The sequence below is a fragment of the Phyllobates terribilis genome, unplaced genomic scaffold, assembly GCF_046119375.1.
Source record: "Phyllobates terribilis strain yellow unplaced genomic scaffold, ASM4611937v1 Scaffold_11__3_contigs__length_659146591, whole genome shotgun sequence".
Lineage (NCBI taxonomy): Eukaryota > Metazoa > Chordata > Amphibia > Anura > Dendrobatidae > Phyllobates > Phyllobates terribilis.
In genome coordinates this window covers 609347100-609419188 of record NW_027362771.1, presented here as the reverse complement: position 1 = coordinate 609419188, position 72089 = coordinate 609347100, and the positions used below count along the sequence as shown (strand labels likewise).

Below are 72089 nucleotides of genomic sequence, written 5' to 3'. Positions count from 1 at the left end.
TAGAGGAGGTCGACAGGATGGCATATGCACAGCTGCAAACCTCTGAAGGACCCTGCATCTTGTTGTTCGGGGGACGTTGGAGGCATCAGCAGCTTCAAAAACTTGTCTGCTGCTATGACAAGGCTTTTTTGCCGCTGCTCTTTTAACCTGACGTAATTGCCTGTAGGAAAGAGTCCTCAATTTGCCCTTATCAGCACGCACACGTGTGTACTGTGAATCAGCTACATACTTCTTGATTGCCAAGACACTTCATCCTGATCATCGCACAATGTTGATTGTAGTCATGCCTTGACCTAAACACTCCACAATTTGTTGCTTCTCAGCAGCCGACACATCCTTTTTCTTTCCCATTTTGGCAGAAAATGTAGGCTGCTTAATAATGTGAGACAGCCTTCTAAAGTAGTCTTGCCTTTCATTGGACACACCTGCCAAACTAATTAGCACGGGTGTCTGCAATTGCTTACAGTGATATAAAGAGCCCTGACACACATCACCATCAATGAGTTTAACTGACAAACAAACAAATTCTTCCCTTATCACTCCTAAACACTTTTTAAATAATAATTTGGAACACAGTGTACATGTGCTTTTCCACAAAACACCAGTGGTTCACGTAGTGAATCTTACAGTTCTAACTTGCCAACAGTGGTCTGTATGGAGTTGTTCAATAAAGGGCCCAAAATTAAGATAACATAGATGGGAGAGGTCTCTATGAATAGGAATTCCTAAGTATTTGATACCCTGTGAGGGCCAGGCAAAGGGAAAGTTGGACTGGATGGAATCCTAAATGGATTTGGGGAGGGAGACATCGAGGGCCTCAGACTTCGCTGCATTGATTTTAAAATTTGACCATGTAACAAAGTGATCTATTTCAGCCATAACAGCATGGATGGATATATGTGATTGAGTGATATATACTAGTACATCATCAGCAAATAGAGAGCACTTGTACTCGGTGCCTCCCACCTCAATCCACTTAATATTGGGGTTATGGCGAATTGATGAGAGCAGGTGCTCCGTCACTAGGATGTATAAGAGAGGGGACAGAGGACATCCCTGCCTTGTCCCATTGGTGATTGTGAAAGGTGTTGAAAATGTTCTGATGCACCCCCTGGGCCTTGGGACACCCGGAGCCGGACCCTTTTTGGTGGATGCTGGTGGTTGTAGTCTTCGTGGCGGCGACCCGGTTCTGTGGCTCAGGGTGGTCAAACCAGTGGCGGAACTATTTATGTGGTTTTGATGTTTAAATGTCCGACTACGCCACCCGTGGATTGCGGTCAGAGTGAACCGCCGCTGCAGGGCAGACCGCTGAGGCTGGTGTTGTGGGTGCAGCAGAGAGTAGCATAACTCCCCACGGGAGGAGCATAGCCTCAGGGCAGTGTATGCGGAGGATGGGGGTGATGGTGCAGGGCAGCAGCAGTAACGATACGGAGTCGGTGATGCAGTCCAGGGCCTTTACTCACAGTTCTTATTATCCAGACCACGTCTGCAGGTAACGGCTGCCCACGCCGTTCTGTGCTCACCAGGTGAGGGGCTCAGACAACTCCCAGATAACTTTGGAGCACTTCACAGGACCCCCTTTGTGTGTCCTTTGTCTGGCCTTTCTTACCAATTCTTCTGTTCGGCTGCCTCGGGCCTCCTCTTGGTAAACTTGGCGCCAGTTTCCCTGACCCTATGTGCTGCCCTCCTAGCGGGTGTAGCGAGGGGCTGCGCCACATAAAATGTCACAGCCTCCGGTTTCTAGCTGAGGGTCGTTTCCTGCCTCCACTAGTTTTGGGGACCAGTCTCCCCCTTTGGCCTGACCCCTCCATGCTGGTGGATTCGGGCGTGCGGTGGCGACTCGCCCGTCCGCACCCCTGGGATCCCTTCGTTCCTCGTTCCTGGAGCCTTCTCTGCTCCTCTTCCTTCCTTCTCCCTCTTCCAGGCCTGGGCCTCTGTTACTAGGCCCGCCTCCGGAGCAGAGCTCATGCAGTGCCCCTGCTCCCTGCCACTTCTGCTCAGACTTCTCTGCACTGAACTAAGATGGTGCCCACCTTTTATACTCTCTTCTAAATGCACCCAGGAACTGCTTCCTCCCTGCTCCTGCACTACAGGGTTCTCCTTCCTCAGTGTTCCCTCCCCCCACTCCAGCCAGGAACAGGGACTGTCGTGCCCATCTCAGGGGCATATTGGTCGCCCTTCCCCACGGCAATGTGGTGTAATGCATGCAGGTGTCGGGTCCTAATCCACACTCCATCCTTACCTGAGAGTGAGATATCACACCTCTGGGTGAGGTGCAATACCTCTGTAGCAACTGAGCCCTCAGGGTGCTACAGTTCCACTTATCTTCAGCCTAGGTGACGTATTGCGATACAGGGCCATGATTTTGGCTATAAAAGGGTCCCCTAGACCCCTACCCCAAGCTTTTTAAGAGAATCATATATGGCGTGCCAGGAGACTCTATGGAATGCTTTCTCAGCATCCAAAGAGAGTATCTAATTACAAATTTTTAACTGCATCTAGCCCAGGAAATACTTTGTGCCTAGTAGCAGTGTCTGCTAGTCAGCGGATTATCCCGGCTGTTAAGCAAGCTACACCACCTGTAGTTTGAACACTTAATTTTTTCAAAGGAAATGCTTCGGGACCACGGGATACTCAGTGAAGAGCATGAGGAGGCACCCCAAGGCATAGGGGCTGGGACTGGCAGTAGGATGCCTTGCGGTGGACAGCCGAGCTCAATCCTTATAAAAGCTTTTTAACTGCAGCAGCTTTAATGGACGCTACTGGAGCTGGAATTACGCGGCTGCTGGCATGAGACTTGCCCTCCAATAGATCCTTGTAAATGGATTTAAAGTGTATTCATTCAAATTAGAGAGACAATTTAAATTAAAAAGCTTAGAGCTGCCTCCACCACAGGGGGGCTCGCTCGACCCACCAGCGGACAGGCACCAGTATTGGGAGAGGGGGGCTGGCCGTCAGGGTTCACCGCGGCTCTGGCACAAACCCGGCGACACGGAGGTGGCACGGGCAGGAGCGGACTGAACGTGTCGGCTTCTCACTTTTTGGATTTTAGAAGGGCATGACATGCCTATATTTGTGTCTCCCCCTCCTTTTACTCCTCCACCTCTTTTCTTTTCTCATGACTATATGTACTTGTCACTTTTCCATGTGTTAGTTGTGTCTTCTGAGCAGTTTGTCAGCTTTTGGACACCTTTGAAGGTGTTTTCTATGTGTTTCTATGTGTTTTTGTTTGCCTGCCATTGGTTTTAACGGTGTTCGAAGTTGTTCGACGAACAGTTCGACGAACAGTTCGGCGAACACACGGGTGTTCGATGAACCGAACCGAACTCGAACACTACGGGGGTGGCTCAACACTATTCAGGAGGACAGATATAACTGCGCTAATCTCTCAGGCTCATTGTATATGAACACGTCACACTCAATAAGGTTGGTATTTTATGTTTTTATTCATCACAATTGTTTATTTAGCTAGTTTTATGAATGTATAGCACAAAGTGTGAGGATATTTCATAGAAATAAGGCAGATTAAAAAAGAAAGTGTGCTGCTCAGGCATATACAGTAGTTCCCTAACACATATTCCTTCTCTTGCTTCAGATTATCTGCTGAAATGGAGAGGAAAATGTACAATTTATCAAAAAACCTTGATGTTGAGGAAGTAACAAACATGCTGTTAGATGATGCAGACCCCACACTGAATGAGGATTTAGGAGAGGAAAGTGAGCTTGATTCTCATGGTGAGGTGGAAGTATGTGAAGTGGATTCTGAAACAGAGCAAGATGGTGACAGTGATGAGGATGAAGATGTAGAATCTTATTATATGGGAAAAGATAAAAAAAACAATGGAACAAGAAGCCACTCCAGAAAAAACGAAGGGAACCTCAAAACATTATTACTCACCTTCCTGCAGTTATAGGAACTGCAAGTAATGCAAAAACTGCAGTTGAATGCTGGAATAGTTCATTCACAGATGACATTCTGGACTCTATTGTCACATATACCAACCAATATATAGACATTATAAAGGACAAGTTCATCTGCAACAGAACCATCAAGGCCACAGATGAAATAGAACTGCGTGCTTTTTTGGATTATTATACCTTGCAGGAGCTTATAGGGCAAATAGACAAAGTTTGGAGGAACTTTGGAGTAAACATGGGGATGGAGTTGAAAAATTTGGCCTTGCTATGTCCATAAACAGATTCAAGCTTCTAATTTGTTGCCTTCGGTTTGACGACAGAACTACCCGAACCGAACGTAAAACACATGACCGACTTGCTCCAGTCCGTGATATATTCCAAAAATTTGTTGAAAACTGTAAAAAAAGCTATTGCCCTGGGGAGAATCTCACTATTGACGAAATGCTCCCTGGTTTTCGTGGTAAATGTGCCTTTCGTCAATATATTCCATCAAAGCCTAACAAATGTGGAATAAAAATGTATGCCCTTGATGATGCCAGTAAGATCTACACTTACAACCTGGAAGTTTATGCAGGAAAACAACCATAAGGTCCTTACTGTGTCAGCAACAAACCCAGTGATGTTGTAAAAAGACGGGCTGAGCCCTTATTTGGATCGGCTCGCAATATAACAGCTGACAATTGTTTTTCAAATTGTGATCTGATTGATTATCTGAAAATGCAGAAGCTTTCATATGTCAGAACTGTAAGAAAAAATAAAAAAGAATTGCCTGCACAGTTTGTAAGTGTGAAAGGGAGACAACAGTACAGCAGTATGTTTGCATTCCATAATGGAAAGGTTTTGGCTTCCTATGTAACACAAGCATAAAAATTGTACTTTTCTATCAACACTTCATGATGATGATGCCATCAATCCTGGGACTGAGGCACAAAAAAACCCTGAGATAATTACATTTTATAATACAACCAAAGGGGGTGTTGATACAGCTGATCAGATGTGCTCAACTTTCAACGTCAGCAGAAACACCAAACGATGGCCAATGGTCTTATTTTTTGCTATGTTGAATTTGGGTGGTATAAATTCACAAGTCATTTACCTTGAAAACAAGCTTGAACCACTTCGTAGACGATTCTATCTGAAAAAATTGGCCCATGAACTAGTGCTTGGAGAGCTACGCAGAAGTATGAAAACAATCGGTATCCCCTCTCGCCTTCAAGTTCAGCTCAAAAGATCCCGCCCAGAAGATGATAGTGAAAATTCACCACCTGCACCACCTCCCAAAAGAAGGAGATGCACCACCTGCACCACGGAAAGTGGAATCAGAAGGCTTTCTAATTATGAATGTCACAAATGTCATAATGCAATCTGCCTGACACATGCAAAAATGATGTGTAATTCTTGCTCTTTGCTCTGCAAGTGTAATTATTCTGGGGAAACTTCAGGATCTAATTCTGATTGAATATGTGTTTAATAGTACTTAAGGTACCTTAAAATTAAGTTTGTTTCCATAAATTTTCTTTGTAGAGTTTTTTGACAGAGTAGAACTGGGGACTATTTGGCGGGAGTTTTGAAATGTTTGTATTTCAGAGTTATTAGTTTTATGTTAAGTAAATGTTTTTTTTTGTACCTGATTATGTGTAGTCTCTTTTATTACATCCCTATGAAGGTCACTGATCACTTTTAGAGCACTGAAATTGCAAACATTAGATATTCTAGGTATTTTTCTAGACTGCGCCTGACAGTCACATTGTATGTGTACTCGTTAAAACCGATATTGTATGTGATGGAGGGTTAAGATTGAACTGTAGAAAGGCAGTTTTTAATGGACTCAGTAAAAAGGAAGGAAAGGTAGGATGTTCTAAAGAAAAGAAATGTCCAGGAAGGAAGAAATTTTGCTATGGAGACCAGGATGGCTGAATACTGAACTTAAAAACTTGCTAAAAAGGAAAAAAGAAATGAATATCAGATGGAAAGAAGGGTTCATATCTAAAGAAGAATATAATGCTGTCTGCAGGGAAAGCTGGGCTAGTGTTAGAAGAACTAAAGCCAGTAATGAAGTGAGGCTTGCAAGAGAGACCAAAAGCAATAAGAAAGGATTTTGGAAGTAAGTCAAAAGTTAAAGAAAAGCCAAAGATGCTATAGGATTTTTACAGGATGAAAAGGGTAAAGTGGTCAATAATGATGTTGAGAAGACTGAACTTTTAATTTCCAATTTTGCTTCTGTGTTCTCTAAGAAAGCAAATGTAACATCAAGTGATCTTCACTGTGCTGTAGAAGAAAAGGAACATGTGAACAAGTCATACGTATGAATTCTGCATATGAGTGGTCATGTTGGCTTTAGGCATCAGAATTAATTACATAATTTACCATCTATGTTACATCCATGTCAGTTCAATCAATGATCATCCATTCTCAAAATTTGCCAAAATCAATCTTGGTCAAAAGAAGTCTAACTGCTAGCTCATATCCCTGTTGCCTTTTTATGGTTATCAATACAGGATGAGCAGAGTGATTTGCAAACATAAACAGAGCCATGCTGCTTCTGCTGCTTTCCAGTAAGTCACCCTAGTGATGAACTCATAGCTACACTGCTCTGCACTGCTGTATAATGTATTCCATGCTGCTGCTTCTGATTAACTGTTACGTACAGGCAGGTGTGTAGGAATCCTTCATGTTTGAGTGTCCTGTATATGGGAGATCATAGCAAGTAATCTATACCACCTAATTCAGTGATATCTAAATATTAGTGGATGTGCCAACAGAGGAAAGATTAGTAAAACATCTGGATACAAGTCATATCTTTTGTAAAATGGTGCCGCAGAGTCAATGTACAAACAAATCCCTGATAATTACATTTCTGTTGCATAATAACATTTGTCTTTTTGTCTTATTGGATATAAAATACTTTCTGCCACTTACATGAAAAGCAAACTTCTGATATAAATAAATTAAACATCTGTATGAGGTAGCGTGGCCGAGTGGACTAAGGTGCTGGCTTTAGGCTCCAGTCTTTCTGTATGCGTGGGTTCAAATCCCACAGCTGCCATTATTTATTTGGATCTAATTTTTACCAAAAATTAGGAAACAGTTGAGGAAGTAAAGGGGATTGAGAACTTAGGAGGCAGCGGTCATGCTATCCTATAATTTTGAACTACAAAAGGTGGAAAACCTGCAAAAACTGAGATTTTAAGATTGGACTGTAGAAAGGCAGTTTTTAATGAACTCAGTAAAAAGGAAGGAAAGGTAGGATGTTCTAATGGAAAGAAATGTCCAGGAAGGATGGGAGATTTTGCTAAATTAAATTCTCACTGCACAATCAGTAACAATCCCGAAAAGAAGGAAGAATGGAAAGCATTTATGGAGACCAGGATGGCTGAATACTGAACTTAAAAGCTTGCTAAAAAGGAACAAAGAAATGAATATCAATTGGAAAGAAGGGTTCATATCTAAAGAAGATTATAATGCTGTCTGCAGGGAAAGCTGGGCTAGCGTTAGAAGATCTAAAGTCTGTAATGAATTGAGGCTTGCAAGAGAGACCAAAAGCAATAAGAAAGGATTTTGGAAGTAAGTTAAAAGTTAAAGAAAAGCCAAAGATGCTATAGGATTTTTAAAGGATGAAAAGTGTAAAATGGTCAATAGTGTTGAGCATTCCGATACTGAAATATCGGGTATTGGCCAATATTCGCGGTATCGGAATTCCGATACTTAATTCCGATACTTTTGCAATATCGTATACCGAAATCGGAAGTTCCCATAATGCAATCAGCCAGTTTAATTTTATTCAGCCAATGAGGATCCTAAAAAGTGTGGGCACATCCTATTAGGCATGTAGGCATCTTAACTAATGGCATGGCTGTGATTGGCTGCTGAAATGATGTCATGATGCACTATAAAAGCCGCCGCCGCCATTTTGAGCTCACTCTGCTGTGAATTCAGTTAGGGATAGGACGCTGTTGTTCTGAGGCACAGTTTTAGCTATCTATTTGGTTTATTTTGCTTTACCCAAGCTACTTTATGAATCGCTGTGCCTTGCAGCTTTAGTGCACAGTTCTCTGTGCTGTTCACTGCTGTCTGCAAGGTCTGTGTGTGTGAGTGCAGCTCACCCTGTAGTGTGTGCTTCAGCCACGTCTGGTTGTAGTGCACTCAGTGTGTGTCACTGCCTCATACATTGTCCTTTTTTGCCAATTCATAATTTTTCCTGATATCTCCAATTAGTGTGGTGGTTCCATCCGTATTCAGCTAAATTGGTTCCAAACACACTATATAGGAGTAGATAGAGAATTTTTTTTTGTCTTGCAGCACTAGTGCACAGTGCTCTGCATCTGCACTGTTCGCCGCTGTCTGCAAGGTCTCTGTGTGTGAGTGCAGCTCACCCTATAGTGTGTGCTTCAGCCACCTCTGGTTGTAGTGCACTCAGTGTGTGTCACTGCCTCATACATTGTCCTTTTTTGCCAATTCATAATTTTTCCTGATTTCTCCTATTAGTGTGGTGGTTCCATCCGTATTCAGCTAAATTGGTTCCAAACACACTATATAGGAGTAGTTAGAGGAGCCTTTCTGCAGCAATGTGCCATGGAGCCCCAGCCAGATTAGTATTAGCCTATATTTTGAAGCCTCATCTATTGCATTGCAGGTTACCTTCCTACATTGTAATTTCTACAAAAAGTTTGTGATACTATCGGTATTACATCTTTGGGCACATCCAGCGCCTTTTTGTGACAAAAAAAAACTAAATAAAGTTCACCAAACACTCCACTTTCAAGTTGTGTAGGCCACATTAGCTCATATTAAAGTCTAGTCAACACTTTATAAAATTAGTGTTTCTTATACCTGTTAGCAGCTGTTCAGGAATAAGCACACTAAGCCCTTAGTACTTATCGGCCTATCTTTATCAGTCTACCAAGATGAAGAAGGCAGGGAGTAAGGCATGTGGTCGTGGTCGTGGCCGTGGGCGTGCAGTTTCTGCAGGGAGAGGACGTGGGGATTCTGTGCCTGCTGCGGGCACCAGTGACTCAGCATCCCCCAGTTTTACCAGGCAACAGTCCTTTATGTGCAGCTTTGTAGGAGCTCGCTCTACCCCACTGCTGCGGGAGGACCAAATTGAAGTCATTGTCGAATGGATGGCAGCTTACGCATCGACTTCAATTAGTTCCAGATCCTCTCAGGTCCTGAGCACTGAAGAGCACCCATCTGTCTCTTCACCACCTGCCAAATTGCCCAGGCAGTCAGAGAGCCCTGGACAGGAGCCATCTCTACTTCTGTTCTCTGAATCTCTTGGCTTGGAAAGAGGGGGCCAGCCAAGCAGAATTCGAGAATTTGAAGAAGAGGTAGTATGCAGTGTTGCGCAACAGTTTTGTCTCTCTGAATCTGAAGAGGCGGGTGGGCCAGTGCCTATGGTCAGCAGCACACCTCAGTATGCATCTGATGATGAGACTCAGGTGCCACTTTCTGGTACGTACTGTGCTGTCGGGACTACCCAGGAGAAGCAGTTGTTTGAAGAGGGTGGTGTAGATGATGAGGTCCTTGACCCATCAGGGCGTGAGGGACAGGAAGGTGGTGGGAGCAGCTCTGAGGAAGAGATTCCCTGAACAGCCCAAAAAGGAGGGAGAGGGAGGGGGCAGACTTGGTTGCCTGTAGCCTCCACTTTGTCACCCATTAGGAGCATGGCTCTTCCAAAATTCAAAGCGGGCGCTCCCAAGACTTGCATTGCCTGGTCCTTTTTTGACACAGTTGCAGATGACATTTGCTTTGTCAAATGCAAGCTGTGTAATCAGAAGGTGAAAAGAGGGAAAAGTGTCAGCAACCTCAATACCACAAATATGTGGAAACATGTGCGGACCAAGCACGCGGTGGAGTTACAAAAACACACTGAAGACATAAACCAACCAACAGCGCCACCTACCACCTCTTCAGCTCGTGTTGTAGCCTCTTCCTCCAGCTCACACACAGCAGATTTGGCTTCCTCACGGGATCACCATGGAAGAATCTGTGGCACTTTTGTACAGAGACACAGTGTAATTCCACCCACAGCACCACTTTCCCAGCCATCCTCACACTCCCAGGCCAGTCTACAGCCATCGTTAGCACAGGCATGGGAGAAAAGGCGCCCATACTCGGCAAACCACCCCCGATCACAGGCTCTGAATGTGGCATTGCTAAACTACTGGCCCTTGAAATGCTATCATTCAGGCTGGTGGAGACTGACACCTTCCGTAACTTTATGGCATTGGCAGTCCCACAATACAACGTGCCCAGCCACTTTTATTTCAGCAGGCAAGCCGTCCTTGCCCTGCAACATCATGTGGAGGGAAAAATTAAACAAGCGCTACAAAACGCCGTCAGTAGCAAGGTCCACCTGACCACTGATGCGTGGACCAGTAAGCATGGACAGGGATGATACCTTTCCCTCACTGCCCATTGGGTAAATGTTGTGGAGCCGGATACAGATCTTGAGAGTGGCGCTGTACGTGTTCTGCCAACTCCAAGGATTGCAGGAATCCAGTCTGTACATATTGACTCCTCCTCATACTCCAGTTCCTCTGAATCAGCGCTGCAGGAGCCGTCACGGCCCACCTCCACATCGACCCGTGAACGGTTACCTGTTATGATGACCGATATGAGCACAGCCGTGGCCAAACGTCAACAGGCCGTATTAAAATTAATTTCTTTGGGGAATCGAAGCCACACAGCGCAGGAGCTCTGGAATGCCATCAAGCAGCAGAGCGACGTGTGGTTTGTGCCAGCGAATCTCCAGCCAGGCATGGTAGTCTGTGACAATGGCCAAAATCTGGTGCAGGTCTGGGCCTAGGCAACCTCACTCACATCCCATGTCTGGCATATGTGCTCAACTTGGTCGTGCAGAGTTTTTTGAGGGACTATCCGGATCTTGATGCACTGCTTCACAAGGTCCGCATAGAGTGCGCTCACTTGCGGCGTTCCAGCAACGCAAGATCACGCATTGCAGCTCCGCAGCGCCGATTACGTCTTCTGGAACATCGCATCATATGTGACCTACCCACCAGGTGGAATTCAACATTACATATGTTGGAGAGGTTCTGTGAGCAGCAGGCAGCAGTAATGGAGCACGAGCTGCAGCAGGCGCAAACAAGTCGCAGTGCGTGCCGTTCACACTTCACCACCACTGAGTGGGCCTCTATGAAGGACATTTGCCAGTTTTTGCGTGCCTTCGATTATTCCAAGCGGATGGCGAGTGCGGATGATGCACTAGTCAGCATGACTATCCCCCTTATCTGCCTGCTTGAAAAAACACTGCAAGCACTAAGGGACGAGGTTTTGGAATAGGTGGAGGATGAGGAGTCACAAATGCCATCTGCTTCTCTACAGTCTGCGCAACGTGGTTCCTCACAAAGGCCTAGGCAGGGGACACTTTGTGAGGAGGATGAGGAGGAGTTAATGGATGGGGAAGACATCTGTCCAGAGGAGGAAGGTACACAATGCTCTAGTAGTCAGTATTTAGAGCAAGGGTGGGGTGATGCAGAGCAGGCAGAGATCACGCCTCAAGCAGGGGACAGCGTTTCTTGGCCAGTTGGCAGTCTGCAGCACATGGTTTATTTCATGCTGCAGTGCCTGAGAAACGACCACCGCATCGCCCATATTCTCAACACGGCTCATTATTGGGTGTCCACCCTCCTAGATCCTCGCTACTGGGACAACTTACAAAGCCTCATAACACCGTTGAACCGGGAGCGTAAAATGCGGGAGTACCATGACGCACTGGTGCATTCCATCATGTTCTCCATTCCAACCAAGAGCAGTGCTGCTAGTGCTTTACAAAGCAGCTCAGTGCGTTGAGGCAGTGGAGGAAGCTCTGCAAAAAGAGGGAGCAGAAGCAGCGCCTCAGTACAAGGCAAGACCAGTATGGCCGAAATGTGGCAAAGTTTTGTGTCCCCGCCGCCACAAATGTCTACACCATCACAGACGGCTCCAGTCAGCAGGAGGCAACGTTTCCGTCAGATGGTGACAGACAACAGGTCTTGTCCTCTTAGTGTACTCCCTAATGGCTCTTCTCCCTTCAAGTTTTGGATCTGTAAGCTGGATACATGGCCAGAGCTTAGTCAGTATGCATTGGAGGTGCTAGCTTGCCCTGCTGCTAGTGTATTATCGGAACGCGTCTTTAGTGCGCAGGTGATGTACTAAAAGACCGTCGCATGCGACTATCCTCCGATAACATTCACCGGCTTACTTTTCTCAAAATTATCAAGGCCTGGATCTCTCGTGAATTTGCCAGTCCTCTTCCAGAATAAATAATTGGTTGGCAACAGTATCCAGGTCTCCTGTTGTGTTCATGTTTCTAACACCTGAACTGTAATCCCTGAGCTCCAACACCGCCAGTTGGCGCTCGGAAGTGCCGTCTGCACAGTCAACACTTGCTGCCGTATTATTGGGGTTCAGTAACGTCAGCTGTTCCCCTGCTGTGCGGACTGCAATTTCTCCTGCTCTGTCCACATTCTCACTACTACAGATTTTAAAGTTGCTCCAATTACACCTCTGGCTCCTCTGTTTTCAGTGTTATCCCTGAGCTCCAACACCACCAGTTGGTGCTCAGAAGTGCCGTCTGCACAGTCAACACTTGCTGCCGTGTAATTGGGGTTCAGTAACGTCAGCTGTTCCCTGCTGTGTGGATGGCAATTTCTTCTGCTCTGTCCACATTCTCACTACTACAGATTTTAAAGTTGCTCCAATTACACCTCTGGCTCCTCTGTTTTCAGTATTAACCCTGAGCTCCATCACCGCCAGTTGGCGCTCGGAAGTGCCGTCTGCACAGTCAACACTTGCTGCCGTGTTATTGGGGTTCAGTAACGTCAGCTGTTCCCCAGCTGTGTGTCCGGCAAATTCTCCTGCTTTGTCCACATCCACTGTACTACTGATTTAAAACTTTCTCCAATTACACCTCTGGCTCCTCTCATTTTAGTATTTACCCTGTGCTCCAATACCGCTAGTTGCTGCTCAGAAGTGCTGTCTACACAGTCAACGCTTGCTCCAGTGTTATTGGGGTTCAGTAACGTCAGCTGTTCCCCAGTTGTGTGCCCGGCAAATTCTCCTGCTCTGTCCACATTCACACTACTGCAGATTTTAAAGTTGCTCCAATTACGCCTCTGGCTCCACTCTGTTTTTAGTATTTACCCTGAGTTCCAGCACCGCAAGCTGTTTCCCAGCAGTGTCTTTGGCACGGGTACTCCCTCCTGCCCAGCCTGGTTCCAGCACGCCAGCTGTTTCCGGGTAGTGTCAACGTCACTTTGCCTTCAATGCCTTGTCCTGTCGTGTTGCGGTCGGGTTAGCCGACTCTATGGTGCCTGCAGTTTAGGTGACTCCTATGTGGGCTGCGGGATCTGGCAATGAAGGCTGGTTCCATAGTGCCTATAGGACAAGCACCCATTGTAGGACTGTGGGTTTTGGTAACTGCGGACGGCTCGCGGCCTTGAAACTTTTTTTTACATGGGTACCTTATGCTACCCATCCGGGTTCCAGTAGCGTCAGCTGGTCCTCGGTAGTTCCATTTGCTCTTGTACCTTCTGCTACCCATCCAGGTTCCAGTACCATCAGCTTGTTCTCGGTAGTGTCTTTGGCACAAGTACTCCCTCCTGCTCAGCCTGGTACCAGCACGCCAGCTGTTTCCGGGTAGTGTCAAGGTCACTTTGCCTCCAATGCATTGTTCTGTCATGTTGCGGTCGGGTTAGCCGACTCTATGGTGCCTGCAGTTTAGGTGACTCCTATGTGGGCTGCCGGATCTGGCAATGAAGGCTGGTTCCATAGTGCCAATAGGACAAGCACACCCTGTAGCACTGTGGATTTTGGTATCTGCGGCCGGCTCGCGGCCTTGAAACTTTTTTTTACATGGGTACTTTCTGCTACCCATCCGGGTTCCAGTACCGTCAGCTGGTTCTCGGCAGTGCCTTTGGCTTAGGTGCCTCCTTCTCGGTATCCAAGTTCCACGAATGTCTGCTGGTCCTTGGTAGTGATTTCTGGCACAGGAACCTCCTGCTTACTAACCGAGTTCCAGTACTGTCAGCTGGTCTTTGGTAGTTCCATTGGATCTTGAACCTTCTGCTACCCATCCGGGTTCCAGTACCGTCAGCTGGTCCTCAGTAGTTAAATTTGCTCTTGTACCTTCTACTACCCATCTGGGTTCCAGTACTATCAGCTGGTTCTCGGCAGTGCCTTTGGCTTAGGTGCCTCCTTCTCGGTATCCAAGTTCCACCAACGTCTGCTGGTCCTTGGTTGTGCTTTCTGGCACAGGTACCTCCTGCTTAGTAACCGAGTTCCAGTACCGTCAGCTGCTCTACAGTAGTTCCATTGGCTCTTGTACCTTCTGCTACCCATCCGGGTTCCAGTACCGTCAGCTGGTCATCGGTAGTTTCATTTGCTCTTTTACCTTCTACTACCCATCCGGGTTCCAGTACCGTCAGCTGGTTCTCGGCAGTGTCTTTGGCACGGGTACTCCCTCCTTCCCAGTTTTGTTCCAGCACGCCAGCTGTTTCCGGGTAGTGTCAACGTCACTTTGCCTCCAATGCATTGTCCTGTCGTGTTGCAGTCAGGTTTGCCGACTCTATGGTGCCTGCAGTTTAGGTGACTCCTATGTGGGCTGTGGGATCTGGCAATGAAGGCTGGTTCCATAGTGTCAATAGGACAAGCACCCCCTGTAGAACTGTGGGTTTTGGTAACTGCGGCCAGCTCGCGGCCTTAAAACTTTTTTTTACATGGGTACCTTCTCCTACACATCCGGGTTCCAGTACCGTCAGCTGGCTCTCGGCAGTGCCTTTGGCTTAGGTGCCTCCTTCTCGGTATCCAAGTTCCACCACCGTCTGATTGTCCTTGGTAGTGCTTTCTGGCACAGGTAACTCCTGCTTAGTAACCGAGTTCCAGTACCGTCAGCTGGTCTTCGGTAGTTCCATTGGCTCTTGTACCTTCTGCTACCCATCCGGGTTCCAGTACCGTCAGCTGGTCCTCGGTAGTTCCATTTGCTCTTGTACCTTCTACTACCCATCCGGGTTCCAGTACCGTCAGCTGGTTCTCGGCAGTGTCTTTGGCACGGGTACTCCCTCCTGCCCAGCCAGGTTCCAGCACGCCAGCTCTTTCCGGGTAGTGTCAACGTCACTTTGCCTCCAATGCGTTGTCCTGTCGTGTTGCGGTCGAGTTAGCCGACTCTATGGTGCCTGCAGTTTAGGTGACTCCTATGTGGTCTGCGGCATCTGGCAATGAAGGCTGGTTCCATAGTGCCAATAGGACAAGCACCCCTGTAGGACAGTGGGTTTTGGTAACTGCGGCCGTCTTTTTTTACATGGGTACCTTCTGCTACCCATCCAGGTTCTAGTACCGTCAGCTGGTTCTCGGCAGTGCCTTTGGATTAGGTGCCTCCTTCTCAGTATCCAAGTTCCACCAATGTCTGCTGGTCCTTGGTAGTGCTTTCTGGCACAGGTACATCCTGCTTAGTAACCGAGTTCCAGTACCGTCAGCTGGTCCTCGATAGTTCCATTGGCTCTTGTACCTTCTGCTACTCATCCGGGTTCCAGTACCGTAAGCTGGTCCTCGGTAGTTCCTCAGCCTTCTTGTACCTTCTGCTACATTTCCAAGTTCAAGATTTTTGAAATGGTTCTTGGTAATTACTCTGGATCTCCCTGATGAGTACCCTGAAGGCGAGGACCCTGAAGACCAACCCAAAGAAGACGAGGATCCCGAAGACGACGACCCTGAAGACGAGGAACCTGAAGACCACCCCGAAGAAGACGAGGATCCTGAAGACCACCCCGAAGAAGACGAGGACCCCGAAGATGAGGACCCTGAAGACGAGGACCCTGAAGACCAACCCAAAGAAGACCAAGAAGATGACCCTGAAGAAGTTGACCAAGAGGACAAAGAAGAGAAGACAACCACCAAGATACAGAAGAACAAGGGACAGAAAACCAAGAAGCAGAAGTACAAGAAGCTGCAGAACAAAAAGCGGAAGAACATTAAGCATAAGACTAAAAATCAGAGCAAAAGATAATATCTAAATTATAAGCAGAAGATGACTAAGCAATGTATGGGGGTGAGTCCATTCCTCCTCATGGTGCCACTGGAAAAGACCTGCTGCTGCAGGCCAAACTGAGCGCGGACAAATCCTGTTGCAAATCTTTTGTGACGGGCAGAACGAAAGGTGTAATGTTCATACTTTTATAGATAACAACTACAGGAATAAAATAAGAATATGTCACAAATAAGAATATGATGAAGAAGAAGAATATGAAGAAGATGAAGAAGTAGAATATGAAGAAGAATAATAGTTGAATAAGAAGAATATGAAGAATGTAAAAAAAAAGAATAATACGAAGAAGGTGAAGAAGAAGATGAAGAAGGTGAAGAAGAAGTGGATGAAAAAGATGCTGATGCTGAGGATGATGAAGGAGAAAGTGTTGGAGAAGTAAAAAAGAAGGTGAAGAGCATGGAAGTAGTGAACATAAATATCTGACAAAATATAAAAATACTTAACATAGTCAATATTTCCATAACTCAGAACGTCTTTAAAAAAATATTAATTCCTGCTATTCCATTTGATTGGGCTAAACCTCTATGCCTTTATTGTCTCCCCCACCTCCCCCAATACATTCTACATTATTCTTAGTTGTTTTCCTTCATGGAGAATTAACCTACAATGAAAGAAAGGGTTTATTTTCATTCCGATATTTCTGTCCCATTGACATGCATTGGTTTCCGGTATCGGAATCGGCGATATCCAATACTTTTCAGGTATCGGTCCAATCCAATCCGATCCGATATTTGCCGATATCGGAAGGTATCACTCAACACTAATGGTCCGACCGCATCACTCGACTGAAACTGCCCTGACCAAAGTCACCAACGACCTACTAAATGCCAAATCCAAGCGACACTACTCCATCCTCCTCCTTCTGGACCTGTCATCTGCCTTTGACACAGTGGACCATTCCCTCTTACTCCAGATTCTCTCATCTCTTGGCATCACGGACTTGGCTCTATCTTGGATCTCCTCATACTTAACAGACAGGACATTCAGCGTCTCCCACTCACGCACCACCTCCTCATCTCGCCCCCTATCTGTCGGTGTCCCCCAAGGTTCAGTTCTAGGACCTCTGCTCTTCTCCATCTACACCTTCGGCCTGGGACAGCTCATAGAGTCTCACGGCTTTCAGTATCACCTCTATGCTGACGACACACAGATCTACCTCTCTGGACCCGATATCTCCTCCCTACTAACCAGAATCCCACAATGTCTGTCTGCCATCTCATCCTTCTTCTCCGACAGGTTTCTAAAACTCAACATGGATAAAACAGAGTTCATCATCTTTCCACCCTCTCATTCACATCCCCCATCCGACCTATCTATCAACGTCAATGGCTGTTCACTCTCCCCAGTCCCACAAGCTCGCTGCCTTGGGGTAACCCTGGACTCTGATCTCTCCTTCAAGCCACATATTCAAGCCCTTTCCACCTCCTGCCGACTCCAACTCAAAAACATCTCCCGGATCCGTGCATTCCTCAGCAAAGACTCTGCAAAAACACTAGTGCATGCCCTCATCATATCCCGCCTCGACTACTGCAACCTCCTGCTCCGTGACATCCCTTCCAAAACTCTTGCACCTCTCCAATCTATCCTAAACTCTGCTGCTCGACTAATCCACCTGTCCCCCCGCTATTCCCCGGCCTCTCCTCTCTGTCAATCCCTTCACTGGCTCCCTATTGCCCAGAGAATTCAGTTCAAAACTCTAACCATGGCATATAAAGCCATCCACATCCTGTCTCCCCCATACATCTGTGACCTAGTCTCCCGGTACTTACCTGCACGCAACCTCCGATCCTCACAAGATCTCCTGCTCTACTCCCCTCTTATCTCCTCCTACCACAATCATATACAAGATTTCTCCCGTGCTTCCCCCCTACTCTGGAACTCTCTACCCCAACATATCAGACTCTCGCCGACCGTGGAAACCTTCAAAAGGAACCTGAAGACCCACCTCTTCCGACAAGCCTACAACCTGCAGTAAACACCACTGCACGACCAGCTCTACCCTCACCTACTGTATCCTCACCCATCCCTTGTAGACTGTGAGCCCTCGCGGGCAGGGTCCTCGCTCCTCCTGTACCAGTCGCTGACTCGTTTTGTTAAGATTATGTAAATGCTTTGGTTATGTATATCCCTATCACATGTAAAGCGCCATGGAATAAATGGCGCTATAATAATAAATAATAATAATAATAATAATAATAGTGGTCAATAATGATGTTGAGAAGACTGAACTTTTAAATTCCTATTTTGCTGTGTTCTATAAGAAAGCAAATGTAACATCAAGTGATCTTCACTGTGCTGTAGAAGAAAAGGAACATGTGAACAAGTCATACGTATGAATACTGCATATGAGTGGTCATGTTGGCTTTAGGCATCAGAATTATTTACATAATTTACGATCCTTGTTACATCTATGTCAGTTAAATCAATGATCAATCATTCTCAAAATTTGCCAAAATCAATCTTGGTCAAAAGAAGTCTAACTGCTAGCTCATATCCCTGCTGCCTTTTTAGGTTTATCAACACAGGATGAGCAGAGTGATTAGCAAACATAAACAGAGGCATGCTGCTTCTGCTGCTTTCCAGTAAGTCACCCTAGTGATGGATTCACAGCTACACTGCTCTGCACTGCTGAATAATGTCTTCCTTGCTGCTGATTCTGATTATCTGTTACATACAGGCAGGGGTGTAGGAATCCTTCATGTTTGAGTGTCCTGTAAATGGGAGATCATAGCAGGTAATCTATACCACCTAATTCAGTGATATCTAAAAATTTGCGGATAAGCCAACAGAGGAAAGATTAGTTAAATATCTGGATACAAGTCATATGTTTTGTAAAATGGTGCCCCAGAGTCATTGCACAAACAAATCCCTGATAATTATGTTGCTGTTGCATAATAACATTGGTCTTTTTGTCGAATTGGATATAAAATATTTTCTGCCACTTACATCAAAAGCAAACTTCTGATATAAATAACTTTGAGCATCTATATGAGGTAGCGTGGCCGAGTGGTCTAAGGTGCTGGATTTAGGCTCCAGTCTCTCTGGAGAAGTGGGTTCAAATCCCACTGCTGCCATTATTTATTTGGATCAAATTTTTACCAAAAATTAGGAAACGGTTGAGGAAGTAAAGGGGATTGAGAACTTAGGAGGCAGCGATCATGCTATCTTATCATTTTGTACTACAAAAGGAGGAAAACCTGCGAAAACTGAGATTTTAAGATTGGACTGTAGAAATGCAGTTTTTAATGGACTCAGTAAAAAGGAAGGAAAGGTAGGATGTTCTAAAGAAAAGAAATGTCCAGGAAGTATGAAAATTTTGCTAAATTAAATTCTTACTGCACAATCAGTAACAATCCCGAAAAAAAGGAAGAATGGAAAGCATTTATGGAGACCAGGATGGCTGAATACTGAACTTAAAAACTTGATAAAAAGGAACAAAAAAATAAATATCAGTTGGAAAGAAGGGTTCATATCTAAAGATTAGTGTTGAGCCACCCCCGTAGTGTTCGAGTTCGGTTCGGTTCGTCGAACTCCCGTGTGTTCGTCGAACACCTTCGAACACCGTTAAAACCAATGGCAGGCAAACAAAAACACATAGAAACACATAGAAAACACCTTCAAAGGTGTCCAAAAGCTGACAAATTGCTCAGAAGACACAACTAACACATGGAAAAGTGACAAGTACATATAGTCATGCGAAAAGAAAAGAGGTGGAGGAGTAAAAGGAGTGGGAGACACAGATATAGGCATGTCATGCCCTTCTAAAATCCAAAAAGTGAGAAGCCGACACGGCCAGTCCGTTCCTGCCTGTGCCACCTCTGTGTCGCCGGGTTTGTGCCAGAGCCGCGGTGGACCCTGACGGCCAGCCCCCCTATCCCAATACTGGTGCCTGTCCGCCGGTGGGTCGAGGCCCCCAACGGTGGGGGGGGGAGTAACATCTGCAGAAGAAAGACCATCTTCCAGCCAAACTAAGATGTCGACTTTTTTTTCGTGGACAATGTGATACGATCCCATTCTTACGGACACGCCCATCGCTACAAATTCTAGATGAGGCACAAAAACAGCAGGTGATTCAACGGATATCAAGTGCTCCTTCAAGTGGGCTCTCCATCACCTCAATTTCAACATCACAAATACTCCAGTCCTCAGAGGTGTCACCCCAATCGCACTTGCTTCCTCACAGATCCCAAGTCTCCAGCTGCCCGTCTGAGTATGGGGTAACACAGATGGTTGAGTCTGCACAGCTGTTTACTCATACTATAGCCTGGTAAACGGAGGTCTGCTCCAGAGCTTCTGTTAATCCAGATGAGGAAATGATCTGATCTGATGCCCAGAATATTTATAAGTCGGATACAGGACCAGATGAAGAAGGTTCTGAGCATAATGTAGACCCTTGTTCCCAAACTGTAACTCCTGTTGGTGGAGACAGTGATGAAGACGATGATGAGACTCAAATACCTGATTGGAGCGACAACTTGACTTTTCGGTCAGGGCAGGAAGAGGTTGGCTCTGAGGACGACGGGTGTGATAACGCACAGGGTGATGATGACGAGGTTGGAGATCCCACTTACTGTCAACCCACAGTCAGCCAGTCGATGAGGTCAGCAGAGGAGGTGGAGGAGGATGTGACTAGCCCTGGGGATAGGGATGACTCGGTACCCGGGCATTTGCCTGGCCTTGGGGATGTCACGGTGGTCGGCTCCCTGACCCATACCCTGGGGTCTCTCTTTAAAAGGGTGGATAATTGTTAATTTTATAAGAGTTCATGACGCCACCTGTGGTATCTGGTGACAAGCACCAGCGCTGCAGCAGTCCACTGAGGCCGGTGATAAGGCAGCTCGATGGTATAGCTCCCCACAGGTGGAGCTAGGTCTCAGGGCAGCGTATGCAGGGGGAATGCAGGACATTCGAGACCCAGCTGGGTCAGAGCAAGAATGGGAACGGACACGGTAGTCACTTCAGTACCTTTTACTGGTGGAAATTCAGGCACATCCCGGAGCACTGTAGGGTGAAGGGTGCATATCAGGATCCTCCACAATGAGCGGATGTAGGGCCTCCTGTTTCTTGCCTCTGCGTAGTAAGTTTCTGACCTGCCTGGAGCTAGGCCTAACTTTGTCTCTGTCCTGCGCTGGCTGACCTTGTGGTAGGGCCTTCTCTTGGAGTTCACGCTCCCAGTATGCGGGGCCTAAGCGTCTCCTGACTCTGTTACATATCAGCACCTTAGCGATCCTGGGACTTGTAGTTCTCCAGGGATTCCGGTTATGCCTTACTGGGTCATAGAGATACCGGTAAGCTCAGATCCGGTGTCCGGTAAATGCTTCGGGGTGAGCTGGTTAAGCTCCTCTGCCCCTTATGTACTAACTCGCCACTCGCCTTCGGCCTACTCGGGCCCTCACTAGGCTATACACACTAACGGCAGCTTGCCGCGCTTCACTGATCTTACGGCACCGGCACACCTTAAGCTCTATCTGGGCTCCCTGAATCTAGCAAGCAGGAGCCTCGTGCTCCACTGCTGAACTATTAACTGCGTTCTCTAGACTAGACTGAGCTCCACTGCAGACTGACCTCTCTTAGGCTTCTCTACTGCAGGAACTCTTCAGAGTAACTGAACTGCCTTGCTCCACCTTCCCTATTTATATCCCTAATGGGCTCCCTCTGCTGGTCTGAGGTTGAAGGTGGAGATGTGTGAATGTTTATGGGGGCCTCTTGTGGAGGATTCCATCAATGCACTCTTCTAGGATCTGTGATACCAAGCGCAGCGGGGCATCACAGATGCTATTGACGACGAGGTTAGGTTGCGCCTTCCTGAACAGAGACGGAGTACTGGAAGCACGTCAACAACTGCATCCTCAACCACAACTCTGCCTCTGACCACAAGTCGTAGTGGCTCTTCAGGTCACATGGGCTCTAAGCCTTGCATAGCCTGGGCATTTATTCAGATCGATAAGGATGACCCAACTCGTGTTATCTGTAATATTTGTCAGCAAAAGCTAAGTAGAGGCCAAAAAATCCATAGTTTGAGTACTTCATGCATGTACCGTCACATGGATATGAAGCATAAGTTGCAGTGGGAAGCTCACTGTGCTACAATGCGGCCTAGCCGGCTGGGCCAACCACCGTCTGCCCCATCTTGTCATCCGCAGCCTCTTCATCCTCTGTGACTGGGGGGACAGCAGTCACACATGTTTTTGGACGAAGACCTGCCACCTCTTTACTTGCAACAGCCAGTGTGATTGGCAGGTCATCAGTTCATTGGAAAGTGGAAACACCTGCTAGTGTTGAGCGCTCTCCGACATCGAGAGCACCACCTTTGGATCAAGTCAACCTAACATGTCCGCCTGCATCTTCCTCACAGACCGGCAGTTTGCCGGGGACACCCTACTCAACACCGTCTAAGCACAACAGCCAGCCCTCGGGCCCTCAGATGTGGAAAAGTAAAAGACCATTTCCCCCTAGCCATGAGAAAGCTTAGAGGTTGAATTTCACCATCTGCAAGCTGTTGGCTACAGAAATGCTGCCTTTCCACCTGGAGGACACAGAGGATTTTCAAGACCTTATGTCCGTCACAGTACCAGATGCCCAGTCGGCACTACTTCTCAAAGAAAGGTGTGCCTGTGCTCCACTAGCATGTCGCACACAACATCACTGCTTCTTTGAGAAACTCTGTGTGTGACAGGGTGCACTTCACCACAGACACTTGGACGAGAAGGCATTGACAGGGGCGTTACATGTCGCTGACTGGGCACTGGGTAACTATGGTGACAGCAGAACAAGGGGCTGCTGTCCAAGTCTTACCGTCCCCACGAGTTGTGGGTCAATCCTCTTTATCTCGAAGTTCCTCCACTGCTTCTGCCTCCTCAACCTCCTCTCGGTCCTCCACCTGCACCCAAAGCCTGTCTGGTAATGCCACCTGCTTTCTAACTGCGCAGAAGGAATCCTGCACACCTCCTTACTATGCTGGCAGCAGGTCTCAACGGCATCAGTGTTTACTTTGAAATGTCTGGGAAATGTGAGTCACACAGCTGAGGAGTTGTGGTCAGCTCTGGAGACCCAGTTTCATGAAAGGTTGTCTCCACTGGACTTGCAACCAGGGAAGGCCATGTGCGACAATGCTGCAAACCTGGGTGCGGCACTTCTCCGGGGCAATGTTACACACACATGCCTTGTATGGCTCACGTGTTGAACCTGGTTGTCCAGCAATTTTTAGCCCACTATCCCGGACTAGATGGCCTTCTGCAGAGGGCACGGTTGATGTGTTCTCGCATCCGCCGTTCGCATCCCGCAGTTCAACGACTTACATCTCTACAGAAGTCGTGGGGCCTGCCAGTTCACCGGCTGAAATGCGATGTGCCGACACGGTGGAATTCAACTCTGCACATGTTGCAGCGACTGTGGCAGCACCGACAAGCCCTGGTGCAATACGTTCTGACGTATAGCCTGGGCCAACGAGATCCAGAGGTGGGGCAAATCACGCTGCAGGAGTGGTCTCAGATCAGGGACCTATGAAGTTGACGCGCCCCCTGGGCCATGGGGTACCCTGTGCCAGGCCGGTAAACGCTGAGGGTTGTAGTCACTGTGGCGGTGACCCAGTCCGTGACCCAGGGCGGTCAATCCAAGGGTAATTTGTATATATGGATTTTATAATGTCTGACTACGCCACCTGTGGAGTGCGGCCAAAGGGGCCACCGCTGCGGAACAGTCCTCTGAAGCTGGTGGTTTTGCAGCAACGGTATTATTACTCACCACAGGAATAGTGTAGCTTCAGGGCAGTGTGGGTGGATGATGGTGGTTGTAGTGCAGGGAGTCAGTAATGAACACAGAGTCCGTGTGATGCCGTCTCAAGATATTACTCACAGTTGTTGTAGTCCAGATTACAGGTACCAGAGCAATCTCCCCCGTCATGCTGTGCATACTCAGTGAGGGGCTCAGTCCACCCCCAGATAGCTCCGGAGTACTTAGCAGGACCCCCTTCTGTGTGTCCTTTCTCTGGCCTTCTCCCTGCACCTCACACCCAGTGACACTTCTATCCGGTATCCTCGGGCCTTGGCGGGTGACGTGTGTTTCGTCCCCTGGGTCCTATGTGGCTACCTTCTTAGTGAGATTGGTGTGGACTTTGGCCTGCAGTACATGAAATGCAGCAGCCTCCGGTTTCTAGTTGAGCCTTGCTTTTTCTCCTCTAGTTGAGGGACCGGTTCCCCTTATCTGGCCTGACCCCTCTACCTCCTGGTAGCAGCGGGAGTACGGGTGGCCTTCTGCACAGCCCGTAGCCATAGGGTCCCTTCGGTTCCTGGAGCCTTCCAGCTCCCACTCCTCTCTTCTCTCCTTCAGTCCTGGGCCTCCCAGGCTAGGCCCGCCTCCGGAGCAGAGCTCATGCCTAGTCTCTGCTCCTGTCACTTTTCCTCCTCTGTCTGGCTTGCTCTTTCTAAGATGGCTTCCTATTTATACTCTCCTTGTCATGTGCTCCCCTAAGCTGCTCCCCTAAGCACCCACTACATAGGACCCTCAAACCAGCTAGGGACCTGGGACTGTGCTCTCCCTTAGGAGCAATCTCGCCCTACCCCCACTGCGGGTATGTGTTGGATGCAGGAGTTAGGGTCCCGAGCCATACGCCTTCCTTACCTGAGGGTGAGATACCACACCTCTGGGTGAGATGCAGTAACTCTGTGGCGACTGAACCCTCAGGGGCGCCACACACCCTTCTGCACAGTTTTGAAATGGCGACAAAGATGTTTAGTGCTGACGACGATGCCATTATTAGCATGACTATTCCGGTGATTTACATGCTGGAGCACACATTAAACAGAATTCAGAGTCAGGTGGTGGGACAAGAGGAGGTGGAGGAAGTAGAGGAGGAGTCGTATGCAGAAGGGATAACATCTCCAAGGTCCAGACGATTGGCAGCACCAAGGCGGCAGGCATGGGAGGGTGGGGGAGAGGGATTAACCAGGGCGCATGGTAGCAGCCAAACTGTTGAGGAAGGTGCAGGAGCCGAGGAAGAAGTGGAGGACGAACTGGCGATGGGCATGGAAGACTCATCAGATGAGGGAGACCTTGATCACATTTCTGTTGTGCGAGGTTGGAGGGAGAGGGCAGAGGAAGGAAGCATGATTCTTACCTCGCTACCAACACAACAAGGACTTGGTCCTTCTGGATGCGCAAGACACATGAGTGCCTTCTTGCTGCACTACCTGCAACATGACCGCCGGATTGTCAGAATTCGAAGTAATCCTGACTACTGGGTTGCCACAATCTTAGATCCCCGGTACAAAAGTATATTTGCCGAAATAATTCCTGCCATAAAAAGGTATTGACGAATGCAGGAGTATCTGCAGACGCTGTTGCAGAATCTTACATGTGCTTTTCCACAAACACCAGTGGTGCACGTAGTGAATCTCACAGTTCTAACTTGCCAACGGTGGGACTGTAGAGTCTACATCACTCAAACAGTAACAGTAACACAGTATCTGCTGGTAACAGCAATTTTGTGGAATCGTTTCACCACTTTTTTAGACCATCCTTTGCAAGGCCACAGGAGACAAGAAGTCTGACACATAGTCAATGCCTAGAGAGGATGGTACAGGAGAATCTCCAAGTGAACATCGAAGCCATGACTGTGTCACTGGACCCTTGCTCATTTTGGTATTCCAGTCTGGAAAAATCGCCGGAGCTCGCCACTCACACCTTGGAGATCTTGTCATGCCATGCAGCCAGCGTTCTCTCTGAACGTGTGTTCAGCGCTGCTGGTGGTGTGCTGACAGATAAGCGCACGCGGCTGTCCACTGAGAATGTAGACAGACTCACGTTCATAAAGATGAACAAATCATGGATTCGCAAGGACATTTCTACCCCTGTGTCATCCTTGGGAGACTAAAAGCTTGGGGATTTGGTAAAATCACCTCACCAACCGTTTTAAGCAACAGTGGGGCAATTGATGCCACTTAACCCTAGAACGCATGACCATAAAAATCTACACTTTCACATACCTGGGGCCCTTTAGGCCCGTGTGCAAATAACATGGAATAACTCAAACTCAAATGACAAACAACTATATACATGAAGAATACCTAGAGTTTCAAAATTCTAACTAAAGTAATCTTGCAGAAAATAGAAAACAATTAACTGGGCGGGACTGCAAGGCCACAGGTATGCATTCTAGGGTTAAGTGGTGTCTGTGCCACAATTTTGGGAGTCCCCTTGCTGTGTCTTACGTGACAATGGCATCGTCAATTCCAGGTGGGTTGGGTCGCACCCCCCTCCCCTTTTAACTGTAAGAAACTACAGACACTATGGCTTACGGTAACACAGATGGTTGAGTCTGAAGAACTGTTTACTCAGAGGTCTGCTCCAAATCCTCAGTGTCTGTTAGTCAGCGTAGAATTTTTAACTGCATCTAGCCTGGGCAATACTTTGGGCGTAGTAGCCCAGCTGCGAAGCAAGCTGCACCGCCTGTGTATCTAATAAGAATTTTTAAATGCATCTAGCCTAGGCAGACTGTGGGGACCCCCAACCAAACCCAGACGCTCAGCCCCCCTACCGCCCCCCTTTCCTGGACAATACAATAATGTAACTCTTACAACTGGATGGGTGAGGATCGGTCACAGCTTTATTAACTATTTATACTCATTCCATTAGAAAGGCATTTTATTTCTAAAATAATTCAGCTTGTTGCAGCATGCCCTGGGTCCCCACTCCGGCAAGTTGGCCAACAAGTGTAACTCTCCAACATGTCCTTTCTATTTCCAGGCCACGGAGGATCCAGCGTACTCGTATGCAGGACTCTGACCCCCACCCATCACTCTTAACGCTTGTTCCACTCCGTCCTGGAGTCCTGACAGGAAGATGTCCAGTCCAATATCTATTAAGTGAACACCGTCGGGCCGTATGAGGCCTGCTTTATCTCCTTCCAGTTGTCGGTGTCGTATCACTACACCGCCTCTGTCTCTTCTAAATTTTGCCATCCGAATATTTATTACCCGCCTTGTCCATTCGATGGCCGTGATGTCTCGCGCACCTTGCCATACCGCTATCGGCACAATCTCTGACCATACTATAGCTAATTTTGTGAAAAATTCTCTGAAGCGCTCAGTGTCTAGTTTCATTATTGAAATTAGTTATGCGCCCTTGTGATGACCTAGGTTGTTTACCCCGGCCTGTATAACTAAGATGACCGGACCTCTTGCCTCTCTCCCTACCTTGATTACCTCCATTAGTACCTGTGGCCATAGCAGGCCTCTAATACCTCTCCAGTTGAAATATGTGTTATGAAACTCTAATTTCCTCCCGCCTGGGTGGACTTTCGCCCTTTTTTGTGCCCAATATATATACGAGTGGCCTATCACTCACACTGTTGGCTTAGCGTCACCTGTAAAAGAAACAAACCACGTTAGGATAACAAGTCCGGTCTAATGTATCTCGCCAAACACGTGGATCGCCATCTCCCTATCCTCTGAACTTCCGTTTCTGACAGTCCTGCTCTTGCTGCTTCCGTGGCCGCACCTATGCGGAATGAGTGTGTCCCGTAATCTTTGGGGTTGTTCCCTGCCGATGTTATGCATTTATTAAATATAGTTTGGAACAGGTATCTTGATAATGGCGTTCCATCAATGTGTGATAGGAAGCAATTACTTTGTGATCTGATGGTTAGATATGTTTTTACTATTGTTACCCGACTCAGTGTACCGTTTGTGGGTTGTAGAAGTACCCAAGTACCCCTGCCCGCTGGAACCGTTTTCGATTGGTGTAAGCGTAGACGTAATGCATTATTGGCTATGACTACTTCCTGGTGTAATAAGCCTCCACTGGTGGTAATTTTGGATTGAGGGACTAATTCGCTTATACATAGCGCCCTGAAGAAGGCGATCACAAATGAAGTAGACATTAGTGTTGCTTCAAATTGTGAGTGTCATGTTAATGGTGTTAGGGATAAGATGTGAGAAATCAGTTTTAGTGACACGGGACGGGACGTCTACATTCCTGACTTGGCTGACCCCTTTTCCACCCTTTTATGGATTGTCTGATGATGAATCTTTGTCACATCTCCCCAATTCAGTAGTTGGAAGTGAAATGCTACTCCGGTCAGACACCGCTGCGCTGACGCCCCAGATATGCCCCTCATCATTAGCCGGTGGAGAAATTCTATGGTGACTTGTGATAAGAGATGAGCGTTGTTCTACTCGGACTGTTCGCCAATCTCAAATTCGAGCTGTTTTGGGCGGAGTTCGAGCCGTTCGACGAACACGAACAATTTGAGAAAAATTCGGCTGTTCGAGGTTATGTTCGATAACTGTTCGTGCACCAAAATCATAACTGGATTTTTTCTCAGTAATGATGAAAATTAATGTTAATACGCAGTTTGAGTGTACAGCGGGGTGGGGGGAGGGGCAGGGGATGGATCACTGCAGGAACAATGAAGATCTCCATTTTTTTTTCTCTTTCCCGCATTTGCAGTGGGGAGGTGCTATCTGTCAGCCTATCAGCAGCGCACACACGGAGCGAAGTGCTTTTTTTCACACAAGCAAGGGCATGTGTCATTGGCAGTGTATGTCACATGTCCTTGCCCTATAAGACCAAGCCATTTTCCCCGTCGCCACCATTTTCTCACTGCTGCAGCTGCGTGTTAGACGGCACCGCTGTTGCTGTGTGCGCTATACCTTGTTAATTTCAAGCGAATTTTCGCACAAATCTACAGATAGCTTGGGAGTAGGGAATAGTTGTGACTGCAGTCCTTTTAAGGACTAGGTTACAGCATTTCCTACGACTTTTATCAGGCAGGTCTGTGCTCTTAAATAGATAGATTGTGGGAGTAAAGACTAATTGTAATTGGAGTCCTTTTCAGGACTAGGTTACATCAGTTCCTATCAGTTTTTGCCAGGCATGTCTGTGCCAGTGCTGTGCAAGTTTTTTTCACAGCATTTGGCTGAATCTAGCAAAGCTAATCCTTTTTGGCCTATTGCAGAGTGTGTTAGTCAGTGGAGTAGCCTATCTGTGTTGCAAGATATACCACCTGTGTATAGAATACCAATTTTTTTACTGCAACTAGTGAAGTAAAATCTTTTGGGCATAGCATCATTCTATTAGTCCATCTATACTGACCTCCATCAGGTTGCAAATTGAATATAATTTTTTTCTGCATCTAGCTCTGAAAAAATATTGGGCTTCTAGCTATGTGTGGGACTTGTTGTATTAGTCCATCTATACTGACCTCCATCAGGTTGCAAACTGAATATAAATTTTTTCTGCATCTACCTCTGAAAAAATACTTGGGCTTCTAACTGTGTGTGGGACTTGTTCTATTAGTCCATCTATACTGACCTCCATAAGGTTGCAAATTCAAAATAATTTTTTGTCTGCATCTACCTCTGAAAAAATATTTGGCCTTCTAGCTGTGTGTGGGACTTGTTCTATTAGTCCATCTATACTGACCTCCATAAGGTTGCAAACTGAATATAATTTTTTTCTGCATCTACCTCTGAAAAAATATTTGGGCTTCTAGCTGTGTGTGGGACTTGTTCTATTAGTCCATCTATACTGACCTCCATAAGGTTGCAAATTCAAAATAATTTTTTGTCTGCATCTACCTCTGAAAAAAGATTTGGCCTTCTAGCTGTGTGTGGGACTTGTTCTATTAGTCCATCTATACTGACCTCCATAAGGTTGCAAACTGAATATAATTTTTTTCTGCATCTACCTCTGAAAAAATATTTGGGCTTCTAGCTGTGTGTGGGACTTGTTCTATTAGTCCATCTGTACTGACCTCCATAAGGTTGCAAACTGAATATAATTTTTTTCTGCATCTACCTCTGAAAAAATATTTGGGCTTCTAGCTGTGTGTGGGACTTGTTCTATTAGTCGTCTATACTGACCTCCATCAGGTTGCAAATTCAAAATAATTTTTTGTCTGCATCTACCTCTGAAAAATATTTGGCCTTCTAGCTGTGTGTGGGACTTGTTCTATTAGTCCATCTATACTGACCTCCATAAGGTTGCAAACTGAATATAATTTTTTTCTGCATCTACCTCTGAAAAAATATTTGGGCTTTTAGCTGTGTGTGGGACTTGTTCTATTAGTCCATCTATACTGACCTCCATAAGGTTGCAAACTGAATATAATTTTTTTCTGCATCTACCTCTGAAAAAATATTTGGCCTTCTAGCAGTGTGTGGGTCTCATTGTATTAGGCCATCTATACCAAGCTCCACCAGCTTTTCAATTAATAATAATTTTTCGCTGCATCTAGCCCTGAAAATAATTTTTCTTCCCAATAGTGGTAGCAATAGAAATATGGGGCGCGCTCCTGGCTTACAAAAATATCCGCTTCATAACAAAAAACACCAGATTAGCGCACTGCATTAATAAGATGGCATCATCGTCTCTCCCAGTGCTAGGCCTACTAACCAGGCTAGCATTCCTGTGCCTAAAACACAATATATGGGTCCGCGCTAGCCACTATGCTGAGGGGTCTAAAGCTGCTGCTAACGCTTTATAACAATTCAATTGGCAGATTTTCACAGAGCTCTTCCACAATGCCCACCCATCGGGACAACAGTTGCCCACCTTCCCTATGGGATCTAGTGGCGAATAGTTGATGCCATTAATCAGAGCGTCAGTTGCCCCGTCGACGTGGCAAGTATACGGTAAGGCATGGGAAGAGTGGACACGACTAGTAGCAGGCAGACTGGTTGACCAATGTGAACAAGCCAGATCACAAGTCACCATAGAATTTCTCCACCAGCTAATGATGAGGGGCATATCAGGGGCATCAGCGCAGCGGTGTCTGACCGGAGTAGCATTTCACTTCCAACTACTGAATTGGGGAGATGTGACAAAGATTCATCATCAGACAATCCACAAAAGGGTGGAAAAGGGGTCAGCCAAGTCAGGAATGTAGACGTCCCGTCCCGTGTCACTAAAACTGATTTCTCACATCATATCCCTTACACCATTAACATGACACTCACAATTTGAAGCAACACTACTGTCTACTGCATTTGTGATCGCCTTCTTCGGGGCGCTATGCATAAGCGAATTAGTCCCTCAATCCAAAATTAGCACCAGTGGAGGCTTATTACACCAGGACGTAGTCATAGCCAATAATGCAATACGTCTACGCATACACAAATCGAAAATGGTTTCAGCGGGCAGGGGCACTTGGGTACTTCTACAACCCACAAACAGTACACTGAGTCTGGTAACAATAGTAAAACCATATCTAACCATCAGATCACAAAGTAATTTGTTCCTATCACACATTGATGGGACGCCATTAGCAAGATACCAGTTCCAAGCTATATTTAATAAATGCATAACATCGGCAGGGAACCACCCCAAAGATTACGGGACACACTCATTCAGCATAGGCGCGGCCACAGAAGCAGCAAGAGCAGGACTGTCAGAAACGGAAGTTCAGAGGATAGAGAGATGGTGATCCACGTGTTTGTCAAGATACATAAGACCGGACTTGTTATCCTAACGTGGTTTGTTTCTTTTACAGGTGACGCTAAGCCAACAGTGTGGGTGATAGGCCACTCGTAAATATATTGGGCAGATTAAAGGGCAAAAGTCCGCCCAGGCGGGAGGAAATTAGAGTTTCATAACACATATTTCAACTGGAGAGGTATTAGAGGCCTGCTATGGCCACAGGTACTAATGGAGGTAATCAAGGTAGGGAGAGAGGCAAGATGTCTGGTCATCTTAGTTATACAGGCCGGGGGAAACAACCTAGGTCATCACAAGAGCGCATAACTAATGGCAATAATGAAACTAGACACTGAGCGCTTCAGAGAATTTTTCACACAACTAGCTATAGTATGGTCAGAGATTGTGCCGATAGCGGTATGGCAAGGTGCGCGAGACATCACGGCCATCGAACGGACAAGGCGGGTAATAAATATTCGGATGGCAAAATTTAGAAGAGACAGAGGCGGTGTAGTGGTACGACACCGACAACTGGAAGGAGATAAAGCAGGCCTCATACGGCCCGACGGTGTTCACTTAATGGATATTGGACTGGACATATTCCTGTCAGGACTCCAGGACGGAGTGGAACAAGCGTTAAGAGTGATGGGTGGGGGTCAGAGTCCTGCATACGAGTACGCTGGATCCTCCGTGGCCTGGAAATAGAAAGGACATGTTGGAGAGTTACACTTGTTGGCCAAGTTGCCGGAGTGGAGACCCAGGGCATGCTGCAACACGCTGAATTATTTTAGAAATAAAATGTCTTTCTAATGGAATGAGTATAAAGAGTTAATAAAGCTGTGACCGATCCTCACCCATCCAGTTGTAAGAGTTACATTATTGTATTGTCCATGAAAGGGGGGCGGTAGGGGGGCTGAGCGTCTGGGTTTGGTTGGGGGTCCCCACAGTCTGCCTAGGCTAGATGCATTTAAAAATTCTTATTAGATACACAGGCGGTGCAGCTTGCTTCGCAGCTGGGCTACTACGCCCAAAGTATTGCCTAGGCTAGATGCAGTTAAAAATTCTACGCTGACTAGCAGACACTGAAGATTTGGAGCAGACCTCTGAGTAAACAGCTCTTCAGACTCAATCATCTGTGTTACCCCAAGCCATAGTGTATGTAGTTTCTTACAGTTAAAAGGGGGGGGGAGCGACCCAACCCACCTGGAATTGACGATGCCAACGTCACGTAGGACACAGCAGGGGACTCCAAAAAGAGTTTCCATTTTTTCCCAAAATTGTGGCACAGACACCACTTAACCCTAGAACGCATACCTGGGGCCTCGCAGTCCCGCCCTGTTAATTGTTTTCTATTTTCTGCAAGATTACTTTAGTTAGAATTTTGAAACTCTAGGTATTCTTCATGTATATAGTTGTTTGTCATTTGAGTTTGAGTTATTCAATGTTATTTGCACACGGGCCTAAAAGGACCCAGGTATATGAAAGTGTAGATTTTTATGGTCATGCGTTCTAGGGTTAAGTGGCATCAATTGCCCCACAGTTGCTTAAAACGGTTGGTGAGGTGATATTACCAAATCCTCAAGCTTTTAGCCTCCCAAGTATAACACAGGATTAGAAAAGTCCTTGCGAATCCATGATTTGTTCATCTTTATGAACGTGAGTCTGTCTACATTCTCAGTGGACAGCCGCGTGCGCTTATCTGTCAGCACACTATCAGCAGCTCTGAACACACGTTCAGAGAGAACACTGGCAGCAGGGCATGACAAGATCTCCAAGGCGTGAGTGGCGAGCTCCGGCCATTTTTCCAGATTGGAATACCAAAATGAGCAAGGGTCCAGTGACACAGTCATGGCTTCGATGTTCACTTGGAGATACTTCTTCACCATCCTCTCTAGGCATTGACTATGTGTCAGACTTCTTGTCTCCTGTGGCCTTGCAAAGGATGGTCTAAAAAAGTGGTGAAACGATTTCACAAAATTGCTGTTACCAGCAGATACTGTGTTACTGTTACGGTTTGAGTGATGAAGACTCGACAGTCCCGCTGTTGGCAAGTTAGAACTGTGAGATTCACTTCGTGCACCACTGGTGTTTTGTGGAAAAGCACATGTAAGATTCTGCAACAGCGTCTGCAGATACTCCTGCATGCGTCAATCCCTTTTTATGGCAGGAATTATTTCGGCAAATTTACTTTTGTACCGGGGATCTAAGAGTGTGGCAACCCAGTAGTCGAGATTACTTCGAATTCTGCAATCTGAGGGTCATGTTGCAGGTAGTGCAGCAAGAAGGCACTCATGTGTCTTGCGCATCCAGGAGGACCAAGTCCTTGTTGTGTTGGAAGCGAGGTAAGAATCATGCTTCTTTCCTCTGACCTCTCCCCCCAACCTCGCACAACAGAAATGTGATCAAGGTCTCCCTCATCTGATGAGTCTTCCATGCCCATCACCAGTTCATCCTCCACTTCTTCCTCGGCTCCTGCACCTTCCTCAACAGTTTGGCTGCTACCATGCGCCCTGTTTAATCCCTCTCCCCCACCCTCCCATGCCTGCCTCCTTGGTGCTGCCAACCGTCTGGACCTTGGAGATGTTATCCCTTCCGCATAAGACTCCTCCTCTACTTCCTCCACCTCCTCTTGTCCGACCACCTGACTCTGAATTCTGTTTAATGTGTGCTCCAGCATGTAAATCACCGGAATAGTTATGCTGATAATGGCATCGTCGTCAGCACTAAACATCTTCGTCGCCATTTCAAAACTGTGCAGAAAGGTGTGTGGCGCCCCTGAGGGTGCAGTCACCACAGAGTTACTGCATCTCACCCAGAGGTGTGGTATCTCACCCTCAGGTAAGGAAGGCGTATGGCTCGGGACCCTAATACCTGCATCCAACACATACCCGCAGTGGGGTTAGGGCGAGATTGCTCCTAAGGGAGAGCACAGTCCCAGGTCCCTAGCTGGTGGAAGGATCCTATGTAGTGGGTGCTTAGGGGAGCAGCTTATGGGAGCACATGACAGGGAGAGTATAAATAGGAAGCCATCTTAGAAAGAGCAAGCCAGTCAGAGGAGGAAAAGTGACAGGAGCAGAGGCTCGGCATGAGCTCTGCTCCGGAGGCGGGCCTAGCCTGGGAGGCCCAGGACTGAAGGAGAGAAGAGAGGAGTGGGAGCAGGAAGGCTCCAGGAACCGAAGGGACCCTAGGGCTACGGGCCGTGCAGAAGGCCACCTGTACTCCCGCTGCTACCAGGAGGTAGAGGGGTCAGGCCAGATAAGGGGAACCGGTCCCTCATCTAGAGGAGAAAAAGCAAGGCTCAACTAGAAACCGGAGGCTGCAGCATTTCATGTACTGCAGGCAAAAGTCCACACCAGTCTCACTAAGAAGGTAGCCACATAGGACCCAGGGGACGGAACACAAGTCGCCCGCCAAGGCCCGAGGATACTGGATAGAAGTGTCACTGGGTGTGAGGTGCAGGGAGAAGGCCAGAGAAAGGACACACAGAAGGGGGTCCTGCTAAGTACTCCGGAGCTATCTGGGGGTGGACTGAGCCCCTCACTGAGTACGCACAGCACGACGGGTGAGATAGCTCTGGTACCTGTAATCTGGACTGCAACAACTGTGAGTAAAGATCTTGGGACTGCATCACACGGACTCTGTGTTCATTACTGACTCCCTGCACTACAACCACCATCATCCACCCACACTGCCCTGAAGCTACACTATTCCTGTGGTGAGTAATAATACCATTGCAGCAAAACCACCAGCTTCAGAGGACTGTTCCGCAGCGGCGGCCCCTTTGGCCGCACTCCACAGATGGCGTAGTCGGACATTATAAAATCCATATATACAAATTTCCGTTTGATTGACCGCCCTGGGTCACGGACCGGGTCACCGCCACAGTGACTACAACCCCCAGCGTCTACCGGCCCGGCTCCGGGTACCCCACGGCCCAGGGGGCTCGTCAACTTCATAGGTCCCTGATCTGAGACCACTCCTGCTGTGTGATTTGCCCCACCTCTGGATCTCGTTGGCCCAGGCTATACGTCAGAAAGTATTGCACCAGGGCTTGTCGGTGCTGCCACAGTCGCTGCAACATGTGCAGAGTTGAATTCCACCGTGTCGGCACATCGCATTTCAGCCGGTGAACTGGCAGGCCCAACGACTTCTGTAGAGATGTAAGTCGCTGAGCTGCGGGATGCGAACGGCGGAAGTGAGCACACAGCGACCGTGCCCTCTGCAGAAGGCCATCTAGTCCGGGATAGTGGGCTAAAAATTTATGGACAACCAGGTTCAACACGTGAGCCATACAAGGCACGTGTGTAACATTGCCCCGGCGAAGGGCCGCACCCAGGTTTGCAGCATTGTCGCACACGGCCTTCCCTGGTTGCAGGTCCAGTGGAGACAACCATTCATGAAACTGGGTCTCCAGAGCTGACCACAAGTCCTCAGCTGTGTGACTCACATTTCCCAGACATTTCAAAGTAAACACTGATGCCGTTGAGCCCTGCTGCCAGCATAGTAAGGAGGTGCGCAGTTAGAAAGCAGGTGGCATTACCAGACAGGCTTTGGGTGCAGGTGGAGGACCGAGAGGAGGTTGAGGAGGCAGAAGCAGTGGAGGAACTTCTAGATAAAGAGGATTGACGTACAACTCGCGGGGACGGCAAGACTTGGACAGCAGCCCCTTGTCCTGCTGTCACCATAGTTACCCAGTGCCCTGTCAGCGACATGTAACACCCCTGTCCATGCCTACTCGTCCAAGTGTCTGTGGTGAAATGCACCCTGTCACACACAGAGTTTCTCAAAGAAGCGGTGATGTTGTGTGCGACATGCTGGTGGAGCGCAGGCACACCTTTCTTTGAGAAGTAGTGGCGACTGGGCATCTGGTACTGGGGCACTGCGACGGACATAAGGTCTCAAAAATCCACTGTGTCCTCCAGGCGGAAAGGCAGCATTTCTGTAGCCAATAGCTTGCAGATGGTGAAATTCAACCTCTTAGCTTTCTCATGGCTAGGAGGAAATGGTCTTTTACTTGTCCACATCTGAGGGACCGAGGGCTGGCTGTTGTGCTTTGACGGGGTTGAGTAGGGTGTCCCTGGCAAACTGCCGGTCTGTGAGGAAGATGCAGGCGGACATGTTAGGTTGCCTTGATCCAAAGGTGGTGCTCTCGATGTCAGAGAGCACTCAACTCCAGCAGGTGTTTCCACTTCCCAATGAACTGACGACCTGCCAATCACACTGGCTGTTGCAGGTAAAGAGGTGGCAGGTCTGCGTCCAAAAACATGTGTGACTGCTGTCCCCCCAGTCACAGAGGATGAAGAGGCCGCGGATGCACAAGATGGGGCAGACGGTTGTTGGCCCAGCCTGCTAGGCCGCATTGTAGCACAGTGAGCTTCCCTCTGCAACTTATGCTTCATATCCATGTGACGGTACATGCATGAAGTACTCAAACTATGGATTTTTTGGCCTCTACTTAGCTTTTGGTGACAAATATTACAGATAACACGAGTTGGGTCATCCTTATCGATCTGAATAAATGCCCAGGCTATGCAAGGCTTAGAGCCCATGCGACCTGAAGAGCCACTACGACTTGTGGTCAGAGGCGGAGTTGTGGTTGAGGATGCAGTTGTTGACGTGCTTCCAGTACTCCGTCTCTGTCCAGGAAGGCGCAACCTATCCTCGTCGTCAATAGCATCTGTGACGCCCCGCTGCGCTTGGTATCACAGATCCTAGAAGAGTGTATTGATGGAATCCTCCACAAGAGGCCCCCATAAACATTCACACATCTCCACCTTCCACCTCAACTCAGCAGAGAGAGCCAGTTAGGGATATAAATAGGGAAGGTGGAGCTAGGCAGTTCAGTTCCTCTGAAGAGTTCCTGCAGTAGAGAAGCCTAAGAGAGGTCAGTCTGCAGTGGAGCTCAGTCTAGTCTAGAGAACTCAGTTAATAGTTCAGCAGTGGAGCACGAGGCTCCTGCTAGCTAGATTCAGGGAGCCCAGATAGAGCTTAAGGTGTGCCAGCGTCATAAGATCGGTGAAGCGCGGCAAGCTGCCGTTAGTGTGTATAGCCTATTGAGGGCCCGAGTAGGCCGAAGGCGAGTGGCGAGTTAGTACATATGGGGCAGAGGAGCTTAACCAGCTCACCCCGAAGCATTTACCGGACACCGGATCTGAGCTTATCGGGATATCTATGACCCAGTAAGGCATAACCGGAATCCCTGGAGAACTACAAGTCCCAGGATTGCTAAGGTGCTGATACGTAACAGAGCCAGGAGACGCTTAGGCCCCGCATACTGGGAGCGTGAACTTCAAGAGAAGGCCCTACCACAAGGTCAGCCAGCGCAGGACAGAGACAAAGTTAGGCCTAGCTCCAGGCAGGTCAGAAACTTACTGCGCAGAGGCAAGAAACAGGAGGCCCTACACCCGCTCATTGGGGAGGATCCTGATATGCACCCTTCACCCTACAGTGCTCCAGGATGTGCCTGAATTTCCTCCAGTAAAAGGTACTGAAGTGACTACCGTGTCCGTTTCCGTTCTTGCTCTGACCCAGCTGGGTCTCGCCTGTCCTGCATTCCCCCTGCATACGCTGCCCTGAGACCTAGCTCCACCTGTGGGGAGCTATACCATCGAGCTGCCTTATCACGGGCCTCAGCGGACTGCGCTGGTGCTTCTCACCAGATACCACAGGTGGTGTCACAAACTCTTATAAAATTAACAATTATCCACCATTTTAAAGAGTGACCCCAGGGTACGGGCCAGGGAGCCGACCACCGCGACATCCCAAAGGCCAGGCAAAGGCCCGGGTGACCTCATCGACTGGCTGACTGTGGGTTGACAGTAAGTGGGATCTCCAACCTTGTCATCATCACCCTGTGTGTTATCACACCCGTCGTCCTCAAAGCCAACCTCTTCCTGCCCTGACCGAAAAGTCAAGTTTTCGCTCCAATCAGGTATTTGAGTCTCATCATCGTCTTCATCATTGTCTCCACCAACAGGAGTTACAGTTTGGGAACGAGGGTCTACATTATGCTCAGAACCTTCTTCATCTGGTCTTGGATCCGACTTATAAAGATTCTGGGCATCAGTGCAGATCATTTCCTCGTCTGGATTAACAGAAGCTCTGGAGCAGACCTCCATTTCCCAGGCTATAGTATGAGTAAACAGCTGTGCAGACTCAACCATCTGTGTTACCCCATACTCAGACGGGCAGCTGGAGACTTGGGAGCTGTGAGGAAGCAAGTGCGATTGGGGTGACACCTCTGAGGACTGGAGTATTTGTGATGTTGAAGTTGAGGTGGAGGAGAGCCCACTTGAAGGAGCACTTGATATCCGCTGAAGCACCTGCTGTTTTTGTGCCTCATCTGGAATTTGTAGCGATGGGCGTGTCCGTAACAAAGGGATCGTATCACATTGTCCACGAAAAGAAGTCGACATGTTAGTTTGGCTGGAAGATGGTCTTTCTTCTGCAGATGTTACTCCCCCCCCACCGCGGGGGGCTCGACCCAACAGCGGACAGGCACCAGTATTAGGAGAGGGGGGCTGGCCGTCAGGGTCCACCGCGGCTCTGGCACAAACCCGGCGACACGGAGGTGGCACGGGCAGGAACGGACTGGCCGTGTCGGCTTCTCACTTTTTGGATTTTAGAAGGGCATGACATGCCTATATCTGTGTCTCCCCCTCCTTTTACTCCTCCACCTCTTTTATTTTCGCATGACTATATGTACTTGTCACTTTTCCATGTGTTAGTTATGTCTTCTGAGCAGTTTGTCAGCTTTTGGACACCTTTGAAGGTGTTTTCTATGTGTTTCTATGTGTTTTTGTTTGCCTGCCATTGGTTTTAACGGTGTTCGAAGGTGTTCGACGAACAGTTCGACGAACAGTTCGGCGAACACACGGGTGTTCGACGAACCGAACCGAACTCGAACACTACGGGGGTGGCTCAACACTACTTGTGATCTGGCTTGTTCACATTGGTCAACCCGTCTGCCTGCTACTAGTCGTGTCCACTCTTCCCATGCCTTACCGTATGCTTGCCACGTTAACGGGGCAACTGACGCTCTGATTAATGGCATCAACTATTCGCCACTAGATCCCATAGGGAGGGTGGGCAACTGTTGCCCGATGGGTGGGCGTTGTGGAAGAGCTCTGTGAAAATCTGCCAATTGAATTGTTATAAAGCGCTAGCAGCAGCTTTATACCCCTCAGCATAGTGGCTAGCGCGGACCCATACATTGTGTTTTAGGCACAGGAATGCTAGCCTGCGTAGTAGGCCTAGCACTGGGAGAGACGATGATGCCATCTTATTAATGCAGTGCGCTAGGCTGGTGTTTTGTGTTATGAAGCGTATATTTTTGTTAGCCAGGCGCGCGCCCCATATTTCTATTGCTACCACTATTGGGAAAAATTATTTTCAGGGCTAGATGCAGCTAAAAATTATTATTAATTTCAAAGCTGATGGAGCTTGGTATAGATGGCCTAATACAATGAGTCCCACACACTGCTAGAAGCCCAAATATTTTTTCAGAGCTAGATGCAGATAAAAATTATTTTTAATTTGCAACCTGATGGAGGTCAGTATAGATGGACTAATAGAACAAGTCCCACACACTGCTAGAAGCCCAAACATTTTTTCAGAAGTAGATGCAGAAAAAAATGATATTCAATTTGCAACCTGATGGAGGTCAGTATAGATGGACTAATAGAACAAGTCCCACACACTGCTAGAAGCTCAAATTTTTTTTCAGAGGTAGATGCAGAAAAAAATTATTTTCAATTTGCAACCTGATGGAGGTCAGTATAGATGGACTAATAGAACAAGTCCCGCACACTGCTAGAAGGCCAAATATTTTTCCAGAGCTAGATGTAGACAAAATATTATTTTTAATTTGCAACTAGAGATGAGCGGTGTTCGACTAGAACTGTTCGCCAATCTCAAATTCGAGCTGTTTTGGGCGGTGTTCGAGTTGTTCGACGAACCCGAACGATTTGCAAAAAATTCGGCTGTTCGAGGTTATGTTCGATAACTGTTCGTGCACCAAAAGCGTGTCCTGCATGTCTGGCGCTATTTAGAGCACCAATCATGCAGGGATTGTCTGCCACTCACTGTAATGCCACAGCCATGGTGGTTGTGGCATTACAGTGATTGCCCAAATCGATGGGAACAGTGCCAACAGTGAAACATGAAAAGCCGGCAATTCAGCAGCGGCATACACCGGTACCCGACAATTTAGAACCGAAAGAATAGAGCTTCACACATAGATTAGATAGATATAAACATGTCAGCCACATATATACGAAGTACATTGAAAGTGCTGCTTACTGTACTTGTCATTTAGCGTAAAGGATTTATCAAAAAAAATAATAGTGTTTTCATGCACCGTCTCTTTAAAAAAGCCGGCCGGCAATTCAGCAGCGGTACCCGACAATTTATAACAGACAGAATAGAGCTTCACACATAGATTAGATAGATAGAAACATGTCAGTCACATATATATGAAGTACAGTGATAGTGTTGGTTACTGTACTTGTCATTTAGTATTAAAATAAAGGATTTATTATTAAAAAAATTGGCGTGGGGTTCCCCTTAATTTTAGGCTCTAGCGGAGGTTAAGCAGACGGCTGGGGCAGATGTTTGAAGCCTGGGAAGGGGGTAATACCCACGGAGCTTCCCAGGCTACTAATATCAGCCCCCAGCTGAATACCTAGCCTTTACTAGCTATTAAAATGGGGGACCCCCCCAAAAAAATGACGTGGGGTCCCCCCTAATTTAATAGCTAGCAAAGGCTAGGCAGACAGCTGGGGGCTGATATTAATAGCCCAGGAAGGGAGCCATGAATATTGGCCCCCTCCCAGGCTAGAAACACCAGCCGTCAGCCGCCCCAGAAATGGCGCATTCATAGGATGCGCCAATTCTGGCACTTAGCCTCGCTCTTCCACGCTGCCCTGGTGCGGTGGCAGGGGGTAATAGGGTTGGGGTTGATGTCAGCTTATAATGCCAGCTGACATCAAGCCCAGGTTAGTAATGGAGAGGCGTCTATAAGACACCCCCATTACTAACCCCATAGTCAAAGTTAAAAAAAACACAAACACCCAGAATAAAGTCCTTTAATTGAAATAAAGACACAATCCTTTATTGTTCTAAATTAAACCATACTTACCGTCACGCCCATTCCAGCTGAAGCCAACGATCTCCTGCAATAAAAGAAAAATAATAAAGCAACTCATCCTTACCTTTCCATGGTTCCCACGACAGCTTCAGCTCTGCTACATCGAGATGACAGGCTGGACCGCAGCAGAACGCTGCCATCCAGCCTCTCATCCCGCAGACACTGAGAAGCGCAGGCTTGCTTGCGCTGCTCAGCGTCTCTCTGTGACGACATCCAGATGAGCCGAGTTCATGTCCAATGAACTCGGCTCACCTCATGCACGTCACTGACAGCGTGGGAAAATTCTCACGCTGAAGCGGTGAGTGCAGGAGAATTCTCCCACGCTGTCAGTGACGTGCATAAGGTGAGCTCATGTCCAATGAACTCAGCTCACCTCCTGCACGTCACTGACAGCGTGGGAGAATTCTCCTGCACTCAGCGCTTCAGCGTGAGAATTCTCCCACGCTGAAGCGCTGAGTGCAGGAGAATTTTCCCACGCTGTCAGTGTCGTGCATAAGGTGAGCTCATGTCCAATGAACTCAGCTCACCTCCTGCACGTCACTGACAGCGTGGGAGAATTCTCCTGCACTCAGCGCTTCAGTGTGAGAATTCTCCCACGCTGAAGCGCTGAGTGCAGGAGAATTTTCCCACGCTGTCAGTGACGTGCATGAGGTGAGCCGAGTTCATTGGACATTAACTCGGCTCATCTGGATGCCCTCACAGAGAGACACTGTGGAGCGCAAGCAAGCCTGCGCTTCTCAGTGTCTGCGGGATGACAGGCTGGATGGCAGCGTTCTGCTGCGGTCCAGCCTGTCATCTCGATGTAGCAGAGCTGAAGCTGTCATGGGAACCATGGAAAGGTAAGGATGATGTTGCTTTATTATTTTTCTTTTATTTCAGGAGATCGTTGGCTTCAGCTGGAATGGGCGTGATGGTAAGTATGGTTTAATTTAGAACAATAAAGAATTGTGTGTTTATTTCAATTAAAGGACTTTTTTCTGGGTGTTGTGTTTTTTTTAAATACTTTACTAGAAATTCATGGTGGTCATGTCTAATATTGGCGTGACCCCATGAATTTCGGGCTTAGGGCCAGCTGATAATGCCAAGCTGGCCCGAACCCCTTTATTACCCAGTGAGCCACCGCATCAGGGCCCTGGATGAGTTGGGTACAGCGCCAGAAGATGGCGCTTCTATGAATGCGCCATTTTCCGGGGTGGCTGCGGACTGCAATTTGCAGCGGGGGTGGCCCAGAAAGCTTGGGCCTCCCTGCGCTGCGGATTCCAGCCCCCAGCTGCCTAGTTGTACCTGGCTGGACACAAAAACAGGGCGAAGCCCCACGTCAATTTTCTTTAAATTATTTCATGAAATAATTAAGAAAAAAAGGGCTTCCCTATATTGTTGTGTCCGGCCAGGTACAAATAGGCAGCTGGTGGTTGGGGGCAGCCCGTTCCTGCCTGCTGTACCTGGCTGGACACAAATATAGTGCGAAGCCCCACGTCAATTTTTTTTAAATTATTTCATGAATTTCCTGAAATAATTTAAAAAAATTGAAGTGGGGCTTCGCACTATATTTGTGTCCAGCCAGGTACAGCAGGCAGGAACGGGCTGCCCCCATCCACCAGCTGCCTATTTGTACCTGGCCGGACACAACAATATAGGGAAGCCCTTTTTTTCTTAATTATTTCATGAATTTCATGAAATAATTAAAAAAAATTGAAGTGGGGCTTCGCACTATATTTGTGTCCAGCCAGGTACAGCAGGCAGGAACGGGCTGCCCCCAACCACCAGCTGCCTATTTGTACCTGGCCGGACACAACAATATAGGGAAGGCCTTTTTTTCTTAATTATTTCATGAATTTCATGAAATAATTAAAAAAAAAGGACGTGGGGCTTCGCCCTATTTTTGTGTCCAGCCAGGTACAACTAGGCAGCTGGGGGCTGGAATCTGCAGCGCAGGGAGGCCCAAGCTTTCTGGGCCCCCCCCCGCTACAAATTGCAGTCCGCAGCCACCCCGGAAAATGGCGCGTTCATAGAAGCGCCATCTTCTGGCGCTGTACCCAACTCATCCAGGGCCCTGGTGCGGTGGCTCACTGGGTAATAAAGGGGTTAGGGCCAGCTTGGTATTATCAGCTGGCCCCAAGCCCAAAATTCATGGGGTCACGCCAGTATTAGACATGACCGCCATGAATTTCTAGTAAAGTATTTAAAAAAAACACAACACCCAGAATAAAGTCCTTTAATTGAAATAAAGACACAATTCTTTATTGTTCTTAATTAAACCATACTTACCATCACACCCATTCCAGCTGAAGCCAACGATCTCCTGCAATAAAAGAAAAATAATAAACCAACCTCATCCTTACCTTTCCATGGTTCCCACGACAGCTTCAGCTCTGCTACATCGAGATGACTGGCTGGACCGCAGCAGAACGCTGCCATCCAGTCTGTCATCCCGCAGACACTGAGAAGCGCAGGCATGCTTGCGCTCCTCACTGTCTCGCTGTGACGGCATCCAGATGAGCCGAGGTCATGTCCAATGAACTCGGCTCACCTCATGCACGTCACTGACAGCGTGGGAAAATTCTCACGCTGAAGTGCTGAGTGCAGGAGAATTCTCCCACGCTGTCAGTGATGTGCATGAGGTGAGCTCATGTCCAATGAACTCAGCTCACCTCCTGCACGTCACTGACAGCGTGGGAAAATTCTCCTGCAATCAGCGCTTCAGCGTGAGAATTTTCCCACGCTGTCAGTGACGTGCATGAGGTGAGCCGAGTTCATTGGACATGAACTCGGCTCATCTGGATGTCGTCACAGAGAGACGCTGAGCAGCGCAAGCAAGCCTGCGCTTCTCAGTGTCTGCGGGATGACAGGCTAGATGGCAGCGTTCTGCTGCGGTCCAGCCTGTCATCTCGATGTAGCAGAGCTGAAGCTGTCGTGGGAACCATGGAAAGGTAAGGATGAGGTTGCTTTATTATTTTTCTTTTATTGCAGGAGATCGTTGGCTTCAGCTGGAATGGGCGTGATGGTAAGTATGGTTTAATTTAGAACAATAAAGGATTGTGTCTTTATTTCAATTAAAGGACTTTATTCTGGGTGTTTGTGGTTTTTTTAACTTTGACTATGGGGTTAGTAATGGGGGTGTCTTATAGACGCCTCTCCATTACTAACCTGGGCTTGATGTCAGCTGGCATTATAAGCTGACATCAACCCCAACCCTATTACCCCCTGCCACCGCACCAGGGCAGCGTGGAAGAGCGAGGCTAAGTGCCAGAATTGGCGCATCCTATGAATGCGCCATTTCTGGGGCGGCTGACGGCTGGTGTTTCTAGCCTGGGAGGGGGCCAATATTCATGGCTCCCTTCCTGGGCTATTAATATCAGCCCCCAGCTGTCTGCCTAGCCTTTGCTAGCTATTAAAGTAGGGGGGACCCCACGTCATTTTTTTTGGGGGGTCCCCCATTTTAATAGCTAGTAAAGGCTATGTATTCAGCTGGGGGCTGATATTAGTAGCCTGGGAAGCTCCGTGGGTATTACCCCCTTCCCAGGCTTCAAACATCTGCGCCAGCCATCTGCTTAACCTCCGCTAGAGCCTAAAATTAAGGGGAACCCCACGCCAATTTTTTTAATAATAAATCCTTTATTTTAATACTAAATGACAAGTACAGTAACCAACACTATCACTGTACTTCATATATATGTGACTGACATGTTTCTATCTATCTAATCTATGTGTGATGCTCTATCTTTCTGTTCTAAATTGTCGGGTACCGCTGCTGAATTGCCGGCCGGCTTTTTTAAAGAGACAGTGCATGAAAACACTATTATTTTTTTAAATAAATCCTTTACACTAAATGACAAGTACAGTAAGCAACACTATCACTGTACTTATTATATATGTGACTGACATGTTTCTATCTATCTAATCTATGTGTGAAGCTCTATTCTTTCTGTTCTAAATTGTCGGGTACAGATGCTGAATTGCCGGCCGGCTTTTTTAAAGAGACGGTGCATGAAAACGCTAATATTTTTTTTAATAAATCCTTTACACTAAATGACAAGTGCAGTAACCAACACTGTCACTGTGCTTCTTATATGTGTGACTGACATGTTTCTATCTATCTAATCTATGTGTGATGCTCTATTCCTTCTTGTCTAAATTGTCGGGTACCGGTGTATGCCGCTGCTGAATTTGCCGGCCGGCTTTTTTAAAGAGAGTGTCTTCTGAGCAGTTTGTCAGCTTTTGCACACCTTTGCAGGTGTTTTCTATGTGTTTTTTTTGCCTGCCATTGGTTTTAACGGTGTTCGACGGTGTTCTAAGGTGTTCGACGAACAGTTCGACGAACAGTTCCTCGAACATCCCGGTGTTCGACGAACCGAACCGAACCCGAACACTATGGGGGTGGCTCAACACTATTTGCAACCTGATGGAGGTCAGTATAGTTGGAATAATAGAGAAAGTCCCACGCACTGCTAGAAGCCCAAATATTTTTTCAGAGCTAGATGCAGGTAACAAATATTTTTGATTTGCAACCTGATGGAGGTCAGTATAGATGGACTACTAGAACAAGTCCCACACACTGCTAGAAGCCCAAATATTTTTTCAGAGGTAGATGTAGAAAAAAATGATATTCAATTTGCAACCTGATGGAGGTCAGTATAGATGGACTAATAGAACAAGTCCCACACACTGCTAGAAGCCCAATTTTTTTCAGAGGTAGATGCAGAAAAAAATGATATTCAGTTTGCAACCTGATGGAGGTCAGTATAGATGGACTAATAGAACGAGTCCCACACACTGCTAGAAGGCCAAATATTTTTTCAGAGCTAGATGCAGAAAAAAATTATATTCAGTTTGCAACCTGATGGAGGTCAGTATAGATGGACTAATAGAACAAGTCCCACACACTGCTAGAAGCCCAAATATTTTTTCAGAGGTAGATGTAGAAAAAAATGATATTCAATTTGCAACCTGATGGAGGTCAGTATAGATGGACTAATAGACCAAGTCCCACACACTGCTAGAAGCCCAAATACTTTTTCAGAGCTAGATGCAGATAAAAATTATTTTTAATTTGCAACCTGATGGAGATCAGTATAGATGGACTAATAGACCAAGTCCCACACACTGCTAGAAGCCCAAATATTTTTTCAGAGCTAGATGCAGAAAAAAATTATATTCAATTTGCAACCTGATGGAGGTCAGTATAGATGGACTAATAGAACGAGTCCCACACACTGCTAGAAGGCCAAATATTTTTTCAGAGCTAGATGCAGAAAAAAATTATATTCAGTTTGCAACCTGATGGAGGTCAGTATAGATGGACTAATAGAACAAGTCCCACACACTGCTAGAAGCCCAAATATTTTTTCAGAGGTAGATGTAAAAAAAAATGATATTCAATTTGCAACCTGATGGAGGTCAGTATAGATGGACTAATAGACCAAGTCCCACACACTGCTAGAAGCCCAAATACTTTTTCAGAGCTAGATGCAGATAAAAATTATTTTTAATTTGCAACCTGATGGAGATCAGTATAGATGGACTAATAGACCAAGTCCCACACACTGCTAGAAGCCCATATATTTTTTCAGAGCTAGATGCAGAAAAAAATTATATTCAATTTGCAACCTGATGGAGGTCAGTATAGATGGACTAATAGAACAAGTCCCACACACTGCTAGAAGCCCAAATTTTTTTTCAGAGGTAGATGCAGAAAAAAATGATATTCAGTTTGCAACCTTATGGAGGTCAGTATAGATGGACTAATAGAATAAGTGCCACACACTGCTAGAAGGCCAAATATTTTTTCAGAGCTAGATGCAGAAAAAAATTATATTCAGTTTGCAACCTGATGGAGGTCATTATAGATGGACTAATAGAACAAGTCCCACACACAGTTAGAAGCCCAAATATTTTTTCAGAGGTAGATGCAGAAAAAAAATATATTCAGTTTGCAACCTGATGGAGGTCAGTATAGATGGACTAATAGAGAAAGTCCCACACACTGCTAGAAGGCCAAATATTTTTTCAGAGCTAGATGCAGACAAAAAAATTATTTTTAATTTGCAACCTGATGCAGGTCAGTATAGATGGATTAATAGAGAAAGTCCCACACACTGCTAGGAGGTCAAATATTTTTTCAGAGCTAGATGCAGACAAAAAATTATTTTTAATTTGCAACCTGATGGAGGTCAGTATAGATGGACTAATAGAGAAAGTCCCACACACTGCTAGAAGGCCACATATTTTTTCAGAGCTAGATGCAGACAAAAAATTATTTTTAATTTGCAACCTGATGGAGGTCAGTATAGATGGACTAATAGAGAAAGTCCCACACACTGCTAGAAGGCCAAATATTTTTTCAGAGCTAGATGCAGATATAAATTATTTTTAATTTGCAACCTGATGGAGGTCAGTATAGATGGACTAATAGAGAAAGTCCCACACACTGCTAGAAGGCCAAATATTTTTTCAGAGCTAGATGCAGATATAAATTATTTTTAATTTGCAACCTGATGGAGGTCAGTATAGATGGACTAATACAACAAGTCCCACACATAGCTAGAAGCCCAATATTTTTTCAGAGCTAGATGCAGAAAAAAATTATATTCAATTTGCAACCTGATGGAGGTCAGTATAGATGGACTAATAGAATGATGCTATGCCCAAAAGATTTTACTTCACTAGGTGCAGTAAAAAAATTGGTATTCTATACACAGGTGGTATATCTTGCAACACAGATAGGCTACTCCACTGACTAACACACTCTGCAATAGGCCAAAAAGGATTAGCTTTGCTAGATTCAGCCAAATGCTGTGAAAAAAACTTGCACAGACCTGCCTGGCAAAAACTGATAGGAACTGATGTAACCTAGTCCTGAAAAGGACTGCAATTACAATTAGTCTTTACTCCCACAATCTATCTATTTAAGAGCACAGACCTGCCTGATAAAAGTCGTAGGGAATGCTGTAACCTAGCCATTAAAAGGACTGCAATCACAACTATTCCCTACTCCCAAGCTATCTGTAGATTTGTGTGAAAATTGGCTTGAAATTAACAAGGTATAGAGCACACAGCAACAGCTGTGCCGTCTAACACGCAGCTGCAGCAGTGAGAAAATGGTGGCGACGGGGAAAATGGCTTGGTCTTATAGGGCAAGGACATGTAACATACACTGCCAATGACACATGCCCTTGATTTGTGTGAAAAAAGCACTTCGCTCCGTGTGTGCGCTGCTGATAGGCTGACAGATTGCACCTCCCCACTGTAAATGCGGGAAAGAGAAAAAAAAATGGAGATCTTCATTATTCCTGCAGAGATCCATCCCCTGCAACTCCCCCCACCCCGCTGTACACTCAAACTGCGTATTAACATTAATTTTCATCATTACTGAGAAAAAATCCAGTTATGATTTTGGTGCACGAACAGTTATCGAACATAACCTCGAACAGCCAAATTTTTCTCAAATCGTTCGTGTTCGACGAACGGCTCGAACACCACCAAAAACAGCTCGAATTTGAGATTGGCGAACAGTTCGAGTAGAACAACGCTCATCTCTACTAAAGATGAATATAATGCTGTCTGCAGTGAAAGCAGGGCTAGCGTTAGAAGAACTAAAGCCAGTAATGAAGTGAGGCTTGCAAGAGAGACCAAAAGCAATAAGAAAGGATTTTGGAATTAAGTCAAAAGTTAAAGAAAAGCCAAAGATGCTATAGGATTTTTACAGGATGAAAAGTGTAAAGTGGTTAAAAATGATGTTGAGAAGACTGAACTTTTAAATTCTTATTTGGCTTCTGTGACCTCTAAGAAAGCAAATGTAACATCAAGTGATCTTCACTGTGCTGTAGAAGAAAAGGAACATGTGAACAAGTCATACGTATGAATACTGCATATGTGTGGTCATGTTGACTTTAGGCATCAGAATTAATTACATCATTTACCATCTACTGTTTCATCCATGTCAGTTCAATCAATGATCAACCATTCTCAAAATTTTCCAAAATAAGTCTTGGTCGAATGTAGTCCAACTGCTAGCTCATATCCCTGCTGCCTTTTTAGGGTTATCAATACAGGATGAGCAGAGTGATTAGCAAATATAAACAGAGCCATGCTGCTTTTGCTGCTTTCCAGTAAGTCACCCTAGTGATGGATTCATATCTACACTGCTCTGCACTGCTGAATAATGTCTTCCATGCTGCTGCTTCTGATTATCTGTTACGTACAGACAGGGATGTAGGAATCCTCCATGTTTGATCGTCCTGTATCTGGGAGATCATAGCAAGCAATCTATACCACCTAGTTCAGTGATATCTAAAAATTAGCGGATGAGCCAACAGAGGAAAGATTAGTAAAATATCTGGATACAAGTCATATGTTTTGTAAAATGGTGCCCCAGAGTCAATGTACAAACAAATCCCTGATAACTACGTTGCTCATGCATAATAACATTTGTATTTTTGTCTAATTAAATATACAATGTTTTCTGCCACTTATATCATTAGCAAATTTCTGATTTAAATAAGTTTGAATATTTGTATGAGGTAGCGTGGCCGAGCAGTCTAAGGCGCTGGATTAAGGCTCCAGTCTCTCTGGAGGCGTGGGTTCAAATCCCACTGCTGCCATTATTCATCTGGATCTAATTTTTACCAAAAATTAGGAAACGGTTGAGGAACTAATGTGGATTGATAATTTAGGAGGCAGCGGTCATACTATCCTATAATTTTGAGCTACAAAAGGTGGAAGACCTGCGAAAACTAATATTTTAAGATTGGACTGTAGAAAGGCAGTTTTTAATGGACTCAGTAAAAAGGAAGGAAAGGTAGGAGGTTCTAAAGAAAAGAAATGTCCAGGAATGATGGGAGAGTTTGCTAAGTTAAATTCTCACTGCACAATCAGTAACAATCCCAAAAAGAAGGAAAAATGGAAAGCATTTATGGCGACCAGGATAACTGAATACTGAACTTAAAAGTTTGCTATAAAGGAACAAAGAAATGAATATCAAATCGAAAGTACTGTTCATATCTAAAGAAGAATATAATGCTGTCTGCAGGGAAAGCTGGGCTAGCATTAGAAGAGCTCAAGCCAGTAATGAAGTTAGGCTTGCAAGAGAGACCAAAAGCAATATGGCTGAGTTCACACGATTCGTATTTAAGGCGTTTCCGCGGCGTTTTTGCAGTTGCGTAAATGCCGCGGAAATGCATTAAAAACGCATGGTAGAAGGGCAGCAATGTTCCCCAATTGAAATCCGCATGTGCTGTGCCCATGATACGGATTTTTCCGCAGCGTAAAAGCTGCGGTCAAAGATCCGCAGCATGTCAATTAATTTTGTGGAAACGCTGCTCTTTTGCCGCCATTGACTTGCATTAGACCGCATGGAATTCACATCACAGTATATGTTGATGCGTTTTCATGTGGTCTAATATGCAGATGGTACCCGGGTGTGGAGGAGAGGACTCTCATCCAGACCCAGGTACCATTAAAAAAAAAAAGAATAAAATAAAAAATATATATATTCTTACCTTCTGACGGCTCCTGCTTGGTTCCCGGCACTTCGGGGTTGAATGAAGAAGGACTTTCGCTGACGTCAGAGTCATGTGACGGGTCACGTGACACTGACTTCAGAAGGCCCTAAAGTCTTCACTGCCGGCAGCCGGGACCGAGCGAAGCCGGACACCGGGGGCCATCAGAGGGTAAAGTATATATTTATTTTTTATTTTTTGACATTCACACACTATATAAATCCATGCCGGTTGCATGGATTTATATAGTGTGAAGTTGACAAGCACTTTCCAAGTGATGCTAAAATCGCTTGGGAAGCGCTTGTCAACCCGCATGCGGAAATGAAAGTGAAGACCGCTTCATTTCCGCATGTCCCTGGCAGGAAACCGCATGTACAATCCGCATGCGTTTTTTCCTGCCAGAGAGATGCAGAAACGCTCAGGAAAAAATCCTGAGCATTTCTGCATCATGTGCACATACCCGAAGAAAGGATTTTGGAAGTAAGTCAAAAGTTAAAGAAAAGCCAAAGATGCTATAGGATTTTTAAAGGATGAAAAGGGTAAAGTGGTCAATAATGATGTTGAGTAGACTGAACTTTTAAATTCCTATTTTGCTTCTGTGTTCTCTAAGGAAGCAAATGTAACATCAAGTGATCTTCACTGTGCTGTAGAAGAAAAGGAACATGTCAGCAAGTCATACGTATGAAAATTACATATGAGTGGTCATGTTGGCTTTAGGCACCAGAATTAATTACATAATTTACCATCTATGTTACATCCATGTCAGTTCAATGAATGATCAACCATTCTCAAAATTTGCCAAAATGAATCTTGGTCAAAAGAAGTCTAACTGCTAGCTCATATCCCTGTTGCCTTTTTAGGGTTATCAATACAGGATGAGTAGAGTGATTAGCAAATATAAATAGAGCCATGCTGCTTCTGCTGCATTCCAGTAAGTCACCCTAGTGATGGATTCATAGCTACACTGCTCTGCACTGCTATATAATGTCTTACTTGCTGCTGCTTCTGATTATCTGTTACGTACAGGCAGGGGTGTAGGAATCCTTCATGTTTGAGTGTCCTGTATATGGGAGATCATAGCAAGTAATCTATACCACCTAATTCAGTGATATCTAAAAATTAGCGGATGAGCCAACAGAGGAAAGATTAGTAAAATATCTGGATACAAGTCATATGTTTTGTAAAATAGTGCCCCAGAGTCAATGTACAAACAAATCCCTGATAACTACGTTGCTGTTGCATAATAACATTTGTCTTTTTGTCTAATTGGATATAAAATATTTTCTGCCACTTACATCAAAAGCAAACTTCTGATATAAATAACTTTGAACATCTATATGAGGTAGCGTGGCCCAGCGGTCTAAGGCGCTGAGTTTGGGCTACAGTCTCTCTAGAGACTTGGGTTCAAATCCCACCGCTGCCATTATTTATTTAGATCTAATTTTAACGAAAAATGAGGAAATGGTTGAAGATGTAAAGGTGATTGAGAATTTAGGAGGCAGCGATCATGCTATAATATCATTTTGTACTACATAAGGAGGAAAACCTATGAAAACTGAGATTTTAAGATTGGACTGTAGAAAGGCAGTTTTTAATGGACCCAGTAAAAAGGTAGGAAAGGTAGGATGTTCTAAAGGAAAGAAATGTCCAGGAAGGATGGGACATTTTGCTAAATTAAATTCTCACTGCACAATCAGTAACACTCCCGAAAAGAAGGAAGAATGGAAAGCATTTATGGAGACCAGGATGGCTGAATACTGAACTTAAAAACTTGCTAAAAATGAACAAAGAAATGAATATCAAATGGAAAGAAGGGTTCATATCTTAAGAAGAATATAATGCTGTCTGCAGGGAAAGCTGGGCTAGCGTTAGAATAGCAAAAGCCAGTAATGAAGTGAGCCTTGCAAGAGAGACCAAAAGCAATAAGAAAGGATTTTGGAAGTAAGTCAAAAGTTAAAGAAAATCCAAAGATGCTATAGGATTTTTACAAGATGAAAAGGGTAAAGTGGTCAAAAATGATGTTGATTACATTCCTGGCACCCTGCTATTTTACTCTCCAAAATTTTGAGCGTGCCTTTTTATAGTCTGCAAAATAAGATAATTAAGGTTTTGCCACCTTTGTGGGTGTTTGTTCCACTGGCACTTTTTTTCTATTTTCCTTTTCTGAACCAGTTTACAATCCCAGGACAGTGCGTGTCTTCACCTAAAATGTGTATAAAAAAGTCACACAACTGATTTGGGTGTGTATCTCCAGAAAGTAGTTTTTCGACAGTCACTACAAATGCTGTCTGTTAGAACCGTCCTGTTAGTTTTAGCTATCTTGTGTTTTGCAGTCTCGTGACCAGCTGCCTATATATTCCAGCTCCGCCCTTCTGGCTTTGCTGGACTTCAGTGTTTTTTGCCTGTCTCTCTAACCAGGTGCCTATCTCTGTCTAGTTTGCTTGGTCCTCTGGGACCTTTAGTACTTTTTGGCTGTTTGTCTTTTGCTCTGCAACAATTTCTGTTAGGAGGTGTCCCATTTTTGTCCCAGTCCTTAGTTTTTTTAGGGACTCCTCCCTTTATTCTATAGGTCTCCTTTCAGACTAGCCGAGGACGAAGGTGGGTCTGTTCACAAGGAACAGGCTGCCCGCTACATCGTAGGGATTCAGCTTAGACTTACTGTAGGGACAGCTTTCCCCTTTCTTTCCTTAGTTTATGTTGCAGATCATAACAGTAAGTCCAACCCAAAAAAAACTAAAAGGAAAGAAATTTGGGGATCAGTATGGTTTCTGTCCAGGAGTTGGCTCAACGGCTGCAGGGATTGTCTCTGGAGGTGGCCGAGCTTCAGCAACATGTGAGTAGCTGTCCTGGAGCGCATTTTGTCGAACCAAAGGTAGGACTGCCTGATGTTTTTTATGGTACACAGTGAGATTTTTTTTCTTTAAAATTGGTTGTTTATTATATTTTTGTTTGAGACCGAGGTTCTCTGGGAATGAATCACAGCGCATTGGTTTTATTATGTCACTTTTGCGCAAAGAACCACAGGGGTGGGCCAATTCTCTCCAACCTAATGATCCGTGTTTAAGTTCTGTTGAAGAATTTTTTTCTGCTATGGGGCTATTATATGATGATCCTGATCGAATCTCATCTGCTGAATCAGAACTTAGACGTTTGAATCAGGGGTCAGATTATGTTGAAATTTATTGCACACACTTCAGGAGATGGGCCTCAGAAGTTAAATGGAATTATTCGGCGTTGAAATGTTTATTTCTTGCTAGTCTGAGTGAAAGTGTTAAGGATTTGCTAATTGCATTCCCTGCACCTGAGACTCTGCCGGAAACTATGCAGTTAGCTGTTCGTCTGGACAGGAGGATAAAGTCCAGGGTCAATGATGTAAAAACTCCTTTAACTTCAGGTCCTAGTTTCCAGAAAATCTGCTCTGACAGCGGAGAACCAATGGAGGTTGGGGAGATGTCACTCCGCTCTCAAGAAAGAGATCGGAGATTCGCCGAAGGTTTGTGTTTTTATTGTGGTAAAGCTGATCATTTGATTAAGTATTGTGAGCGTCATTTAAGTAAAGAAAAAAAGAGGTCAGTTATTCCCGTATAGCTTTCTTACGCTCTGCAGGAGTGTTAATTCCTGGGAGTACTGCTCTGCAAGGAGATTTGATTGAATTTCAGGTATTTGTGGATTGTGGTTCTACACTAAATTTGATTGATAAAGGGTTTTTGGAAAAACTTAAATTGAAATCCAAACCTTTGTCATCTCCTATTTCTGTGTTTGCAATTGATAACACTCCTTTGAAATGTATAACTCACAAGACTGCTGCATTTCCTCTCACTATCAATGGTGTTCACCAAGAAATTTTGTACTTGGTTGTTTTGGATAATTTGCCCCCACCAGTTGTTCTAGGATTGCCTTGGTTAAAACTGCACAATCCTTTCTTGGACTGCTCTACTAATGTGATTAAGTCTTGGAGTCCGAAGTGCTATGATAAATGTTGTAATTGTCGCATTGCGGCTGTGGAAAAAGGGGAATTACCAGTACCTATTCAAGATTTTTGGAGGGTTTTTTCGGAGGAGGAGTAGCAAATTTTACCTCCTCATAGGGATTATGATTGCGCCATTGAGTTTGTTCAAGGTGCTACTCTTCCCAAAAGTCGCTTGTTTAATCCGACTATCCCTGAAAGAAAGGCCTTGGACGAGTAAATAGAGTCTAGCCTGGCTGCTGGTCACATTAGACCTTCTAAGTCGCCTGTGGCCGTCAGATTCTTCTTTGTTAAAAAAAAGGACGGCAGTTTACGTCCATGTCTAGATTTTCGTGAAATTAATAAGATTACTGTACGCAATTCCTACCCATTGCTTGTTTAACCAGTTAGTGGGAGCCAAGTGGTTCTCAAAAATTGATCTCCGAGGGGAATACAATTTGTTACGTGTTAAGGAGGGTGATGAATGGAAAACTGCTTTTAACACTCCGGTAGGTCATTTTGAGAATCTGGTGATGCCTTTCGGTCTTACCAATGCACCTGCATTTTATCAGAACCTTATTAATGACATCCTGAGACCTTTTATTGATAAGAATGTGGTTGTGAATTTGGATGACATTTTGATTTATTAACCAGATCTAGAGTCCCATTGGCAGAGCGTACGTGAAGTTTTGCAGTTATTGAGTGATAATTCACTCTTTGCTAAGCTGGAGAAATGTGAGTTTGCTGTGCAGAAAATCAGTTTTTTGGGCTACATTGTCTCCAGCGAGGGCTTTGAGATGGACCCAGTGAAGGTTGAGGCTGTGCAGGAATGGCCTAGGCCTGTTGGTTTGAAATCTATACAGAGATTTTTTGGTTTTGCCAATTATTACAGGAAATTCATTAAGAATTTTTCTGTAATTGTTAAACCTCTAACCCATCTCACCAGGAAAGGTGCGAATACGGCCCAGTGGACTACTGAGGCCATTGAAGCGTTTGAGTATCTCAAAGAGACGATCAGTTCTGCCCCTATATTTATGCAGCCTGATGAAACCAAGCCTTTCTTGGTCGAGGTCGATGCTTCATCAGTGAGGGTGAGAGCAGTTTTGTCTCAAGAGAACGAGGGTGGAGTACATCCTTGTGCCTTCTTTTCGAAAAAAATTTTGGAAACCGAACTGAATTATGATGTTAGAAATCGGGAGTGGCTGGCTATTAAACTTGTGTTTGAACACTGGCATCATTTTTTGGAAGGCGCTAGATTTCCTATTCAGGTTTTCACAGATCATAAGAATTTGATCTATCTGGATGCTGCCAAGTGCTTGAATGCCCGTCAAGCTAGGTGGGCACTTTTTTTTTCTTGGTTTCATTTTTCTGTTACCTATATCCCTGGTACTAAGAATGTTAAAGCCAATGCTTTATCTCGCAGATTCTCTCCTACAGTCGGTGCCGAGGAGGAGGAGAGCATTTTGCAGAAAGGAGTTGTGATGGCCGCTTTGGACTCTGATTTGGAGAATGGGATTCTGAATGCTCAAGATGATGCTCCACCTAACACTCCCCATGGGAGGTTGTTCGTGCCTAGAGCCTTTAGGAGAAATTTGTTTGTGGAGTGTCATGAGTCTCGGTTGGCAGGTCATCCAGGAGTTTCGGAGACTAAGAGAATTATCAGTCGCAGATTTTGGTGGCCTGGATGGCAGAAGGAAGTCATCAAGTGGGTGCATCAGTGTACTGTGTGTGCTAGGTCAAAGGCTTCACATACTCCTGCTGGGGGGTTGCTTTGCCCTCTGGAGGTTCCTAGTGCACCTTGGACGCATCTCACTATGGATTTTATTACTGATCTTCCTGTGTCTGAGGTTTTTACTGTCATCTGGGAGGTCGTGGACCGTTTTAGTAAGATGTGCCATTTGTTTCCATTCATTAAATTGCACTGCGCCAAGACACTCACTAAGACGTTTGTTAAGGGGGTTGTCAAGCTCCGTGGCGTCCCCACGGATATTGTTTCTGATAGAGGACCTCAGTTTGTGGCTCTCTTTTGGTGTGCTTTTTGTGACAGGTTGCGAGTCCATTTGTCATTTTCGTCTGGTTATCATCCTGAGTCTAATGGACAGACTGAAAGAAAGAACCAGGATGTTGAACTTTTTTTGCGTTTCTTTGTGGCGGACAATCAAGAGGTGTGGTCTGAGTTTCTGCCTCTCGCAGAATTTGCTCTTAACAATCATACATCCTTCTCTGCTGAGTGTTCTCCTTTTCTTTTGTTGTACTGGGAAACATTCGTCTTTTGGTTCGTTCTCCAAATTGGGGTCGGCGGTGCCGGAGGAGGAGAATTTTTCCGGTGATTTGGAGAGAGTTTGGACTGATGTACGTGGTAACCTTCAAGAAGCTAACATGAAGTCCAAGATGTATTTTGACAGGAAACGTAAAGAGTTTTTGTTTACTGTGGTTGACATGGTTTGGTTGTCCTCGAAGAACCTGCGGTTGAGGATTACCTCTAAAAAACTGGGTCCTAAGTTTGTGGGTCCATTTTAAGTGCTTCAGGTTGTTAACCTATCTGCTGTCATGTTGGATGTCTCTACTTCCTGGAAGATTAAACCTGTGTTTCATGTTTCCTTGTTGAAAAAAGCTGACGTTTCTAATAGGGACGCCACTGGCACAGTTCCTCCTGTGGTAAAAAACAGTGAATATGAAATTTCTAGTATTTTTAATTCAAGATGGCATAGAGGGAAATTACAGTATCTTGTCTCCTGGAAGGGTTTCGGTCCCGAAGACAACTCCTGGGTAAGGACGGATGATGTCTCTGCTCCTAGACTTGTTAAAGCTTTCCACAGGAGGCTTCCTGATAGGCCTGGGCCTGGAGGATCCGGAGGATCCTCATAGAAGAGGGGGTACTGTTAGAACCCTCCTGTTAGTTTTAGCTATCTTGTGTTTTGTGGTCACGTGACCAGCTGCCTAAGTATTCCAGCTCCGCCCTTCTGGCTTTGCTGGACTTCAGTGTTTTTTGCCTGTCACTCTAGCCAGGTGCTTCGATGCCTATCTCTGTCTAGTTCGTGTTATGAACTGCTACAAGCACTAAGGAAAGATAGGAATACTGTCCCTACGATAGAACTAAGCTGATTACCTACGATGCAACGGGGGACCTGTTCCTTGTGAACAGACCCGCCTCAGTCCTCGGCTAGTCTGAACGCAGACCTATAGATATAAGGGAGGGGTCCCTGCAAGAACTAAGGACTGGGAAAAAAATGGACACCTCCTAGCAGAAATTGTAGCAGGAAAAAGACAAACAAACTAAAATTCAAAGTGGTCCAAGGACCAAACAAACTACTGAGTAAGGTACAAGGCACCTGGCTAGCTCAAGAGTAAAAGTAACACTGAAGTCCAGCAAAGCCAGAAGGGCGGAGATGGATTATAAAGGCAGAAAGTCATGTGACCAACAAGACAGAAAATAAACTAACAGGAGGATTCTATCAGTACCCCCTCTTCTATGAGGATCCTCCGGATCCTCCAGGCCCAGGTCTATCAGGAAACCTCCTGTGAAACGCTCCGACAAGTCTAGGAGCAGAGACATCATCCACCCTCACCCAGGAGTTATCCTCGGGACCGAAACCTTTCCAAGCAACCTCCCTCTATGCCATCTATAATTAAGAATGCGAGAAATTTCATATTCCCCGTCTTCCACCACCGGAGGAATAGGGACAGTGGCATCCCTATCCAAAACATCAGCTTTTTTCAATAAGGAAACATGAAACACCGGATTAATCTTCCAGGAGGTGGGAACCTCCAACCTAACGGCAGATTGGTTAACTACCTGAAGGACCTTAAACGGCCCTAACTTCGGGCCCAATTTCTTAGAAGGAATCCTCAACCTCAAATTCTTAGAGGACAACCAAACCATGTCACCAACCGTAAACAAAACCTCTTGACGTTTCCTGTCAAAGTACCGCTTGGATTTTTTGTTAGCTTCTTGAAGGTTACCACGTACATCAGTCCAAACTCTCTCCAAATCACCGGAAAAATTCTCCTCCTCTGGCACAGCCGATACCAATTTGGAGAAAGACCCAAATGACGGATGTCTCCCAGTACAACAAAAAAAAGGAGAACACCTGGCAGAAGAGGATGTATGATTGTTAATAGCAAATTCAGCAAGTGGCAGAAATTCAGACCACCCCTCTTGATTGTCAGCCACAAAACAACGCAAAAACTGTTCAACATCCTGGTTCTTTCTTTCAGTCTGTTCATTAGACTCAGGATGATATCCAGAAGAAAATGACAAATGGACTCCCAACCTGTCACAAAAAGCACGCCAAAAACGAGCCACGAACTGAGGTCCCCTATCAGAAACAGTGTCGGTAGGAAGGCCATGGAGTCTGACAATTTCCTTAACAAACGCCTTAGCGAGTGTCTTAGCGCAGGGCAGTTTGATGAAAGGAACCAAGTGACACATCTTGCTAACACGGTCCACGACCACCCAGATGACAGTGAAACCCTCAAAGGCAGGAAGGTCAGTAATAAAATCTAAAGCAAGATGCGTCCAAGGTGCACTAGGAACCTCCAGAGGGCAAAGCAACCCTGCAGCAGGAGCATGTGAAGACTTAGATCTAGCACACACAGTACATTGACGCACCACTTAATGACTTCCTTCAGCCACCCAGGCCACCAAAAACTGCGACCTACAAGTCTCTTAGTCTCAGAAATTCCTTGATGACCTGCCAACTGAGACTCATGACACTCCTCAAACAAATCTCTCCTAAAGTTCCTAGACACAAACAACCTCCCATGGGGAGTGTTAGATGGGGCATCCTCCTGGGCTTTCAGAATCCCATCTTCCAAAACAGAGTCCAATGCTGCTATCACAACACCTTCCTGTAAAATGCCCTCCTCCTCCTGGGTACCAACCATGGGAGAAAACCTGCGAGATAAAGCATCAGGTTTAACATTCTTGGTACCCGGGATGTAAGTAACAGAAAAATTAAACCACAAAAAGAAAAGTGCCCACCTAGCCTGACGGGCATTCAAGCGCTTGGCAGCATCAAGATAAATCAGATTCTTATGATCTGTGAAAACCTGAATGGGAAATTAAGCACCTTCCAAGAGATGACGCCAATGTTCAAAAGCGAGTTTAATAGCCAGCAATTCCTGATTACCAACATCCTAATTAAGTTCGGTCTCAGAAAATTTTTTTAAAAAAAAGGCACAGGGATGTACTCCATCCTTGTTTTTCTGGGACAAAACAGCACCGACCCCCACGGAAGAAGCATCAACCTCGACCAAAAAAGGCTTGGTCTCATCAGGCTGCTTTACCGTATTCGCACCTTTCCTGGTGAGATCGGTCAGTGGCTTAACAATTATAGAAAAATTCTTAATGAATTTTCTGTAATAATTGGCGAAACCCAAAAATCTCTGTATCGATTTCAAACCAATAGGCCTAGGCCATTCCTCCACCGCCTGAACCTTCACTGGGTCCATCTCAAAGCCCTCGCTGGAGATAATGTAGCCCAAAAAACTAATCCTCTGCACAGCGAACTCACATTTCTCCAGCTTAGCAAAAAGTGAATTGTCACTTAACAACTGCAATACCTCACGTACGCTCTGCCAATGAGACTCCAGATCCGGCGAATAAATCAAAATGTCATCCAAATACACCACCAGATTCTTACCGATCAGCGGCCTTAGGATGTCATTAATAAGGTTCTGAAAAAATGCTGGTGCATTGGTAAGACCAAAGGACATAACCAGATTCTCAAAATAACCCACCGGAGTGTTAAAAGCAGCTTTCCATTCATCACCTTCCTTCATTCGTAACAAATTGTATGCCCCCGGAGATCACTTTTAGAGACCACTTGGCCCCCACTAACTGGTTAAACAAGTCAGGAATTAACGGCAGTGGGTAGGGATTGCGTACGGTAATTTTATTAATTTCGCGAAAGTCCAGACATGGACGTAAACCGCCTTCCTTTATTTTTACAAAAAAAAATCCAGCAGCCACAGGTGACTTAGAAGGTCTAATGTGACCGGCGGCCAAGCTTGTCTGTATGTATTCCTCCAAGGCCTTTCTCTCAGGGATTGTCAGATTAAATAAACGACTCTTGGGAAGAGTAGCTCCAGGGACAAACTCAATGGTGCAATCATAGTCCCTATGAGGAGGCATAACTTGCGACTCCTCCTCAGTAAAAACCTTCCAAAAATCCTGAATAGGTACAGGTAATTCCCCATTTTCCACAGCAGCAATGTGACCGTTACAACATTTATCATAACACTTAAAACTCCAAGACTTAATTTCATTGGTAGTCCAGTCCAGAAAAGGATTGTGCAATTTTAACCAAGGTAACCCCAAAACCACTGGAGAAGGCAAATTATTTAATACCGCCAAATCCAAATTCTCTTGGTGAATACCATTAATGGTGAGGGGAAATTCAAAAACCTTGTGAGTAATACATTTCAAAGGAGAGCCATCAACAGCAACCACAGAAATAGGAGATGACAAAAGTTTGGATTCTAATTTAAGTTTTTCCAAAATTCCATTATCAATCACATTGAGTGTAAAACAACAATCCACAAATACATGAAATTCAATCAATTCCTCCTGGACTGAGGTGCTTCCAGAAAGAAATACCCCCTTTGAATTTAAACAGGCAATATGGGCGTAACTGACCTTTTTTTTTTCTTTGTTCAAACGAAGCTCACAGTTCTTAATAAAGTGGTCAGATTTACCACAATAAAAACACAATCCCTTAGCAAATCTGCGGTCTTTTTCCTGAGAGCGGGGTGACATCGCCCCAATCTCCATCGGTTCTCCGCCGTCCGAGCAGACCCTCTGAAGACTGGAAGCAGCAATAGCAATAGATTTCTCTTCATTAACCCTAGCACGCAGTCTCCTGTCCACACGTATAGCTAATTGCATTGCCTCCTGCAAGTTTCCAGGTGTTGTAAAGGCAATCAGCAGATCCTTAACCCTTTCACCTAGCCCAGGAAGAAATAGTAATTTCAATGCTTAATCGTTCCATTCCACCTCAGCAGACCATCTACGGAAGTATGTACAATAATTTTCCACATCACCAGATCCCGGCTTCAAACGTCTCAATTCAGTTTCAGCTGATGAGACTCGATCAGGACCGTCATACAACAACCCCATAGCAGAAAAAAAATCTCCCACCGATCTAAAACATGGATCATTAGGTTGGAGAGAAGAGGCCCATCCCTGTGGTTCCTTGCGCAAAAGTGACATTATAAACCCAATGCGCTGTGATTCATTCCCAGAGGATCTGGGTCTTAAATGAAAATATAATAAACAAGCGTTTTTAAAGGAAAAAAAATCTTGCTGTTTACCATAAAAAAAATCTGGCAGTCCTACCTTCGGCTCCTCAAAATGCGCTCCAGGACAGCTACTCACATGTTGTTGGAGCTCGGCCACCTCCAAAGACAGTCCCTGCAGGCGTTGGGCCAACTCCTGAACCGACACCATGCTGAAATCTGGATTTCTTTCCTTAGAGTGTTTTCATAGTTTTTAAGGCTGGACTTACTGTTATGAACTGCTACAAGCACTAAGGAAAGATAGGAAGACAGTCCCTATGATAGGACTAAGCTGATTCCCTACGATGCAGCAGGGGACCTGTTTCTTGTGAACAGACCCGCCTCAGTCCTCGGCTAGTCTGAACGCAGACCTATAGATATAAGGGAGGGGTCCCTACAAGAGCTAAAAAGAACAAGAAAAAGTTGGACACCTCCTAGCAGAAATTGTAGCAGGAAAAAGACAAACAAACTAAAAGTACAAAGTGGTCCAAGGACCAAACAAACCACTGAGTAAGGTACAAGGCACCTGGCTAGCTCAAGAGTAAAAGTAACACTGACGTCCAGCAAAGCCAGAAGAGCGGAGCTGGATTATAAAGGCAGAAAGTCATGTGACCAACAAGACAGAAAAAAAACTAACAGGAGGATTCTAACAGTTCGCTTGGTCCTCTGGGACCTCTAGTACTTTTTGTCTGTTTGTCTTTTGCTCTGCAACAACTTCTGTTAGGAGGTGTCCCATTTTTGTCCCAGTCCTTAGTTCTTATAGGGACCCCTCCCTTTATTCTATAGGTCTCCATTCAGACTAGCCGAGGACAAAGGCAGGTCTACTCACAAGGAACAGGCTGCCCACTACATCGTAGGGATTCAGCTTAGTCTTACTGTAGGGACAGCTTTCTCCTTTCTCTCCTTAGTTTATGTTGCAGATCATAACACTGTCTGCACCAAGAACAAGATGCAAATGATTCTGCTTTAAAGACTTCCATTCATAAAATCTCTTGTGATAATATTTGCATTTATTTTAGAAATCACTTAGTAAATGACAAGATTTTTTGATGCTTTGACCAGAAAGCATCAGTAGAGAATGTAAAAATAAAAACTGCAGTAGCGCTGCTGCTATAGTAAGATCAGATAGGCAAAGAGCAGCAATCTCAAAGCATCATATGTCCTGGTGCACGTAATAATGAAATGATTAAAAGAAAAGAGTTGCGCTGCAAACCACTCATAAATTACAAAAAGAGTGATTCCTACCTGTCCTAAAGAAAATGGTAGTCCAAATGAAGCATTACAGAAATACACGTGCAGCTTCCAGGGGTCCTTTGAAGAAGTCAGAACTGCAACTAGAGGTGATGGACATGTGGGGGAGTCTGTAGAACAAGCCGTGGGTATGGGAGAAAATCGGTTCAGTCGGCGTGTTAACGCCAGAGATAGAGGGCTGCAGAGACTCTGGCTGCATGCCCACTATACGTTTTTCAAGCGTTTTTGCCACAGAATTTCCGCAGCGAAAATGCTTAAAAAATGCTTGGTAATACGTGCCCCATGGTCCCCCAGCAATCGCGTGACCTGTCACATGACTAAATGACATCATGGAAGGTCCTTTTACACCACCACAAGCCACCCAAGACACCGGACGCACCGGAAAGAAGACCACTTCAGACCAAAATCTAGCGAGTGAGGAGACTCCAGCGGTGTGGTGTAATTAAAATTTCCATTTATTTGAAGAATGATAGTTCCATAAAAAATGCACTTAAAAAAGAGCCAATTCACACCATATGGGCAAATATAGTAAAAAAACCCCAATGCGTTTCAACTTAGAAAAGCTTTTATCATGGAAAGAAAACCGGGGCCATCAGAAGGAAAGTATAATGTTTTTTTTTATTTTTTACCATTTTTATTCTTTTTTTAACTATTTACTTGGTCACACTATATAAATCCATGCCGGTTGCATGGATTTGTATATTGTGACCAAGTTGTCAAGCACTTTTCCAAGTGATGCTAAAATTGCTTGGAAAAGCGTTTGATAACCTGCATGCAAAAAAGCTTGACAAACGCTTCTACCTGGCAGGAAAAATGCATGAAAATTCCGCATATGTTTTTCCTGCCAGGGAGATGCAGAAAAAATCATGAGCATTTCTGTTTCGTGGGCACTAGACCTCTCAGAGACTCGGGCTTTCTGGTACATGCAGCCGTTGCACTAGGTGGATACACAGATGAGGATCATGGGTGAAAAGAACTGCAGACAGCCTGATAGGTGTGCCTGCCGGTCACACCTGCAGGACAGCTGATGATCAAGGATTTGAGCGTTTAGCATCTGTGTGACGTCACAACAGCTGGGGGATTACACTGAGGGAAAAACAGTGCAGCGCTTATCCAATGGGTTTCCGAGGTCACGGCCTCCTTGATCAGGGATTTGCAGACACAGGGCGCTCCCTTGAATATATAGGTGGATAATCATCCTTAAATTAGCAAAAAAAAAAGAAAAAATATATAATTAAAAGCAAAAAGCTGGATCTCACTGTTGAGGTCATGTGGTTTCAGTGAGTTAATTCTTAATATCCATCTGCTTTCCGCTTTGGACATTAGTTTGACATAATCGCCACCTCTCCAATGTTTTTTAATTTGTTCAATTCCCCAGATTTTAGTGCCTATTAATTTACCTTTATGGGTCATTTTATAATGTAAAGTGAGTGGATGAGCTGTATATTGTTTTATAATATTGTTTGCATCTTACCTTTTTTTGTCTTTTTGTTCTCCCTATATAGAGCTTATTACAAGGAAATTGTATACAATAAATGATTCCTCTTGATTGAAAAGATATGAGTCTATAGATACTGATTGTTTTTTCATCATTAGAAAAAGATAGTACTGATTCTTACGCCTTAGTTGCTTTGCACATAGTACACACCTTGCAAGAAAAAAAAACTTTTGTCCATTACTAATTTATTACCCCCTTTTATTTATATAGGTGCTATCTTACTTGCCAGATTTTGTGTCCTCCTATATTCAAAAACCCGTTTTAGGAGGAACATGCTCTCCAACAATTTTGTCCTCCATTAATAACGGACAATTCTTGTTAATTTACCACATTCATGATTATACTGCGTGATTATTGGGATTTTAAAAACATCATTATTGGTATTTTTTTTATTTAGCAAACAGCTTATTTCTAGGAATTTAAACCATTGCTCTATAAATGAGTAATGGTATTGAAAAAATCCCACAAGTTCAAATTGATTTTATTAAGAAGTCTATTCACTTTATTACAACCCATATTTATTTCCAATACATCAAAAAAAAAATTATTCAGACGTGGGGTACAGCAAAGGGGACCAGATTCGCGCTGGGTTTCTCTAATCTATACGTGGAGAGGTGGGAGGGGCTTCACCTCCCTCCCCTTAGGGGCCTGGAGCGGGTCTGGTCCTATGGAAATGTTTTATTGATGATGTTTTTTTTATATGGAGTGGTGGTGGTCTTTACTGGATACTTTTTTAATGGAAATTAATAAAAATGATTTGCATTTGAATTTGACGTCAGCCACCAATACATCATCAGTTAATTTTTTAGATATCACAGTTTTTATAGAAAATGGGCAGTTAATTACAAAAAGTTCTAGAAAGCCTACTGATAGTAATAAGTTCTGTTGACATAACTATTTGCCATTTACTTCTTTTCTTTTATGCCTCGATATTCTAGTAAGAATATTTACTCACTTTCCTATCATCTTGGTGAAATTTGGATTCATCGATATATTGGAAATGCACAACCCATTTTGTGGTGTGCTTGTCACAGTCCTTCGTCACTTTTGTCTGAGATGTTTATTTCCCCCGTTTCATAAAAAGAATGGAAATGCTGCCTCAACATTGATGAACAGTCTTCGATCTGGAATATACTTATTTGCATAAGTGATAGTTTTTACACCTTTTTCTACAAATTGTTTCAGATTGATAAACATATGCTTGTTTATATACATGCCCCTTTTGGGTATTATTTAGTGAACTTCTAGTGTCACATGTGATATTCTTAGTAGGCATGTTTTTTTCTATACTTTATCAAATGTCATCATAATAAATGTATGTCTTGGACTGTACCATGATTTATACTGGGAGGCGCGATGTGGGTTGCATCATGATCCATACTGGGAGGCGCTATGTGGACGACATCTTTCCTGTGACATGCCCAATTTTGGGCCTCTACGTACGGAATGAATGCTTTTTACCTCCTTCTGTGTGTGAGGGCGCTTCGCGTCCGATCATGTGTTGGCAGTTCCTTGGGTGGACATCTGTGAAAACACTTCCTGTCTGTAACAGTGTACTTGTGTTGAATGAGACTCTGAAAAAATGGCGCCGGCAGGCGCATGTGCACTGAAACAGTTCATCCACTGTCGGGCAAAGGCCTCTTTCATTTCCGGTACGCATGTATGACGCCTGATGGGGATTTCCCCGAATGCGTGCCGGAAAGGAGAGCTGGATCTCGGACTCTCTAAGACACTGTGACAGCGCTGACATGCGGTGCACCAATTGGAATATATTTGATGTGGTTGCGCATAAATATGGTGAGGCATGACTCTTTTTACTGCACACTCCCCTTGAGAAAGCACTGGGTGTGCGAAACGCGCGTTGGGGCGTTATTTGTGGTGCGAGACCGGACCCAGTGATATCCCTAATGGGTAAGTTGGATGGTTTTACCCAGTGCTCCCATTTGGGATAGCATCAGCTTACCTTTTTCTCTATATAGGCTTATTCTGAGAGCTATACTGTGATACTTAACATTAAGGCTCTTATTGAAGCTGTGTCTGACTTATGACTCTATCTGTATAGTTACATCTTATGCATGTCATTGGGTGGTATGGAAGGTTCTACCATTATTATTATATTTATTTTCCCTTCTATGAAATACTAACCCATAGGAATGAGAATCCAAAATTGGGAATTATCCTGGTCCATGTGTGCCCATTTTCTCTTGACTCATCCTTTTCGTCTTGAATCTTTGAATTTTGTGATTATACAATGAATTTTTAACTAATATTTTTCAATAAAGAATGTTATTATAAATATTTGCATGTGGTATTTGGATTTATTCCACGTTTAGGTTGCATGATTGGGGATCCACTGCATAGTTTTGTCTATATTTATTAAATGGGGAGAAATGATTTAATTTTCTCTAGCCAACATGTATTGTATATGCCTTTGGAATAGTGTTTTGTATTTTTTTATAGAAAATGGGCAGTTAATTACAAAAAGTTCTAGAAAGCCTACTGATATTAACAGTTATATTGACATAACTATTTGCCATTTACCTGCGTGGCTCAGAAATATTCCTAAAGGCCAATTTATGCAGACAAGGAGGAACTGTAATAATTATGAAGATTACCAGAATGAATCTGAAAAGATGATAGACCAATTCACCCGAAAATGCAATAATCATAAAGACCTTGAGAATCTTAGAGAACAGGTAGGGAAAATTCCTAGAAATCAGCTGCTTGCTAAACAAAAAATGAGAGATATTAAAATAAAAGCAATAATGTTTAAAATTCCAATAATCAAGCAGTATAATCACAAATGTGGCAAATTAACAAGATTTGTCCAAAAGTATTGGCCGTTATTAATGGAGGAAAAAATTATTGGATAGTACGTTCCCCCTAAACCGTGTTTTGTATATAGGAGGACAAAATATCTGGCAAGTAAGATAGCCCCTACGGTGGAGTATAAGGAAAATGAGGTAATAAATGAGAAAAGGACAAAAGGTTTTTTTCCTTGCAAGGTGTGTACTATGTGTAAAGCAACTAAGGCAAAGGAATCATTACTATGTTTTTCTAATGATGAAGAAACAATCAGTATTAATACACACATATTTTGTCAATCAAGAGGAATAATTTATTGTATAAAAAGTCCTTGTAATAAGCTCTATATAGGGAGAACAAATAGGCAATTAAAGGTGAGATTAAAAGAACATTCAAACAATATTATAAAACAATATACAGCTCATCCTCTTTCTTTACATTATAAAATGGCCCATAAAGTTAAATTAATAGGCACTAAATTCTGGGGAATTGAGCAAATTAAAAAACATTGGGGAGGTGGCGATTATGTCAAACTAATGTCCAAAGCGGAAAGCAGATGGATATTCAGAATGAACTCACTGAAACCACATGGCCTCAATAGTGAGATCCAGCTTTTTACCTTTAATTACATATACAGTACAGACCAAAAGTTTGGACACACCTTGTCATTTAAAGATTTTTCTGTATTTTCATGACTATGAAAATTGTACACTCACGCTGAAGGCATCAAAACTATGAATTAACACATGTGGAATTATAAACTTAACAAAAAAGTGTGAAACAACTGAAAATATGTCTTATATTCTAGGTTCTTAAATGTAGCCACCTTTTGCTTTGATGACTGCTTTGCACACTCTTGGCATTCTGTTGATGAGCTTCAGAGGTAGTCACCGGAAATGGTTTTCACTTCACAAGTGTGCCCTGTGAGGTTTAATAAGTGGGATTTCTTGCCTTATAAATGGGGTTGGGACCATCAATTTGTGTTGTGCAGAAGTTTGGTGGATACACAGCTGATAGTCCTACTGAATAGGCTGTTAGAATTTGTATTATGGCAAGAAAAAAGTAGCTAAGTAAAGAAAAACGAGTGGCCATCATTACTTTAAGAAATGAATGTCAGTCAGTGTGAAAAATTGGGAAAACTTTGAAAATGTCCCCAAGTGCAGTTGCAAAAAACAGCGAGCGCTACAAAGAAATTGGCTCACATGAGGGCCGCCCCAGGAAAGGAAGACAAAGAGTCACCTCTGCTTCTGAGGATAAGTTTATCCGAGTCACCAGCCTCAGAATTCGCAGGTTAACAGCAGATCAGATTAGAGACTAGGTCAATGCCACACAGAGTTCTAGCAGCAGACTCATCTCTTCAACAACTCTAAGAGGAGACTTTGTGCAGCAGGCCTTCATGGTAAAATAGCTGCTAGGAAACCACTGTTAAGGACAGGCAACAAGCAGAAGAGGCTTGTTTGGGCTAAAGAACACAAGGAATGGACATTAAACCAGTGGAAATCTGTGCTTTTGTCTGATGAGTCCAAATTTGAGATCTTTGATTCCAACCACCATGTCTTTGTGTGACGCAGAAAAGGTGAACGGATGGACTCTACATGCCTGGTTCCCATGGTGAAGCATGGAGGAGGAGGTGTGATGGTGTGGGGGTGCTTTGCTGGTGACACTGTTGGGGATTTATTCAAAATTGAAGGCCTACTGAACCAGCATGGCTACCACAGCATCTTGCAGCGGCATGCTATTCCTTCCAGTTTGCGTTTAGTTGGACCATCATTTATTTTTCAACAGGACAATGACCCCAAACACACCACCAAGCTGTGTAAGGTCTATTTGGCCAAGAAGGAGAGTGATGGGGTGCTACGCCAGATGACCTGGCCTCCACAGTCACAAGACCTGAACCCAATCGAGATGGTTTGGGGTGATCTGGACCGCAGAGTGAAGGCAAAAGGGCCAACAAGTGCTAAGCATCTCTGGGAACTCCTTCAAGATTGTTGGAAGATGATTTCCGGTCACTACCTCTTGAAGCTCATCAAGAGAATGCCAAGAGTGTGCAAATCAGTCATCAAAGCAAAAGGTGGCTACTTTGAAGAACCTAGAATATAAGACATATTTTCAGTTGTTTCACTCTTTTTTGTTAAGTATATAAATCCACATGTGTTAATTCATAGTTTTGATCCCTTCAGTGTGAATGTACAATTTTCATAGTCATGAAAATACAGAAAAATCTTTAAATGAGAAGGTGTGTCCAAACTTTTGGTCTGTACTGTATATATATATTTTTTTGCTATTTTATGGGATGATTATCCACCTATATATGCAAGGAAGCATCCTGTGTCTGGAAATCCCTGACGAATGAGGCCGTGACCTCGGAAACGTGTCGGACTGTTTTTCCCTCAGTGGAATCCCCCAGCTGTGGTGATGTCACACAGATACTAAGCGCTCACATCCTTGATCATCAGCTGTCCTGCAGGTGTGACTTATCAGGCTGTCTGCAGTTCTTCTCACCCATGATCCACCTAGTGCAGCGACCTGCATATAGCTGAAAGCCCGAGTCTCTGAGAGTTTCTGCAGCCCTCTATCTCCTCTATCTGAACCATTTTCGGCACTACCCACGGCTCATTGTACAGTTTTCTGCACTTGTCGATCATGTCTAGTTGCAGTTGTGACTCCTTCAAATGACCCCTGGAAGCTGCACGCGTATATCTGAAGTGCTTCATTTGGACTACCATTTTATTTAAGACAGGTAGGAATCACTCTTTTTGTTTTTTATGAGTGGTTGGCAGCGCATCTCTTTTCTTTTAATTATATCAGTATGATTCTTTGAAAATTGAGTTTAGAGAGGCCAGTTGATTAGATTGGTGTGCACAATCTGCTAGTTTGATGATAAAGAGAATGTAAGAAAAGTACAAGGCACGGAAGAGATTCAAACTCAGCCGGTTTACTAGACAGGCGCTTTAACCAACTAAGCCACAGCTCCAAATGATCTTGACTTTCTAAGTAAAGTATAACAGGAGATTGTGATTTCAAATCCCAGTAGTGCCTCGTCTTTACTTTGAGGTGACTATGATGACATTATTCAACCCCTTCTAATTATGCAAATTTTCCATTTTTGCACTTTTCTTTTCTTCTCTTCTTCAAAGAGCCATAACTTTTTATTTTTCTGTGGATAGAGCCATATGAGGGCTTGTTTTGCACGGTGAGTTGTACTTTTGAATGACAACGTTCATTTTATTATGCTGTGCAAAATTTCAAGTGAGGCAAAATTGTGAAAAAAGTTCATTCACTCCCACATCTGCCATTATAGAGGTAAATACAATGTTTTGATTGCTTCTTATTGCATTTTTCAGGTGTTGCATAGGCCAAAATAAAAATCTCATTTCTAGCTTTTAATTTTTTTCTCATTATAGATTGGACTTTTCTGGACTTGACATTACCAAGTATGTGTAATTTCATTGAAAAAAAGGTTGGTGATTTGAGCTTTTATAAATTTTTTTCCTTATTTTTACAAACATTTTCTTTTTTTTACTGTATTTAGCAGTTCCTTTAGGTGACTTGGATGTGCAATTGCCGTATCACTTGTATTATAACATAATTCTTTTTTAGATAACGCCGACATATTCTGCAACACTTTACAATTAAGCGAGGGCATGTGCAGACCAAATCAGACATTACAGAGTGACACATAGTTCACCAGTTACAGGAGGAGTGATGGGGACACACTGGGAAGAAAGTGCTGTCATGTACGGCCATTGTTATTATAAATAGGGGTTGCCCACTCAGGCTGGATTTAGTCTTCAGTCTCTTTGGATTTTATTGCTGCCAAGTGTGAGTTTTTCTCTCTCTGGTTTTTCAACATAAATTATATCACTATGATCTCCTGTGACTTATTTAGCAGATTTATAAAGTATATTTCTTATTGTCAATGTTATGTGCATTTTGCCATGAAAATAAAGATATTTGCTGAAACTTATGTTTATTCCATTTTCACCAGAAATCTTAAAAGTGGTGAAAGGATCCAATTTCTCTAATTCTGAGTATTACTAGTTTGTAAAAACCTAAGACAGATACACAATAAACATATACCCTGCGGTAAGTGAATAAGTAAGAGCAATAGAGCATATAAATAATATTGGACACTTAGTAAAGATTGTTTGTAATAAAAAATAAAGTGTAAAAGCCATCCCACCAGCATCATGGTGTATCCAAATTCAGATGCTCCTAACCTTTAGTATTAACACCTTCCCTACTTCTGCGTATTACCAGTTTGTATAATTAAAACTTGTCTATAAATATAA

At 44.9% G+C, this 72089-nt stretch overlaps 2 non-coding genes across 2 annotated transcripts; both read left to right on the top strand.

Moving 5' to 3' along the window:
- The first annotated feature begins 18953 nt into the window (after nucleotides 1–18953).
- On the top strand, nucleotides 18954–19035 carry TRNAL-UAG (transfer RNA leucine (anticodon UAG)). The gene has a single exon. It is a non-coding gene; the product is annotated as a tRNA-Leu (tRNA).
- Nucleotides 19036–50040: 31005 nt separating this feature from the next.
- TRNAL-AAG (transfer RNA leucine (anticodon AAG)) lies at nucleotides 50041–50122 on the top strand. The gene has a single exon. It is a non-coding gene; the product is annotated as a tRNA-Leu (tRNA).
- The last annotated feature ends 21967 nt before the right edge of the window (nucleotides 50123–72089 follow it).